The sequence below is a fragment of the Electrona antarctica genome (genome assembly GCF_951216825.1).
Source record: "Electrona antarctica genome assembly, contig: scaffold_344, whole genome shotgun sequence".
Classification (NCBI taxonomy): Eukaryota; Metazoa; Chordata; class Actinopteri; order Myctophiformes; family Myctophidae; genus Electrona; species Electrona antarctica.
In genome coordinates this window covers 52750-124838 of record NW_027636951.1, presented here as the reverse complement: position 1 = coordinate 124838, position 72089 = coordinate 52750, and the positions used below count along the sequence as shown (strand labels likewise).

Here is a 72089-nt window from a genome sequence, read left to right as displayed (position 1 = left end):
CAAAGAGGTCCAGGTGTTATCTGTAGTCGTTACGTCCCCACCAAAGAGGTCCAGGTGTTATTTGTAGTCGTTACGTCCCCACCAAAGAGGTCTAGGTGTTATTTGTAGTTGTTACGTCCCCACCAAAGAGGTCCAGGTGTTATTTGTAGTTGTTACGTCCCCACCAAAGAGGTCCAGGTGTTATCTGTAGTTATTACATGGCTTGGTTGAATTGATTCTGATTGGTCAATCGCTTAATTCAGCGGTGAGTTATCTCATGATAATGACCGCTGCCTAATCAAACCCTCTGAGCACCACCAGCTGCGCGGCTGCGCCCCGCTTGATTTACTGCCGTTTCCAACATAACAGCCATGTAAACACACACACTAGTGACACACAATGTAATTTACAGCTAAACATTGCTCTTAAAAATGTTTTTGAAAACATTTGAGCGAGAAATAGACGAAAATGGATTCTATTTGATCAACTCACTTCCTTGTTTTCTGACAGTGCTGCACCCTGCGGCTGGGCAGACGCAGCCAGCGCGAACTTATGGAATACTTTTTTTGTTGTGTTTTGGGTCAATGTATTAATTTATGTTAGTTAGCCATGTAATAAGCGGGATAATTCACCTTCAGGGAGTGTAACCACCTCGGCTTCGCCTCGGTGGTTAAACTCCCTGTCGGTGAATAATCTCCCGACAATGACCACCTAGCCAGATATTATCCCTTACTTCTTACGTCCCCACCAAAGAGGTCCAGGTGTTATTTGTAGTCGTTACGTCCCCACCAAAGAGGTCCAGGTGTTATTTGTAGTCGTTACGTCCCCACCAAAGAGGTCCAGGTGTTATTTGTAGTTGTTACGTCCCCACCAAAGAGGTCCAGGTGTTATTTGTAGTTGTTACGCCCCCACCAAAGAGGTCCAGGTGTTATTTGTAGTCGTTACGTCCCCACCAAAGAGGTCCAGGTGTTATTTTGTGCAAAAACTCATTATTGGCTATTTCCCCTACCATAAGCCCTCAATGAATTGCATTGAATTGCATTGAATTGAATGGGACTATGGGGTGTTGTGCTAATTCGCTTATTTCCATCGGTATATATCCTCTCTTCATAATGTAAATAGTATCCCAAGCGGCACACTTTACTACTTATTTCGATGGAAATAAGCGAATTAGCACAAAAACCCGCTCCACACGTCCCAAACTCTTCTCCCTTCTGGCTCCAAAACTATGGAATGAACTTCCCATTGCAGTCAGAACTACAGACTCACTCCCAATCTAAACTATGGAATGAACTTCCCATTGCAGTCAGAACTACAGACTCACTCCCAATCTAAACTATGGAATGAACTTCCCATTGCAGTCAGAACTACAGACTCACTCCCAATCTAAACTATGGAATGAACTTCCCATTGCAGTCAGAACTACAGACTCACTCCCAATCTAAACTATGTAATGAACTTCCCATTGCAGTCAGAACTACAGACTCACTCCCAATCTAAACTATGGAATGAAATTCCCATTATATAGTATAGTATAGTATACATAGTATAGTATAGTATAGTATAGTATAGTTTATATGTATAGTTTCATTATATAGATATTCCACTGTTGTGTTCTTAGCTTACGCATGTTTCATGATAACTACTTGTTATGTATGTGATGTATGTCATGCTTTTTGTTCTTGCTTAATGTAAGTCACTCTGATTACGAGAGTCTGATAAATAGTAAATTGTAGCCTTCATGGTGCCGACAGATTTCATCTGCCTGCACTGCATATAGAGGGTATGTAACTAACCCTAACCCTGCACTGCATATAGAGGGTATGTAACTAACCCTGCACTGCATATAGAGGGTATGCAACTAACCCTAACCCTGCACTGCATATAGAGGGTATGCAACTAACCCTGCACTGCATATAGAGGGTATGCAACTAACCCTAACCCTGCACTGCATATAGAGGGTATGTAACTAACCCTGCACTGCATATAGAGGGTATGTAACTAACCCTAACCCTGCACTGCATATAGAGGGTATGTAACTAACCCTAACCCTGCACTGCATATAGAGGGTATGCAACTAACCCTAACCCTGCACTGCATATAGAGGGTATGCAACTAACCCTAACCCTGCACTGCATATAGAGGGTATGCAACTAACCCTAACCCTGCACTGCATATAGAGGGTATGCAACTAACCCTGCACTGCATATAGAGGGTATTCAACTAACCCTAACCCTGCACTGCATATAGAGGGTATGTAACTAACCCTAACCCTGCACTGCATATAGAGGGTATGTAACTAACCCTAACCCTGCACTGCATATAGAGGGTATGTAACTAACCCTAACCCTGCACTGCATATAGAGGGTATGTAACTAACCCTAACCCTGCACTGCATATAGAGGGGATGCAGCTAACCCTAACCCTGCACTGCATATAGAGGGTATGTAACTAACCCTAACCCTGCACTTTATATAGAGGGTATGTAACTAACCCTGCACTGCATATAGAGGGTATGTAACTAACCCTAACCCTGCACTGCATATAGAGGGTATGTAACTAACCCTGCACTGCATATAGAGGGTATGTAACTAACCCTAACCCTGCACTGCATATAGAGGGTATGTAACTAACCCTAACCCTGCACTGCATATAGAGGGTATGCAACTAACCCTGCACTGCATATAGAGGGTATGTAACTAACCCTAACCCTGCACTGCATATAGAGGGTATGCAACTAACCCTAACCCTGCACTGCATATAGAGGGTATGCAACTAACCCTAACCCTGCACTGCATATAGAGGGTATGCAACTAACCCTAACCCTGCACTGCATATAGAGGGTATGCAACTAACCCTAACCCTGCACTGCATATAGAGGGTATGCAACTAACCCTAACCCTGCACTGCATATAGAGGGTATGCAACTAACCCTAACCCTGCACTGCATATAGAGGGTATGCAACTAACCCTAACCCTGCACTGCATATAGAGGGTATTCAACTAACCCTAACCCTGCACTGCATATAGAGGGTATGTAACTAACCCTGCACTGCATATAGAGGGTATGTAACTAACCCTAACCCTGCACTGCATATAGAGGGTATGTAACTAACCCTAACCCTGCACTGCATATAGAGGGTATGCAACTAACCCTAACCCTGCACTGCATATAGAGGGTATGCAACTAACCCTAACCCTGCACTGCATATAGAGGGTATGCAACTAACCCTAACCCTGCACTGCATATAGAGGGTATGCAACTAACCCTAACCCTGCACTGCATATAGAGGGTATTCAACTAACCCTAACCCTGCACTGCATATAGAGGGTATGTAACTAACCCTAACCCTGCACTGCATATAGAGGGTATTCAACTAACCCTGCACTGCATATAGAGGGTATGTAACTAACCCTGCACTGCATATAGAGGGTATGTAACTAACCCTAACCCTGCACTGCATATAGAGGGTATGTAACTAACCCTAACCCTGCACTGCATATAGAGGGTATGTAACTAACCCTAACCCTGCACTGCATATAGAGGGGATGCAGCTAACCCTAACCCTGCACTGCATATAGAGGGTATGCAACTAACCCTAACCCTGCACTTTATATAGAGGGTATGTAACTAACCCTGCACTGCATATAGAGGGTATGTAACTAACCCTAACCCTGCACTGCATATAGAGGGTATGTAACTAACCCTGCACTGCATATAGAGGGTATGTAACTAACCCTAACCCTGCACTGCATATAGAGGGTATGTAACTAACCCTAACCCTGCACTGCATATAAAGGGTATGTAACTAACCCTAACCCTGCACTGCATATAGAGGGTATGTAACTAACCCTAACCCTGCACTGCATATAGAGGGTATGTAACTAACCCTGCACTGTATATAGAGGGTATGTAACTAACCCTAACCCTGCACTGCATATAGAGGGTATGCAACTAACCCTAACCCTGCACTGCATATAGAGGGTATGCAGCTAACCCTAACCCTGCACTGCATATAGAGGGTATGTAACTAACCCTGCACTGCATATAGAGGGTATGTAACTAACCCTAACCCTGCACTGCATATAGAGGGTATGTAACTAACCCTAACCCTGCACTGCATATAGAGGGTATGCAACTAACCCTAACCCTGCACTGCATATAGAGGGTATGCAACTAACCCTAACCCTGCACTGCATATAGAGGGTATGTAACTAACCCTGCACTGCATATAGAGGGTATGTAACTAACCCTGCACTGCATATAGAGGGTATGTAACTAACCCTAACCCTGCACTGCATATAGAGGGTATGTAACTAACCCTAACCCTGCACTGCATATAGAGGGTATGTAACTAACCCTGCACTGCATATAGAGGGTATGTAACTAACCCTAACCCTGCACTGCATATAGAGGGTATGCAACTAACCCTAACCCTGCACTGCATATAGAGGGTATGCAACTAACCCTGCACTGCATATAGAGGGTATGCAACTAACCCTAACCCTGCGCTGCATATAGAGGGTATGTAACTAACCCTGCACTGCATATAGAGGGTATGCAACTAACCCTAACCCTGCACTGCATATAGAGGGTATGTAACTAACCCTGCACTGCATATAGAGGGTATGTAACTAACCCTAACCCTGCACTGCATATAGAGGGTATGTAACTAACCCTGCACTGCATATAGAGGGTATGCAACTAACCCTGCACTGCATATAGAGGGTATGTAACTAACCCTGCACTGCATATAGAGGGTATGTAACTAACCCTGCACTGCATATAGAGGGTATGTAACTAACCCTAACCCTGCACTGCATATAGAGGGTATGTAACTAACCCTGCACTGCATATAGAGGGTATGCAACTAACCCTAACCCTGCACTGCATATAGACGGTATGTAACTAACCCTGCACTGCATATAGAGGGTATGCAACTAACCCTAACCCTGCACTGCATATAGAGGGTATGTAACTAACCCTGCACTGCATATAGAGGGTATGCAACTAACCCTAACCCTGCACTGCATATAGAGGGTATGTAACTAACCCTAACCCTGCACTGCATATAGAGGGTATGCAACTAACCCTGCACTGCATATAGAGGGTATGTAACTAACCCTAACCCTGCACTGCATACAGAGGGTATGCAACTAACCCTAACCCTAACCCTGCACTGCATATAGAGGGTATGTAACTAACCCTAACCCTGCACTGCATATAGAGGGTATGCAACTAACCCTAACCCTGCACTGCATATAGAGGGTATGTAACTAACCCTAACCCTGCACTGCATATAGAGGGTATGTAACTAACCCTAACCCTGCACTTTATATAGAGGGTATGCAACTAACCCTAACCCTGCACTGCATATAGAGGGTATGTAACTAACCCTGCACTGCATATAGAGGGTATGTAACTAACCCTGCACTGCATATAGAGGGTATGTAACTAACCCTAACCCTGCACTGCATATAGAGGGTATGTAACTAACCCTAACCCTGCACTGCATATAGAGGGTATGTAACTAACCCTAACCCTGCACTTTATATAGAGGGTATGCAACTAACCCTAACCCTGCACTGCATATAGAGGGTATGTAACTAACCCTAACCCTGCACTGCATATAGAGGGTATGCAACTAACCCTAACCCTGCACTGCATATAGAGGGTATGTAACTAACCCTAACCCTGCACTGCATATAGAGGGTATGCAACTAACCCTAACCCTGCACTGCATATAGAGGGTATGTAACTAACCCTAACCCTGCACTGCATATAGAGGGTATGCAACTAACCCTAACCCTGCACTGCATATAGAGGGTATGCAACTAACCCTAACCCTGCACTGCATATAGAGGGTATGCAACTAACCCTAACCCTGCACTGCATATAGAGGGTATGTAACTAACCCTAACCCTGCACTGCATATAGAGGGTATGCAACTAACCCTAACCCTGCACTGCATATAGAGGGTATGTAACTAACCCTGCACTGCATATAGAGGGTATGTAACTAACCCTAACCCTGCACTGCATATAGAGGGTATGTAACCAACCCTAACCCGTATGCAACTCTGCACTGCATATAGAGGGTATGCAACTAACCCTAACCCGTATGCAACTCTGCACATGCAGAGAGTGAGTGGCAGATCAACTATGCACATGGTACCAGGTGGTACCAGGTGGTACCAGGTGGTACCAGGCCGTCTATCATTCTGTAGATCGGGTGTAGATTGGTTATTGTTTGTTAAGTATACTCTTTCTTTGTTACTGTAAACTGTAGCCATATTGTAATAATATGCTTTTGTAGTTTTTCACTCAAGCAGAACATTAGAATACTGGAATGTAACTCATTGCTTTTCTCCTACAGACCTCCATAGAGACTAATACTCCCTATACTCCTACAGACCTCCATAGAGACTAATACAGACCTACAGACTCCCTATACTCCTACAGACCTCCATAGAGACTAATACTCCCTATACTCCTACAGACCTCCATAGAGACTAATACTCCCTATACTCCTACAGACCTCCATAGAGACTAATACAGACCTACAGACCTACAGACCTACAGACCTCCATAGAGACTAATACTCCCCCTAACCCTAACCCTAACCCTACAGACCTCCATAGAGACTAACTAACCCTAACCCTAACCCTAACCCTACAGACCTCCATAGAGACTAACTAACCCTAACCCTAACCCTAACCCTACAGACCTCCATAGAGACTAACTAATACTAATACTACAGACCTCCATAGAGACTAATACAGACCTACAGACCTACAGACCTACAGACCTCCATAGAGACTAACTAATACTAACCCTAACCCTAACCCTACAGACCTCCATAGAGACTAATACTCCATACCTCCATAGACCTCCATAGGCCTCCATAGAGACTAACTAATACTCCCCGAGAGAGTTTCCTACAGACCTCCATAGAGACTAATACTCCCCTACAGACCTCCCCTACAGACCTCCCCTACAGACCTCCATAGAGACTAATACTCCCTATACTCCTACAGACCTCCATAGAGACTAATACAGACCTACAGACCTACAGACCTACAGACCTCCATAGAGACTAATACTCCCTATACTCCTACAGACCTCCATAGAGACTAATACAGACCTACAGACCTACAGACCTCCATAGAGACTAATACTCCATATACTCCTACAGACCTCCATAGAGACTAATACTAATACTAATACTAATACTAATACTAATACCTCCATAGACACTAATACTCCCCGAGAGTGTTTAACCCATTCTGGGCGGGAACCCCTTTTGGTGTTTTAAGCATTATGTTATGCTTCAGCTGTTGGAAAGATAGCAGATCTACAAGCTCATAGCGTGGCACTCGGAGCTTGTAGGTCTGCTTTTTTTGAAAAAATCGTGAAAATGTGGCACAAACCTTTGAATATATATTGTTTCAGAGCGAAAGTTTTTAACTCAAATCTTTTCTTCTGGGGGGGGGGGGGGGTTCAGATGGGGCTCGTGGCCAATTACATATATTTCTGGGGGTCCTTGACATGAAATAGTTTGAGCACCACTGATATAGAAACATAGGGTTTAACCCTGTGAGAACCACTGATATAGAAACATGAGGTTTTAACCCTGTGAGAACCACTGATATAAAAACATAGGGTTTAACCCTGTGAGAACCACTGATATAGAAACATAGGGTTTAACCCTGTGAGAACCACTGATATAGAAACATGAGGTTTTAACCCTGTGAGAACCACTGATATAGAAACATAGGGTTTTAACCCTGTGAGAACCACTGATATAGAAACATAGGGTTTAACCCTGTGAGAACCACTGATATAGAAACATAGGGTTTAACCCTGTGAGAACCACTGATATAGAAACATAGGGTTTAACCCTGTGAGAACCACTGATATAGAAACATAGGGTTTAACCCTGTGAGAACCACTGATATAGAAACATAGGGTTTAACCCTGTGAGAACCACTGATATAGAACCATAGGGTTTTTCAGAAAACTGTCATGATTTAGAAGACGTTTTTTAAATGTCGATGTCAGGTACAGTTAATGGCCAGTGAGGAGACAGACCTCCAGAGCATGATTTAGTAAAGTTTACAGATTAACCAGAACTACTCAAACAGGGAGGGGTCGTGTTATCTAAAGGATCATAAACGTTATAGGTTGTTAACATCGTTACAGAAACACAGTTACTCATTACAATCACACCAGGACCCTTTATGGTGTGTTAAAGTCACGGCTTTATTTATTTATGGCGTATCTCCTCCACGCGCTGAAAAGTACAGATCTACAAGCTGAAAAGAACAGATCTACAAGCTGAAAAGTACAGATCTACAAGCTGAAAAGAACAGATCTACAAGCTGAAAAGTACAGATCTACAAGCTGAAAAGAACAGATCTACAAGCTGAAAAGAACAGATCTACAAGCTGAAAAGAACAGATCTACAAGTTGAAAAGAACAGATCTACAAGCTGAAAAGAACAGATCTACAAGTTGAAAAGAACAGATCTACAAGTTGAAAAGAACAGATCTACAAGCTGAAAAGAACAGATCTACAAGCTGAAAAGAACAGATCTACAAGCGTGGTGTAGCTCATAGTTAGGTGGATATCTCTCTCCGGTGTCCCGACAGGCTGTTGTGTGCAGCAGTGTTGATTTCGTAATTTCCGTCGACTAAAACTAAACGAAAAGAGTCGACTACCTTTTTTCACTGACAAAAACTAAATGGAAACTAAATGAAAACTAAGCTATGGTGACTAAAACTAAGACTAAATATACTGACAATTTCGTCAACAAATAAAAACTAGAAAATGTTAGGAAGGGACTAGTGGACAAGAGATCCAGTTAGGAAGGGACTAGTGGACAAGAGATCCAGTTAGGAAGGGACTAGTGGACAAGAGATCCAGTTAGGAAGGGACTAGTGGACAAGAGATCCAGTTAGGAAGGGACTAGTGGACAAGAGATCCAGTTAGGAAGGGACTAGTGGACAAGAGATCCAGTTAGGAAGGGACTAGTGGACAAGAGATCCAGTTAGGAAGAGATCCACTATAAGTCATTTTACACTTGGTTGCAAGCGTAAAATCATTTATTACGACGGCATCAAGGCCCGCCAAAATACACTTTAGTCGACTAAATCAACCGCAGATTTAGTCGACTAAAATCTCATGACATTTAGTCGAGTAAAACTAGATTAACACTAAAACATTCCAGAACAGCCTAACAAGACAACACCTTGTCCAGTTAACTGATCCTAGAACAGCCTAACAAGACAACACCTTGTCCAGTGAACTGATCCTAGAACAGCCTAACAAGACAACACCTTGTCCAGTTAACTGATCCTAGAACAGCCTAACAAGACAACACCTTGTCCAGTTAACTGATCCTATAGAACAGCCTAACAAGACAACACCTTGTCCAGTTAACTGATCCTAGAACAGCCTAACAAGACAACACCTTGTCCAGTTAACTGATCCTAGAACAGCCTAACAAGACAACACCTTGTCCAGTTAACTGATCCTAGAACAGCCTAACAAGACAACACCTTGTCCAGTGAACTGATCCTAGAACAGCCTAACAAGACAACACCTTGTCCAGTGAACTGATCCTAGAACAGCCTAACAAGACAACACCTTGTCCAGTTAACTGATCCTAGAACAGCCTAACAAGACAACACCTTGTCCAGTGAACTGATCCTAGAACAGCCTAACAAGACAACACCTTGTCCAGTTAACTGATCCTAGAACAGCCTAACAAGACAACACCTTGTCCAGTTAACTGATCCTAGAACAGCCTAACAAGACAACACCTTGTCCAGTTAACTGATCCTATAGAACAGCCTAACAAGACAACACCTTGTCCAGTGAACTGATCCTAGAACAGCCTAACAAGACAACACCTTGTCCAGTTAACTGATCCTAGAACAGCCTAACAAGACAACACCTTGTCCAGTTAACTGATCCTAGAACAGCCTAACAAGACAACACCTTGTCCAGTTAACTGATCCTAGAACAGCCTAACAAGACAACACCTTGTCCAGTTAACTGATCCTAGAACAGCCTAACAAGACAACACCTTGTCCAGTTAACTGATCCTAGAACAGCCTAACAAGACAACACCTTGTCCAGTTCAACAACATTACTAAACAATAAACACAGATTTGTGCGAGATTTTCACGACAAGCTCGTAGCTCAACAGCTAAAGTATATATTTTTTTTCTTTTTCACTCCCCAAAAAAAAGCATTATTATTTTTTGCACACCTTGATGTGTTAGTTACACATACCATACTTTACACGCACGCACGCACGCACGCACGCACGCATCATTTTCTGGAGACTGAGCGATGTTTGTGTTTGTGCAGGACGTTGCAGATGTTCTATAAATGGTAAATGGTAAATGATTTATATAGCGCCTTTATCCAAGGCGCTTTACATAGATGTGCATCAATTCATCCATTCACACACACATTCATACACCGATGGCGGCAGAAACCATGCAAGGCACTAGCCAGCACATCGTGAGCAATTTGGGGTTCAGTGTCTTGCTCAAGGACACTTCGACACTAAATCTGGATTCTATAGATCTAATGTTTCATGGTTTTGTAATGATAACGATCTGTCAAGTAGAGATTGGTTCAATACATGCTCTTTGAAACGAGAGCTCGTTAAGCTGCAGACATCAAAGGGGGCTTCAGCCCCTGCCCTTTTACCCGTCTGTAAAACAACTGCCCCCTTTTCCCCGTCTGTAAAGCAACTGCCCTTTTCCCCGTCTGTAAAACAACTGCCCCCTTTTCCCCGTCTGTAAAGCAACTGCCCTTTTACACGTCTGTAAAACAACTGCCCTTTTACCCGTCTGTAAAACAACTGCCCTCTCCAGACCACGAATGCAGCATTTACTACATGGTGGAAGAAATGCAAAATGCCACTCTTTTCAAACAAATTTGTTCAACGCAAAATACTGTGTTTAAATTCGGGAAAAAAAGCATTTCTCCTGAATGCTGCCTTCCTTCCGGCATGGCATGGCATGGAGAGGAGAGGAGAGGAGAGGAGAGGAGAGGAGAGAGGGGAGTAATGCATTTAGAATGGAGAGGAGAGGAGAGGAGAGGAGAGGAGAGGAGAGGAGAGGAGAGGAGAGAGGGGAGTAATGCATTTAGAATGGAGAGGAGAGGAGAGGAGAGGAGAGGAGTAATGCATTTAGAGTGGAGAGGAGAGGAGAGGAGAGGAGAGGAGAGGAGAGAGGGGAGTAATGCATTTAGAATGGAGAGGAGAGGAGAGGAGAGGAGAGGAGAGGAGAGGAGAGGAGAGGAGAGAGGGGAGTAATGCATTTAGAATGGAGAGGAGAGGAGAGGAGAGGAGAGGAGTAATGCATTTAGAGTGGAGAGGAGAGGAGAGGAGAGGAGAGGAGAGGAGAGGAGAGGAGAGGAGAGGAGAGGAGAGGAGAGGAGAGGAGAGGAGAGAGGGGAGTAATGCATTTAGAATGGAGAGGAGAGGAGAGGAGAGGAGAGGAGTAATGCATTTAGAGTGGAGAGGAGAGGAGAGGAGAGGAGAGGAGAGGAGAGGAGAGGAGAGGAGAGAGGGGAGTAATGCATTTAGAATGGAGAGGAGAGGAGAGGAGAGGAGAGGAGAGGAGAGAGGGGAGTAATGCATTTAGAATGGAGAGGAGAGGAGAGGAGAGGAGAGGAGAGGAGAGGAGAGGAGAGGAGAGGAGAGGAGTAATGCATTTAGAGTGGAGAGGAGAGGAGAGGAGACATAGGGTTTAATACAGCCAGAGAGGGGAGGGGAGAGGAGAGGAGAGGAGAGGAGAGGAGAGGAGAGGAGAGGAGAGGAGAGGAGAGGAGAGGAGGGAGTAATGCATTTGGAGAGGAGAGGAGAGGAGAGGAGAGGAGAGGAGAGGAGAGGAGAGGAGAGGAGAGAGGGGAGTAATGCATTTAGAATGGAGAGGAGAGGAGAGTAGAGGAGACATAGGGTTTAATACAGCCAGAGAGAGGAGAGGAGAGGAGAGGAGAGGAGAGGAGAGGAGAGGAGACATAGGGTTTAATACAGCCAGAGAGAGGAGAGGAGAGGAGAGGAGAGGAGAGGAGGGAGTAATGCATTTGGAGAGGAGAGGAGAGGAGAGGAGAGGAGAGGAGAGGAGAGGAGAGGAGAGGAGAGGAGAGGAGGGCATTTTGCATTTGTTAGTAAATGCTGCATTCGTGGTCTGGATATGTTTGCACTGTATGTTCCATAACTCTGCACTTTAAATTACAGTTTTTTAACACTAGACATGCTAGTGTTAAAAAACTGAAATCAACGTCTAGTCCGCCTAAATCCATGTTCAGACCAGTCTTGTTTTTGGCAGCAAATTTAGATTTTAGTTTTAGTCATAGTCTCTTCAATAGCTTTCATTTAGTTTCAGTCACATTTTAGTCACCTGGAATGTTTTAGTTTTAGTCGACTAAATATCATAAGATTTTAGTCGACTAAAATGTATTTCGGCGGGCCTTGATGCCGTCGTAATGACTGATTTTACGCTTGCTGAAAATGGCCGATCTACAAGCTTGTAGATCTGCTATGTTCAGCATGCAACCAAGTGTAAAATGACTCCTACTGGATCTCTCGTCCACTAGGCCCTTCCTGACATTTTAGTCTAGTTTTTAATCTGTTGACGAAATTGTCAATACATTTAGTCTTAGTTTTAGTCATCGTAGCTTAGTTTTCATTTAGTTTCCATTTAGTTTCCGTCGGTGAAAAAAGGTAGTCGACGAACATTTTTCGTCTTGGTTTTAGTCGACGAAATCAACACTGTATATTACTATTGCTGATTGTATAATCACTATTGCTGCTCAGTGGGCTGGTGACTAATAGAAGGGCTGTTGTTTACATCATGACTAATATAATATGGTGTTATCTTTATAGACCTAATGTCTGACTGTACCTTAATGGTTAATCCCTCCCTGTGTTGCACATACAGTCTATAGGCCTCACTCACACCTGTACAACAATGTTGCATGCAAGATGTAAGCCCAGTGTTGCTTATCTACCATGCAACACTGTTGTATGCTAGATGTATAGGTGTGAGTATACTCTATATGACTCTCTACCATCTTATCAACACACACCCATTCACACACACACACACACACACTCACTCTCTCTCTCTCTCTCTCTCTCTCTCTCTGTCTCTCTCTGTCTCTCTCTCTCTCTCTCTCTCTCAGATGTTTGCGTGAACCGTGACAGAGTTTGATTGATTGATTGATTGAAGAATTTATTAACAGTTTGCAGAATTACAGTACGTTTCAAGCACAAACTCAATACAAAGGCTGTTATCTGTGAGTGGACGACCCAATTAAGCATTACACTTGTTTCCAATAGGGTCCACCATGTTCAAATCATCAAAACATTTAGAGACGTACAAATAGACACTTCTATAGACAGAACAGGAATTCATCATAAAGGAGGTAAAAAGGGAAAAGAAACATATACAGTGAGGGGGGAAAAAAAGGGGTGGGCGGTGGGGGGGATTCACGTTCAGCTCCGTTAATTTGTTTGTTTTCCTTGGAGGAGCTGCGTTGGGTCCCCAAGTCGGCTCCGTGGCCGTACCTTGAGTTGGCTGTGTGGCCGTGACCGTCTCTTGTGTTGTCCTTGCGTTGGGTCCCCAAGTTGGCTCAGTGGCCATACCTTGAGTTGGCTGTGTGGCCGCGACCGTCTCTTGTGTTGTCCTTGCGTTCGTGTTTGAGGGATTCCGATTTTACAGGGGCCAGTTTCGAATTGCAGCCGTCCGTAGGTGCCCTTTGAGAGCGGTTTTGAAAGGGTCAAGGGATTCGCATGTCTTAATGACAGTTGGTAGGGCGTTCCACATTTTGGTGGCATAGGAGCGAAAAGAGGAGATGTTTGAGATCAAAGTGGATTCGATTTCTTTATAAACCCGACCGAAACCAAGGTAGACACACACACACACACACACACACACACACACACACACACACACACACACACACACACACACACACACACACACACACACACACACACAGGTTTGTACAATAGCTGAAAATCACCAACGGAAAAAACCTATGACTTTTGCCTCCGTGTTGCAAAGTAGGATCCAACAGACCTTCAACACAAAGTAGGATCCAACAGACCTTCAACACAAAGTAGGATCCAACAGACCTTCAACACAAAGTAGGATCCAACAGACCTTCAACACAAAGTAGGATCCAACAGACCTTCAACACAAAGTAGGATCCAACAGACCTTCAACACAAAGTAGGATCCAACAGACCTTCAACACAAAGTAGGATCCAACAGACCTTCAACACAAAGTAGGATCCAACAGACCTTCAACACAAAGTAGGATCCAACAGACCTTCAACACAAAGTAGGATCCAACAGACCTTCAACAGCACTTGTTGAGTCAAATGAATGAATGAAAGTAAAAACAACTAAACTAAAATAATTTAAATGATCCTTCATGTGCTTTTCCCCCCCCTTTTCGACTTCTTCTTATTGAGTAAACCAGAGTAGGCTCTATGCCCTAGAGCAGGGGTGGGCAACTGGCGGCCAGGGGGCCACATGCGGCCCCCACCTTCACTTAATGCGGCCCGCATGTTAACACAGCCGACGCGAATCGCGTATCAATACGTTATCAATTAATCAAACGTCGGGTGCGGATCACGTATCAATACGTTTCAATCACTTTTTTATAGCATACTTTCATTCATCTTTTTACCCACCCGGACAATGAAGAACCATCGCCCTATCATTGCTGCTTAGTCCAGCTCACGTGATCAGAAAAAAAAACAAAAAAAACAAAACCCCCTCCCCTCCTGAAAACAGGAGGGCGGGCCGCTTTACGTGTAGAAGCCAGTGTAATGGCTGCGCCCATGCCGATCTAGTCTGTGTTTGAAAAGAATCAAATTTCACCTAACCTCGCCTCACCAGGCTTTCCACCTCGGACATTTGATTCCCCCCTCCCCTCCTGTTTCTCCAGGAGGAGGATCTTGCGAGGGGGTACATGCTCTCCTCTGTCTCTCGGAAAAAAACATGACGAACGCTGAACGGAACGCTGCCTGAACACATATGCACCAGATCGGCATTGCAATGCAACGTCTGCAACACACATGGACAGATGCATGTTTCCTTCTTCATACTGTAGCGACCAAACGATCCCCGAGCCTACAATACTACGAACTAACCACAGTATCGAGGGGCCGCCACGACAAGACAGTGTTCCGTTGGTGGATCACGTATCGCCATGCAGAGCCGTCATAATCGGAGATCGCTCAGACGTGTGATTGTAACGCTTTTTTATTCATTATAATTGTAGTGATAAGACCGCAATGAACGCGTCGGGGACGTAATCGACCCGGGTGTAATGTATAACGAACTTTTCCGCGACCTAAACCGTGGTGTTGTCATCTGTGGAAGTCATTTTTTCCTTCTCGTCGACATCACAGCCGGGTGACGCTTTTTTTCCCCTCCATCGCCCCCAAGCTGCATGCCCATAGCCTGGCTTGGCCAGCCTCATAGCGGGGATTCACTGAAGATTCTTCCCCGGAGGAAACATCAGTGAACCCTCGCTATGAGTCTGGCCGTGCCAGGCTAGCATGCCCAGGCATGTTCCCCTACACTAGCTTGAAAAACAAAATCAGCTGATGACAACGCGTCTCACCGTTATACTATAGTTCTGAACCGAACGGTGGAATGGGACTTTTTATAGCCGTACGGATCAAGACTTTTGCTGCCCAATGTGCCCATGACCCCCCCCCCCCCCAATGTTACTGCTTCTCTACAGTTGCGCGGTGCAATGGTAGAGAACAGTTGCACCGCTCACTTCACAGGGGTGTGATTTTTATTATTACAGTAGAAGTTTACAGACCAAACTGTAAATAAAAGCTTTACATGACATTCTGTCTCAGTCCGTATATAGCGAGCTGTAGTGAATAAGTAGAGAAGTAGAGTTGCACTGCTCACTTCACAGGGGTGTGATTTTTTTATTATTACAGTACAATTTTTTTCCTTATGAAAGCAGAGAGTCTTCTGTTTCATACGGTATATAGTATTTATATGTCGCTATAGGCCTTATTTTGTGAATATTGAGGAGTTCACGTCCATGTCTTCTCTGAAGTTATCTGGTGGGCACAAGCTGCATTCAATAACCAATTACTGTCTAACTGTAGATGGGATCAATGTTTACTGTTTTCCTCGTAAAAGTACACATTCAGGGCTTTCATTCGGTGTATAGGATGTATAGGATATTTATTGGGTTCAATTTTATATCTGCCTGTCAATGTCTCTGACTTTAAACCATCCATAACTCTGCTCGCTGTTCAAGATAACCACTTCCAGGCAAATGCAGGTGTTGCAAAAAGGTCAATATCTCCAGAATGGAACATGGTAAAATCAAAATGTATTTTTTTAATTGAAGTGGACAAGTTCAGCTTTCTTTTGATGTAGGCGTGTGATTCTCGCTATAAGAGAACATTTTACTGTGGGCCCCCGAACAAGGCCTTTGTGCAATGTTAAATGGCAGCAACATCCAAATAGGCCTGTTGAGATCTTCCAGCAATCAAAGTGTTAATATCAGAATAATGATATAGTATTGATTTCAGCTGTTATTCCAAACCCGCTTTAATTACTTCATGACTAGTATTAAATGACTAGTATTAAAATGTTATTGTCTTTTTGTGTCCAATGTAGTTATGTTAACAGATCATAAAGTTAACAACTATAACTAAATGCATTTGAAATTCAAAAAATATAGCAAAAATATTTTTTTTTGCTACCACAGTAATATGCACTGTGGCCCCTCTGGAGTGAGTGTGGAAATATATTGGCCCTCTCCATCGTCAAAGTGGCCCACCCCTGCTCTGTGTCCTAAACCAGGTGTTCTCACCCTGCTCTGTGTCCTAAACCAGGTGTTCTCACCCTGCTCTGTGTCCTAAACCAGGTGTTCTCACCCTGCTCTGTGCCCTAAACCAGGTGTTCTCACCCTGCTCTGTGTCCTAAACCAGGTGTTCTCACCCTGCTCTGTGCCCTAAACCAGGTGTTCTCACCCTGCTCTATGTCCTAAACCAGGTGTTCTCACCCTGCTCTGTGTCCTAAACCAGGTGTTCTCACCCTGCTCTGTGTCCTAAACCAGGTGTTCTCACCCTGCTCTATGTCCTAAACCAGGTGTTCTCACCCTGCTCTGTGCCCTAAACCAGGTGTTCTCACCCTGCTCTGTGCCCTAAACCAGGTGTTCTCACCCTGCTCTGTGTCCTAAACCAGGTGTTCTCACCCTGCTCTATGTCCTAAACCAGGTGTTCTCACCCTGCTCTATGTCCTAAACCAGGTGTTCTCACCCTGCTCTATGTCCTAAACCAGGTGTTCTCACCCTGCTCTGTGTCCTAAACCAGGTGTTCTCACCCTGCTCTATGTCCTAAACCAGGTGTTCTCACCCCCTGCTCTGTCCTAAACCAGGTGTTCTCACCCTGCTCTATGTCCTAAACCAGGTGTTCTCACCCTGCTCTATGTCCTAAACCAGGTGTTCTCACCCCTGCTCTATGTCCTAAACCAGGTGTTCTCACCCTGCTCTATGTCCTAAACCAGGTGTTCTCACCCTGCTCTGTGTCCTAAACCAGGTGTTCTCACCCTGCTCTATGTCCTAAACCAGGTGTTCTCACCCTGCTCTATGTCCTAAACCAGGTGTTCTCACCCTGCTCTATGTCCTAAACCAGGTGTTCTCACCCTGCTCTATGTCCTAAACCAGGTGTTCTCACCCCCTGCTCTATGTCCTAAACCAGGTGTTCTCACCCTGCTCTATGTCCTAAACCAGGTGTTCTCACCCCTGCTCTATGTCCTAAACCAGGTGTTCTCACCCTGCTCTATGTCCTAAACCAGGTGTTCTCACCCTGCTCTATGTCCTAAACCAGGTGTTCTCACCCCCTGCTCTATGTCCTAAACCAGGTGTTCTCACCCCCTGCTCTGTGTCCTAAACCAGGTGTTCTCACCCTGCTCTGTGTCCTAAACCAGGTGTTCTCACCCTGCTCTATGTCCTAAACCAGGTGTTCTCACCCCTGCTCTATGTCCTAAACCAGGTGTTCTCACCCTGCTCTATACCCTAAACCAGGTGTTCTCACCCTGCTCTATGTCCTAAACCAGGTGTTCTCACCCCCTGCTCTATGTCCTAAACCAGGTGTTCTCACCCCCTGCTCTATGTCCTAAACCAGGTGTTCTCACCCTGCTCTATGCCCTAAACCAGGTGTTCTCACCCTGCTCTATGTCCTAAACCAGGTGTTCTCACCCCTGCTCTATGCCCTAAACCAGGTGTTCTCACCCCTGCTCTATGCCCTAAACCAGGTGTTCTCACCCCCTGCTCTATGTCCTAAACCAGGTGTTCTCACCCCTGCTCTATGTCCTAAACCAGGTGTTCTCACCCTGCTCTATGTCCTAAACCAGGTGTTCTCACCCCCTGCTCTATGTCCTAAACCAGGTGTTCTCACCCTGCTCTATGTCCTAAACCAGGTGTTCTCACCCTGCTCTATGTCCTAAACCAGGTGTTCTCACCCTGCTCTATGTCCTAAACCAGGTGTTCTCACCCTGCTCTATGTCCTAAACCAGGTGTTCTCACCCTGCTCTATGTCCTAAACCAGGTGTTCTCACCCTGCTCTATGTCCTAAACCAGGTGTTCTCACCCCCTGCTCTGTGTCCTAAACCAGGTGTTCTCACCCCCTGCTCTGTGTCCTAAACCAGGTGTTCTCACCCCCTGCTCTGTCCTAAACCAGGTGTTCTCACCCTGCTCTATGTCCTAAACCAGGTGTTCTCACCCTGCTCTATGTCCTAAACCAGGTGTTCTCACCCCTGCTCTATGTCCTAAACCAGGTGTTCTCACCCTGCTCTATGTCCTAAACCAGGTGTTCTCACCCTGCTCTGTGTCCTAAACCAGGTGTTCTCACCCTGCTCTATGTCCTAAACCAGGTGTTCTCACCCTGCTCTATGTCCTAAACCAGGTGTTCTCACCCTGCTCTATGTCCTAAACCAGGTGTTCTCACCCTGCTCTATGTCCTAAACCAGGTGTTCTCACCCCCTGCTCTATGTCCTAAACCAGGTGTTCTCACCCTGCTCTATGTCCTAAACCAGGTGTTCTCACCCCTGCTCTATGTCCTAAACCAGGTGTTCTCACCCTGCTCTATGTCCTAAACCAGGTGTTCTCACCCTGCTCTATGTCCTAAACCAGGTGTTCTCACCCCCTGCTCTATGTCCTAAACCAGGTGTTCTCACCCCCTGCTCTGTGTCCTAAACCAGGTGTTCTCACCCTGCTCTGTGTCCTAAACCAGGTGTTCTCACCCTGCTCTATGTCCTAAACCAGGTGTTCTCACCCCTGCTCTATGTCCTAAACCAGGTGTTCTCACCCTGCTCTATACCCTAAACCAGGTGTTCTCACCCTGCTCTATGTCCTAAACCAGGTGTTCTCACCCCCTGCTCTATGTCCTAAACCAGGTGTTCTCACCCCCTGCTCTATGTCCTAAACCAGGTGTTCTCACCCTGCTCTATGCCCTAAACCAGGTGTTCTCACCCTGCTCTATGTCCTAAACCAGGTGTTCTCACCCCTGCTCTATGCCCTAAACCAGGTGTTCTCACCCCTGCTCTATGCCCTAAACCAGGTGTTCTCACCCCCTGCTCTATGTCCTAAACCAGGTGTTCTCACCCCTGCTCTATGTCCTAAACCAGGTGTTCTCACCCTGCTCTATGTCCTAAACCAGGTGTTCTCACCCCCTGCTCTATGTCCTAAACCAGGTGTTCTCACCCTGCTCTATGTCCTAAACCAGGTGTTCTCACCCTGCTCTATGTCCTAAACCAGGTGTTCTCACCCTGCTCTATGTCCTAAACCAGGTGTTCTCACCCTGCTCTATGTCCTAAACCAGGTGTTCTCACCCTGCTCTATGTCCTAAACCAGGTGTTCTCACCCTGCTCTATGTCCTAAACCAGGTGTTCTCACCCTGCTCTATGCCCTAAACCAGGTGTTCTCACCCTGCTCTATGTCCTAAACCAGGTGTTCTCACCCCTGCTCTATGTCCTAAACCAGGTGTTCTCACCCTGCTCTATGTCCTAAACCAGGTGTTCTCACCCCTGCTCTATGTCCTAAACCAGGTGTTCTCACCCTGCTCTATGTCCTAAACCAGGTGTTCTCAACGGGTCCCCAAATTATTTAAAAAATAAAATGGAACGCGCCTATAGTTCATCTTCAATGAGACCTGCGTCTTTGCTCGGAGCACTGGGGAGAAGTCGCAGTACGACAACGCAAGCGTATTTACGTGAGCGGCGGTCCTGTGAATTTGTCGCACGCGTGCTCGTTACGTGCACACGCCCCCCGCGACTCACCAGACCTGGATTCTGTTTAGCTTTTTTTTTATGCTTGCGTTGTTGCGCCGCTCTTCAACCGACCTGGAGGAGACCTGTGTTGATCCAGGCCCTCTTCAACAGACCTGGAGGAGACCTGTGTTGATCCAGGCCCTCTTCAACAGACCTGGAGGAGACCTGTGTTGATCCAGGCCCTCTTCAACAGACCTGGAGGAGACCTGTGTTGATCCAGGCCCTCTTCAACAGACCTGGAGGAGACCTGTGTTGATCCAGGCCCTCTTCAACAGACCTGGAGGAGACCTGTGTTGATCCAGGCCCTCTTCAACAGACCTGGAGGAGACCTGTGTTGATCCAGGCCCTCTTCAACAGACCTGGAGGAGACCTGTGTTGATCCAGGCCCTCTTCAACAGACCTGGAGGAGACCTGTGTTGATCCAGGCCCTCTTCAACAGACCTGGAGGAGACCTGTGTTGATCCAGGCCCTCTTCAACAGACCTGGAGGAGACCTGTGTTGATCCAGGCCCTCTTCAACCGACCTGGAGGAGACCTGTGTTGATCCAGGCAACAACGCCTGCGTTCCTCGCTTCAATTTACAATTTAGGCATTTAGCAGACGCTCTTAACCCATTTTGGCCTGACCTCGAAATTTAAAAAAAATCTTCTAAATCCTCCAGTTTTCTGAAATAAATATTTTCTCGATTTTTCAAAAATAGCAGGCCTACAAGCTCTATGAGCTTGTAGATCTGCTATTTTTCAATAGCTAAATTATAACATAATGTTTAAAACACCAAAAGGGGTTCCCGCCCAAAATGGGTTCATCCAGAGTGACTTACATTAAGCAAGAACAAAAAAGCCTGGGAATACATCACAGGAATATCTATATCTATATCTATATCTATCTATATCTATACATATGTACTATGACGTGCTATGACTACATACAATGCAATTATAGTGCTGTCTACATAACATGCTATAAGTCTGTATCAAAATGCTATCTAAGTCTACATAAAGTGCTATCTAAGTCTACATAAGTGCTATGGGCCATGATGGAGTCTGAAAAGGTGGGTTTTCAGACTACGGCGGAAGATCGGGAGTGATGCTGCAGTTCTGATTGCAACGGGAAGTGCATTCCACAGTTTTGGAGCCAGAAGGGAGAAGAGTTTGGGACGTGTGGAGCGTTGTCCCGGCGTTTTTAGTGAATGTACTTCCAGCTTCCCTGTGTTGGCTGATCTGAGTGCGCGGGAGGGTTTGTAGGGTTCAATCATACTTACAAGGCCCTATTGACCTCCTTCTCCTTGTCTTGTTGCAGTGTTTACACATCGTTGTACTTCGCCCAGCGTAGATAAGACGGTTAGTTCCAAACTCTCCTTGGGTGACAGGTGTGACACGCTTAGTCACCAAGGGTGACCAGGCTTGTGAAACGCCCTACCCTGGCCCTGACAAATAGACAAGGGTGACCAGGCTTGTGAAACGCCCTACCCTGGCCCTGACAAATAGAAAAGGGTGACCAGGCTTGTGAAACGCCCTACCCTGGCCCTGACAAATAGAAAGGCAAATTCTTTGTCATCTTAGGGCCTGACGTCAAAATCTAAAAAAAAATTCTTCTAAATCCTGACAGTTTTCTGAAAAACCCCATGTTTCTATATCAGTGGTGCTCCATATTTAATGTCAAGGACCCCAAAAATGATATGTATTTGGCCACCGACCCCCATCTGAAAATATGTTGTCCCAGGGACCCCCCCAGAAGCAAAGATTTGAGTTAAAAACGTTCAAAGATTTGCACCACATTTTCTAGATTTTTCAAAAATAGCAGATCTACAAGCTCGTAGCGCGCCACTCGGTGCCGCGCTACGAGCTTGTAGATCTGCTATTTTTCAATAGCTAAAGCATAACATAATGCTTTCCTGTCCAGAATGGGTTAAAACACTTTTAAAAACCCATCTGTTTCAGTCACTCGACACCTGCACTGTTTTAAAAATCTTTCTTAGTTTAATAATCGTTTATTTGTTTATTTGAAAGGATCCCCATTAGCTGATGCCATGGCAGTCAGCTAGTCTCCCTGGGGTCCACACACAACATATTACAGTCAGCTAGTCTCCCTGGGGTCCACACACAACATATTACAGTCAGCTAGTCTCCCTGGGGTCCACACACAACATATTACAGTCAGCTAGTCTCCCTGGGGTCCACACACAACATATTACAAAACACATTAAAACACACAACATATTACAGTCAGCTAGTCTTCCTGGGGTCCACACACAACATATTACAGTCAGCTAGTCTCCCTGGGGTCCACACACAACATATTACAGTCAGCTGGTCTTCCTGGGGTCCACACACAACATATTACAGTCAGCTAGTCTTCCTGGGGTCCACACACAACATATTACAGTCAGCTGGTCTTCCTGGGGTCCACACACAACATATTACAGTCAGCTAGTCTCCCTGGGGTCCACACACTACATATTACAGTCAGCTGGTCTTCCTGGGGTCCACACAATACATATTACAGTCAGCTAGTCTTCCTGGGGTCCACACACAACATATTACAGTCAGCTAGTCTCCCTGGGGTCCACACACAACATATTACAGTCAGCTAGTCTCCCTGGGGTCCACACTACATATTACAGTCAGCTAGTCTCCCTGGGGTCCACACACAACATATTACAGTCAGCTAGTCTCCCTGGGGTCCACACACTACATATTACAGTCAGCTAGTCTCCCTGGGGTCCACACACAACATATTACAGTCAGCTAGTCTCCCTGGGGTCCACACACTACATATTACAGTCAGATAGTCTTCCTGGGGTCCACACACAACATATTACAGTCAGCTAGTCTCCCTGGGGTCCACACACAACATATTACAGTCAGCTAGTCTCCCTGGGGTCCACACTACATATTACAGTCAGATAGTCTCCCTGGGGTCCACACACTACATATTACAGTCAGATAGTCTCCCTGGGGTCCACACACTACATATTACAGTCAGATAGTCTTCCTGGGGTCCACACACTACATATTACAGTCAGATAGTCTCCCTGGGGTCCACACACAACATATTACAGTCAGCTAGTCTCCCTGGGGTCCACCACACACAACATATTACAGTCAGCTAGTCTCCCTGGGGTCCACACACAACATATTACAGTCAGCTAGTCTCCCTGGGGTCCACACACAACATATTACAGTCAGCTAGTCTTCCTGGGGTCCACACACAACATATTACAGTCAGCTAGTCTCCCTGGGGTCCACACACAACATATTACAGTCAGCTAGTCTTCCTGGGGTCCACACACAACATATTACAGTCAGCTAGTCTCCCTGGGGTCCACACACAACATATTACAGTCAGCTAGTCTCCCTGGGGTCCACACACTACATATTTCAGTCAGATAGTCTCCCTGGGGTCCACACACAACATATTACAGTCAGCTAGTCTCCCTGGGGTCCACACACTACATATTACAGTCAGATAGTCTTCCTGGGGTCCACACACAACATATTACAGTCAGCTAGTCTCCCTGGGGTCCACACACAACATATTACAGTCAGCTAGTCTCCCTGGGGTCCACACTACATATTACAGTCAGATAGTCTCCCTGGGGTCCACACACTACATATTACAGTCAGATAGTCTCCCTGGGGTCCACACACTACATATTACAGTCAGATAGTCTTCCTGGGGTCCACACACTACATATTACAGTCAGATAGTCTCCCTGGGGTCCACACACAACATATTACAGTCAGCTAGTCTCCCTGGGGTCCACACACAACATATTACAGTCAGCTAGTCTCCCTGGGGTCCACACACAACATATTACAGTCAGCTAGTCTCCCTGGGGTCCACACACAACATATTACAGTCAGCTAGTCTTCCTGGGGTCCACACACAACATATTACAGTCAGCTAGTCTCCCTGGGGTCCACACACAACATATTACAGTCAGCTAGTCTTCCTGGGGTCCACACACAACATATTACAGTCAACTAGTCTCCCTGGGGTCCACACACAACATATTACAGTCAGCTAGTCTCCCTGGGGTCCACACACTACATATTTCAGTCAGATAGTCTCCCTGGGGTCCACACACAACATATTACAGTCAGCTAGTCTTCATGGGGTCCACACAACATATTACAGTCAGCTAGTCTTCCTGGGGTCCACACACAACATATTACAGTCAGCTAGTCTCCCTGGGGTCCACACACTACATATTACAGTCAGCTAGTCTCCCTGGGGTCCACACACTACATATTACAGTCAGCTAGTCTTCCTGGGGTCCACACACTACATATTACAGTCAGCTAGTCTCCCTGGGGTCCACACACAACATATTACAGTCAGCTAGTCTCCCTGGGGTCCACACACAACATATTACAGTCAGCTAGTCTTCCTGGGGTCCACACACAACATATTACAGTCAGCTAGTCTCCCTGGGGTCCACACAACATATTACAGTCAGCTAGTCTTCCTGGGGTCCACACAACATATTACAGTCAGCTAGTCTCCCTGGGGTCCACACACAACATATTACAGTCAGCTAGTCTCCCTGGGGTCCACACACAACATATTACAGTCAGCTAGTCTTCATGGGGTCCACACAACATATTACAGTCAGCTAGTCTCCCTGGGGTCCACACACAACATATTACAGTCAGCTAGTCTCCCTGGGGTCCACACACAACATATTACAGTCAGCTAGTCTCCCTGGGGTCCACACACAACATATTACAGTCAGCTAGTCTTCCTGGGGTCCACACACAACATATTACAGTCAGATAGTCTCCCTGGGGTCCACACAACATATTACAGTCAGCTAGTCTTCCTGGGGTCCACACACAACATATTACAGTCAGCTAGTCTTCCTGGGGTCCACACACAACATATTACAGTCAGCTAGTCTCCCTGGGGTCCACACAACATATTACAGTCAGCTAGTCTTCCTGGGGTCCACACAACATATTACAGTCAGCTAGTCTCCCTGGGGTCCACACACAACATATTACAGTCAGCTAGTCTCCCTGGGGTCCACACACAACATATTACAGTCAGCTAGTCTTCATGGGGTCCACACAACATATTACAGTCAGCTAGTCTCCCTGGGGTCCACACACAACATATTACAGTCAGCTAGTCTCCCTGGGGTCCACACACAACATATTACAGTCAGCTAGTCTCCCTGGGGTCCACACACAACATATTACAGTCAGCTAGTCTTCCTGGGGTCCACACACAACATATTACAGTCAGATAGTCTCCCTGGGGTCCACACAACATATTACAGTCAGCTAGTCTTCCTGGGGTCCACACACAACATATTACAGTCAGCTAGTCTTCCTGGGGTCCACACACAACATATTACAGTCAGCTAGTCTCCCTGGGGTCCACACAAGGGTCAAGGTTCAAGGTTGTCTTTATTTGTCTCCCTTTGGAGAAATTTGTCTTGGAGACGGAGTCACAGCTGCATACAAACACCCAACATACACAAAACAGAGATATTGCACACATTCCCTTGGTAAAGTGCAACTAGTCAATAAAGTGCTTTTGGCAATCCCTGAATCTCTGAGTCAGTAAAGTGCATTCGGCGATCTCTGATTGAGCATTTTGATTGACAGGGGAACAAAAGAGTGTTTAAATCTGTTATACACATACCATGGAGTTCTATACCTCCTACCGGATGGCATTAGCTCGTACTCTCTGTACAACACATGCAAGGGGTCAGATATAATATTCTGAGCTTGTCTCACTGCTTGTTCAAAGATGGCCTGGGGAGTGATGGGGGGGGGGGGGGGGGGGTGGACATGCCCATGATCTTCCCAGCCATGTTTGCTAGCCTACTTATTTGAGATTTGTACTTCACAGTCAGATTGCCAAAGCAGCTGGACATACCGTATTTTAGGATTGACTCTATACTAGCTCTGTAAAAGGTCAACATGATATTTACACTGACTCCAAAAAGCCTAAGTCTTCTGAGAAAGTGTAGACGCTGGTGTATCTTAGAACACAGTGTTGTAACATGCGTGTGTATCTTAGAACACAGTGTTGTAACATGCGAGTGTATCTTAGAACACAGTGTTGTAACATGCGAGTGCCAGCTCAGGTTCTCATCGATCTGTACTCCCAGGTATTTATACGAGGGGACCTGTTTGATGTTATGGTCATGGACACTAATCACACTGTGGTCTCCTATGGACCTGGGGTCCACTATGACCTCCTCTGTTTTGTTTACATTTATTTTCAGATGGTGTAGAATCACACCACTCTATAAACTTGTCTACTCCCTCTGTATGGCTGAGGATGTTATTATCGCTTTTTAGCAGACTAAGTATCACGGTGTCATCGGAAAACTTGATAACAAACTGATTTGGATGTGAGCTGACACAGTCGTCCGTATACAGGGTAAACAGAAAAGAGGAACTGACTGTTCCTTGGGGCACCCCTGTACTACACAGTGTCTCCTCTGAGAACACCGAGTTAAATCTCACCCTCTGTGGTCTCCTAGAGAGAAAAGAAAAATACCATTTTATTATAAAGGGGTTCACATTTAACTGAGCTAATTTACGCAACAGAATGTCTGGATGTATAGTATTAAAAGCCGAGCTGAAGTCGATAAAAAGTAATCTGGCGTATGCTACCTTACTCTCCAGGTGTTTCAAAGTGAGGTGTGCTACTGTAGATATTGCATCGCATGTACTGCGTTTCTTAGAATAAGCAAATTGATACTGGTCAAGTTCGAGGTCCTACCCATAGAGTATATATATAATAGAGACTGAACTGGCGCGAAGCTCCGCCCCCCCAGCTATTCATGTCAGTGGAAGTTGCTCAGTGGCGTTTTGAAGCACCCGGAAGACTGCCGGAAGTCCCTCCCAGGACCTCAACTTTGAGGTCCTGAGTGACGTAGGGCAACCGAGCGCTCAACGTTAAAGCCCAGCTGCACGGGGTTTCCCGGTCATGAATCCACGGGTCCGCCTGTAGTCCCTCCTCCTACCACTAGGACCCAGAGCTTCAACGTTGGAAAGTCTGCCTGCCCCCTTGGTCCTACCTCCTTTCGGAGTTCCTCTGTCAGGATCCTCTCCAGTGACTTTACTACATTAGATGTTATAGCCACAGGCCTATAATCGTTATTCTCTAGTGGACATGCTTTCTTCGGGATTGGGACTATCACTGATTTTCTCCAAATCTCCGGCACTGTATGTGAGTCTAGTGACAGCTGGAAAAGCCTGTGCCAGGCTGGGGCTAATTCCTCAGCACACGTTTTCAACAGGAAAGCATGCATTCCGTCTGGCCCTGTTGCTTTATCGGTCTGTATGGTGTTAAACACTTTACAGACGGTGTCCTGATCTATTACCATCCTGTCATTAACAGCATCACAGTTCAATTCACTAATCACCTCGTAGCATCCCTGAGAAGTATCACATTCAAAGCGCATAAAGAAATTATTAAGCTCATTCGCTCTGGCGCTCTCATCTAGAGCAAAGATGGGCTTCCTCTCCGACTTCATATTAGTCTCCTGATGGAGTCCCAGAGTCTTTATGGAGTCCCAGAGTCTTCATATTAGTCATCTCCCTGATGGAGTCCCAGAGTCTTTTTGGAGTCCCAGAGTCTTCATATTAGTCATCTCCCTGATGGAGTCCCAGAGTCTTTATGGAGTCCCAGAGTCTTCATATTAGTCTCCCTGATGGAGTCCCAGAGTCTTTATGGAGTCCCAGAGTCTTCATATTAGTCATCTCCCTGATGGAGTCCCAGAGTCTTCATATTAGTCTCCCTGATGGAGTCCCAGAGTCTTTTTGTGTTCGAGTTGGCCAAGTCTTGTTCCGCTCGTTCCTTAAACTTCTTTCTGGCTTCTCTCATTTGTATACTCAGTTCCTTCTGTGCAGCCTTTAAGGCGCGATTCATACTCCTATTTTAGAGCCGAATAAAAGTCGGTTCGGCGCTGTAGAGCATACAATGTGACGTCATTTGAGGTTCGGGGGGGCGGGTACCGTCCTAAAGTCGGCTCTTCGGTGCTACTGAAAATTTCTGACGAGCCGAAATCATTTCGGCACTACAGCGCCGAAACAGCGGTAAAATAGGAGTATGAATCGGCCCTAAGGCTGCCGTGTCTCCTGATCTGAAGGCCACCTTTTTCCTATGTATACACTCCTTGATTTCATTCGTGAGGTATGGTCTATTATCATTAAACTTAGTTATTACTTTCTGTGGCACTATCATTTCAACACAAAAAGAAATATAAGCAGTAATAGCCTCGGTGGCTGTGTCAATGCTAGCATCCTCAAAGAAAATGTCCCAGTCCGTACATAGGAATCATCCTTTTAGCTCCTCAGTTGCGTCCCTAGACCACACATTTACTGTCTTTTTTTTACCGGTTTACTGGATTTAAATATGGACCTGTACGTTGGCATAAGATAGACAGTGTTATGGTCGGACATGCCTACAGTTCTATGGTCGGCTGTGCCGAGTGGGGGCCTGGCCCTGGCTGTGTATGCTCCCCTAATGTTACCATAGCACTTATCCAGGATTTTATCCTTCCTTGTGTTACACTTCACGTACTGCTGGAATCCTGGCAGAAAGGTCTCCAGTTTTACAGTGGTTCATGTCGCCCAGAATCAGCATGGTCGCGTCTGGCTTGTTCTGTAGATGCTGATGCACACAGTCAGCGATCCGACTCGCTGCTCTGGTGGCGTTAGCATCTGGTGGAACGTATACGACACACACAAATATGTTGGAAAGCTCTCTTGGCAGGTAGTATGGTCGTAATGTGATGCAGGCAGGAACTGGGGGTGGCGATGAAGGGCCGGTGCTTCAGTAGGCAGGAACTGGGGGTGGCAATGAAGGACCGGTGCTTCAGTAGGCAGGAACTGGGGGGGGGGGGGCAATGAAGGGCCGGTGCTTCAGTAGGCAGGAACTGGGGGTGGCAATGAAGGACCGGTGCTTCAGTAGGCAGGAACTGGGGGGGGCAATGAAGGACCGGTGCTTCAGTAGGCAGGAACTGGGGGTGGCAATGAAGGACCGGTGCTTCAGTAGGCAGGAACTGGGGGGGGCAATGAAGGACCGGTGCTTCAGTAGGCAGGAACTGGGGGGGGCAATGAAGGACCGGTGCTTCAGTAGGCAGGAACTGGGGGGGGGGGGGCAATGAAGGACCGGTGCTTCAGTAGGCAGGAACTGGGGGGGGCAATGAAGGACCGGTGCTTCAGTAGGCAGGAACTGGGGGTGGCAATGAAGGACCGGTGCTTCAGTAGGCAGGAACTGGGGGGGGGGGCAATGAAGGACCGGTGCTTCAGTAGGCAGGAACTGGGGGGGGCAATGAAGGACCGGTGCTTCAGTAGGCAGGAACTGGGGGGGGGGGCAATGAAGGACCGGTGCTTCAGTAGGCAGGAACTGGGGGGGGCAATGAAGGACCGGTGCTTCAGTAGGCAGGAACTGGGGGGGGGGGGGCAATGAAGGACCGGTGCTTCAGTAGGCAGGAACTGGGGGGGGCAATGAAGGACCGGTGCTTCAGTAGGCAGGAACTGGGGGTGGCGATGAAGGACCGGTGCTTCAGTAGGCAGGAACTGGGGGTGGCAATGAAGGACCGGTGCTTCAGTAGGCAGGAACTGGGGGGGGGGGGCAATGAAGGACCGGTGCTTCAGTAGGCAGGAACTGGGGGTGGGGGCAATGAAGGACCGGTGCTTCAGTAGGCAGGAACTGGGGGCGGCAATGAAGGACCGGTGCTTCAGTAGGCAGGAACTGGGGGTGGCAATGAAGGACCGGTGCTTCAGTAGGCAGGAACTGGGGGGGGGGGGCAATGAAGGACCGATGCTTCAGTAGGCAGGAACTGGGGGGGGGGGCAATGAAGGACCGATGCTTCAGTAGGCAGGAACTGGGGGGGGGGCAATGAAGGACCGATGCTTCAGTAGGCAGGAACTGGGGGGGGGGGGGCAATGAAGGACCGGTGCTTCAGTAGGCAGGAACTGGGGGGGGGGGCAATGAAGGACCGATGCTTCAGTAGGCAGGAACTGGGGGGGGGGGGGCAATGAAGGACCGGTGCTTCAGTAGGCAGGAACTGGGGGGGGGGGCAATGAAGGACCGGTGCTTCAGTAGGCAGGAACTGGGGGGGGGGGGGGCAATGAAGGACCGGTGCTTCAGTAGGCAGGAACTGGGGGGGGGGGGGTCAATGAAGGACCGGTGCTTCAGTAGGCAGGAACTGGGGGGGGCAATGAAGGACCGGTGCTTCAGTAGGCAGGAACTGGGGGGGGGGGGCAATGAAGGACCGGTGCTTCAGTAGGCAGGAACTGGGGGTGGCAATGAAGGACCGGTGCTTCAGTAGGCAGGAACTGGGGGGGGCAATGAAGGACCGGTGCTTCAGTAGGCAGGAACTGGGGGTGGCGATGAAGGACCGGTGCTTCAGTAGGCAGGAACTGGGGGGGGGGGGGCAATGAAGGACCGGTGCTTCAGTAGGCAGGAACTGGGGGGGGGGGGCAATGAAGGACCGGGAAGTCTGTTTTATGGGTCTGCAGAATGGATTTACAGAATTCTGTGTAGCGTCTCAGTCTGGTGTTTATCACATGTGTTTCAGACCCAGACCAGTCCAGTCCAGTCCAGTCCAGTCCAGTCCAGACCAATCCAGACCAGTCCAGTCCAGTCCAGTTCAGACCAGTCCAGTTCAGACCAGTCCAGTCCAGGACCAAATATGAACATGTACAACAAACCAGGGATCATAATACTGAGCATTGTGTTAATACTGGGGTGAGTACATGAATATTACTACTAATATTACTACCACCATTACTTCTGTTACCAGCTAATCTCCGGCACCATTAACCCGGTCAATGCCAAATTTTGCACACACTCCCTGGATGCCAACGATGAACCTCTGCCCCACATTTTCCAGAACGGCCTGTTATAGCGCCACCAGGAGGCCGACTTTTGAAAAACACATTTGTTGATATTACTCCTCCAGATTCTGTCCAAAAATCCCGCAAATCGTTACACAGTATCTCTATAGTCATGTGTTAAAGACTGATCCGTCCGATATTTCATATTCCATCCTAATTGGCTAACACTGGCTTTCAAAGTTTGCAGGATTGGCCCGTTTTGAACAAAAAGCCTCAAATCATGAACGCAGCGTGCAATTTACGTGAAATCTTTCACAGACTTTCCTACTAGGCTGAGGAATATATCCCACCCTTTTCACATTGGCCTGTTATAGTGCCACTAACAGGTGGATTTTTGCAAAACACATTTTTGGAACAAAATGCCTCAAATCATCCAATTGCCATCCAAGGCATGAGAAGAAATGGCACCCTTTTCACATTGGCCTATTATAGCGCCACCAGGAGGCCACAACCTGACCTGCCCTGGTGGAGACCTGTCCTGTTATAGCGCCACCAGGAGGCCACAGCCTGACCTGCCCTGGTGGAGACCTGTCCTATTATAGTGCCACCAGGAGGCCACAACCTGACCTGCCCTGGTGGAGACCTGTCCTATTATAGCGCCACCAGGAGGCCACAACCTGACCTGCCCTGGTGGAGACCTGTCCTATTATAGCGCCACCAGGAGGCCACGACCTGACCTGCCCTGGTGGAGACCTGTCCTATTATAGCGCCACCAGGAGGCCACAACCTGACCTGCCCTGGTGGAGACCTGTCCTATTATAGCGCCACCAGGAGGCCACAACCTGACCTGCCCTGGTGGAGACCTGTCCTATTATAGTGCCACCAGGAGGCCACAACCTGACCTGGCCTGGTGGAGACCTGTCCTATTATAGCGCCACCAGGAGGCCACAGCCTGACCTGCCCTGGTGGAGACCTGTTAGTCCGGGAGCTAGGCCCAGCTACCTTTTTTTCACTATTATTTCCTGTTAGCATATACCTTGGGCCATCTCAAAATGAAGGGACCACCCCCAACTCGGCTCCGTTTGGTTTCAGGGGCCCCAAAACCCCTTTTTTGGTATATGTCTCTGGCGAAATTGTGTAAAGGCAAATAATAATTCACTAAAAATACATAAATACACATGAAAGTGTGAAATTTGGCATGGAGCATCCTGACACATAGGGGTAAGTAACCCTAACCCTGACACATAGGGGTAAGTAGCATCCTGACACATAGGGGTATGTAGCATCCTGACACATAGGGGTATGTAGCAGAATACATGGAGTATCCTGACACATAGGGGTAAGTAGCATGGAGCATCCTGACACATAGGGGTAAGTAGCATGGAGCATCCTGACACATAGGGGTAAGTAGCATGGAGCATCCTGACACATAGGGGTAAGTAGCATGGAGCATCCTGACACATAGGGGTAAGTAGCATGGAGCATCCTGACACAGAGGGGTGTATCCTGACACATAGGGGTAAGTAGCAGAATAGCATCCTGACACATAGGGGTAAGTAGCATCCTGACACAGAGGGGTGTATCCTGACACATAGGGGTAAGTAGCAGAATAGGATTTTGGGGCTATCTACCATTGTATTCTTAAATATGACCTACATCATCTCCAGAAACACAAATATATATATACTGTCCGCTTAACAAATAACAGCAAAGGTGGTTATTTTCCAGCACATTATGGTGAATATCACTGCCTCACTTGTATATAGAAAACGTCCCATATCCTTAAGCTTCAATTTAAGCCCAAGATGACCTTTCTATCTTGAAAATTGCTCTTTCTGTAGCCAGAATTCTGCACTATACCTCAAATCGGTCAGTCAGTATACATTTGGAATAAATGAATGAATGACACATCATGGAATATTTCCTACTTGAATGAGCTATGTTAAAAAGCTGGCAAAGTGTCCCATCTGTCATTTTTATGCAAATGAGTGCCGCAATGATATAAAAATCAGACCCATAGATAGATAGATAGATAGATAGATAGATAGATAGATAGATACCTTTATTGTCTTGAGACAACTTGTTGTGATTTGACACTTTAATAACATTGAATTGAATTGAATCTCATCTGAAGTGAGTGGTTGTCTGACTATTTGTACTGTACTTTGTAGTACTGTATGTTGCAGTACTGTATTGTACTTCGTAGTACTGTACTGTACTTCGTAGTACTTTACTGTACTTCATAAAACTGTACTGTACTATGAAGTACAGTACAGTACTATGAATTATAGTACTGTACTGTACTGTACTGTACTGTACTGTACTGTACTATAATTTGTAGTACTGTACAGTACTATAATTCATAGTACTGTACTGTACTTCATATAACTGTACTGTACTGTACTGTAGTTGTTGAGTACCACTGTCATGTGGTGTGCACGGCAACACTTGAGCTTGCAGATCTGAGTAGAAATGCTGTATTGTGTGTGTGTGTGTGTGTGTGTGTGTGTGTGTGTGTGTGTGTGTGTGTGTGTGTGTGTGTGTGTGTGTGTGTGTGTGTGTGTGTGTGTGTGTGTGTGTGTGTGTGTGTGTGTGTGTGTGTGTGTGTGTGTGTGTGTGTGTGTGTGCACACCACTCAAAAATCTATTTTCACTATACAGTAACTCAGCCAATATTGCATTTAAAAGATCAAAAAAGGTTTTACTCTAGACCTATGTTTTGATGGTCAGGGTTCTCTTCTATTCTTAAACATTAATGTTAACTCACTAGAATTTCGCGGGCCTTCGGCCCGCTCATCCTAGCGCCATGCGATACGCAAATGGGAAGAAGGCAATGGCAACCCATGATGTTTTCATTTATGCATTTGCTTGGAAAGCAAGGCTGAGTGGCCTTGTTTGGTGTTGTGTATTTGCGTATGAAAGCGAGCATGGCAAGGCGCAGGAACAGTATACTGTACTGTACTGTAAGTCTTTGTACTGTACTGTACTGTTCTCTGTACTGTTATTAGTGTTGTGTTCTTATTTTTTATTATTATTATTACATGGAGTAATATTCTGATGTACTGTACTGTACTCTGTACTGTTGATATTATAGTTGTTATTAGTGTAGTGTTCTTATTTTGTAGTATGATTGGATCGACGCGGAGGGTAAGTCTGTGACGTCACTGTCGTGTGAGTGTAGCGTGTTGCAGTGTGTCAGTGACGTGTCGCAGTGTGTGACTTTGGGTCCCTTTTCCTGGGTTGGGTACACCTTTTCGTTACACCTTTTCAATTGTATAATAGATACAAGTGAGCTGATGAAGCTATTGTGTAAAAACCAAACCCCTATGATGAAGGGCAGGGATGGTTGAAAACCAAAGGGGGGTTGAATCCAGTGTGGTCCCATGGCTGAGGGAAGTAGGGGTGCTGGAGGGGCTGGAGCACCTCCGCCCCCCAGGCACAGCCTCCCCCCCATCGGACAGGAGGGGAAGATAATAATAATTAAAAAAAACATTTTATGTATATGTTCAAAACAGATTTGTTACTATGCCTAATAAGTATGCTGTATGTATCACAGTATCGGCGCCTAATTCTGGTTAATTGCATGTGTCTGTTTGTTCCAGGGGTCATCAACATGTCCGTACAACACTGGCAAGACCTGTCCATGTCTGTGACATTTTTTTATGTTGGTTATAATGTCTACAATATATCAAAATATTTAAATAATTAGTTAGAATTATTTTGGTGACTGGTGAAGTGTCAAGATGACATGCTCATTAATGTCAGGTGAGGATGCAAGACAAGACAGACAGCTAGAAGTAAAGTAGTTTGCTAATAGCTGCCTTTCATTGTTGCTCTTTCATTGTTCCAACTTCCACTGGCATAATTCCTTACATCACACCACCGGTGCGCATGTTCTAAGACTTTCTCATCAACATTGAATACTAGGGATAGAGTGAATTAACTATATGCAGTGATAGTGAATAAAGGGAACTTGGTGGCAAACCACAAATCATTTGACTAGAACTTTCCATTAAACTGAGAACAAGAAATAAAGAACTGAAATCTCAGCCCTATGTATTTGTGTACCATACATGGAACTGGATAGAGCTCTCTCATCATTATTCTACTGTAATTATTTGTCTCATCAGCAAGAACTGAACAGTGATGGTGAAGAAAGAGAACTTGGAAAGACGTTTGTGGACAAACCACAAATCATTTGACTAGAACTTTCCAGCAAACAGAGAACTGAGAACAAGAAATAAAGAACTGAAACCTCAGCCACACACAGGCATAGTCACTATGGCACATTATGAGTCCATTCGTATACATTTAGGGCATAGTCACTATGGCACATTATGAGTCCATTCGTATACATTTAGGGCATAGTCACTATGGCACATTATGAGTCCATTCGTATACATTTAGGGCATAGTCACTATGGCACATTATGAGTCCATTCCTATACATTTAGGGCATAGTCACTATGGCACATTATGAGTCCATTCCTATACATTTAGGGCATAGTCACTATGGCACATTATGAGTCCATTCCTATACATTTAGGGCATAGTCACTATGGCACATTATGAGTCCATTCGTATACATTTAGGGCATAGTCACTATGGCACATTATGAGTCCATTCGTATACATTTAGGGCATAGTCACTATGGCACATTATGAGTCCATTCGTATACATTTAGGGCATAGTCACTATGGCACATTATGAGTCCATTCGTATACATTTAGGGCTAGCTATTTGGGTTTATTGACCATTTATTTTGTGTCCGTGACGTCCGGGAAGAAGAAGAAGCGAGTTCTATGAACACGGTGACTGATGTGTGTGCATGTTGTGCTGCATGGTGCAGGCTAGTGTATATAGGGTATGTATATAGGGTATGTATATAGGGTATGTATATAGGGTAGTGTATATAGGGTAGTGTATATAGGGTAGTGTATATAGGTTAGTGTATATAGGGTCAGGGTGGTCACTGTTTGTACACTGTGTATATAGGGTAGTGTATATAGTATATAGGGTATGTATATAGGGTAGTGTATATAGTATATAGGGTAGTGTATATAGTATATAGGGTATGTATATAGGGTAGTGTATATAGGGTCAGGGTGGTCACTGTTTGTACACTGTTGCTTGCCTGTGAGGGTGTACAGGGTGGAATACTGTAATGGATAGTGTGACTGTATGTATTTTGTAGTGCATAGTGCAGGCCATTCTATAATGTGTACACTGCCGTATAGCTATTATTCATACTGAGGAAGCTTTTTGTACGATGTTACGCTTAGCGCTATATGCTATAAAGCAGTGGTTTTCAACCAGTGGTCCGGGAACCACCAGTGGTCCTTGAGGGGGTTCCAGGTGGTCCCCAGCTAAAGGACCACCAGTGGTCCTTGAGGGGGTTCCAGGTGGTCCCCAGCTAAATGGAGAGTTGGTAACCAAATGGACCCTTATTAGATCTTTAACTCTTGAGAGTGTAAAATGAAACCAAATGGACCAAGAGTTAAATTATTGTTAAACATCTGCATTACTTAATTTACAAGAAATCTACACAATTAGAGTAATGAACAATAGTATACGGCAGTATACACATTATAGAATGGCCTGCACTATGGAGAACTAAATACAAACAGTCACACAATCCATTACAGTATTCTGCCCTGTACACATTATAGAATGGCCTGCACTATGGAGAACTAAATACAAACAGTCACACAATCCATTACAGTATTCTGCCCTGTACACATTATAGAATGGCCTGCACTATGGAGAACTAAATACAAACAGTCACACAATCCATTACAGTATTCTGCCCTGTACACATTATAGAATGGCCTGCACTATGGAGAACTAAATACAAACAGTCACACAACCATTACAGTATGCTGCCCTGTACACATTCACTATGGAGAACTAAATACAAACAGTCACACAATCCATTACAGTATTCTGCCCTGTACACATTATAGAATGGCCTGCACTATGGAGAACTAAATACAAACAGTCACACAATCCATTACAGTATTCTGCCCTGTACACATTATAGAATGGCCTGCACTATGGAGAACTAAATACAAACAGTCACACAACCATTACAGTATGCTGCCCTGTACACATTATAGAATGGCCTGCACTATGGAGAACTAAATACAAACAGTCACACAACCATTACAGTATGCTGCCCTGTACACATTCACTATGGAGAACTAAATACAAACAGTCACACAACCATTACAGTATGCTGCCCTGTACACATTATAGAATGGCCTGCACTATGGAGAACTAAATACAAACAGTCACACAACCATTACAGTATGCTGCCCTGTACACATTCGCAGGCAAATATGTCACTAACAGTACACAGTAGAATAATTGTTATTTTGAACAACTGTTATCTCTCCTATAGCACCACTACCAACATCAATACATTATGGAATTGTGGACAAAATCCAATCAGACGACGACAACACATTGTAAGTTTTGGGTGTGAGACTAAATTTCATCAAATGGTCCGTGGCTCAAATGGTGGTCCGTGGCTCAAATGGTGGTCCGTGGCTCAAATGGTGGTCCGTGGCTCAAATGGTGGTCCGTGGCTCAAATGGTGGTCCGTGGCTCAAATGGTGGTCCGTGGCTCAAATGGTGGTCCGTGGCTCAAATGGTGGTCCGTGGCTCAAATGGTGGTCCGTGGCTCAAATGGTGGTCCGTGGCTCAAATGGTGGTCCGTGGCTCAAATGGTGGTCCGTGGCTCAAATGGTGGTCCGTGGCTCAAATGGTGGTCCGTGGCTCAAATGCCAAACAAATATTGGACCCTGATATGGAAAGGGTTGAAAACCACTGCTATAAAGCTCGCTTTAAAATGCAGCATCATCTAGATTCCATATTTGTAAAGATATGTGGTCACTTTAAAAATAGTTTCACTGAGATCCTTGACCCTCAAAACATACCGGTAGGTCTAGACACCTTATTTGTTCATTTAAGTGCAATATTGGCTGAGATATATAGTGAAAATAGATTTTTCGATAATGGCGGCACTAATTTGCATACAAATGGTAGCAGGGACAAAACTTTTTAACATATACCCAGGGGGCAAAGGGGGTTGACCTGCATTTGTCATAACATACAAAGTTGTCCACCAGAAATAATATCTATGACCCCATAGGATCACAACCTATATGGACAACTCGGTCAATTTTGTTGCGAAAGTCCAATATGGCCGCCCCCAATATTAGCCCCTATTAGTTATAATGGGGGGTGAATAGGGCAAATTTTTTAACTGAGAGATATTTCCACGAAACTTCTCAGGTTGATCAATGATATGAATACGAAAAAAAATTGTATTGCAAGTTTCCATGAAATCCAATATGGCCGCCACAATATGGCCGCCACAATATTAGCACCAAGAAAATAGGTTTTGGCTCTAACTTCTGAACCAGATGAGCTAGAAATGCAAACTTGGTGTCTATTTCATGGTTTCTGACCATGAGAGACTAAATGGAATACCTATTTTTATTATTGGGTGTTTCTGGAGCCTTATTGTGCATATTTACAAGATGGTGGCTACCCGAAATAGTGCTTTACCATGATTTCTACCATGATTGTTGACTGTTTTGGCAAACACAAGCAATATTAACCCATTGGCTAAGATTCATGGCACAGAAGGAACATATTTTCTTGAGCTTGCATATTGTCAAAATGGCTGCAAACATGAAAAAGAAAAGAGACATTACATTTCCTGTCAGATCCTATTACCCAGGGTGGCAAACCACCCCTTTTTGGATACCTGCATTTGCCATAACATCAAAGGTTGTCCACCAGAAATATCTATGACCCAATAGAATCACAACCTATATGGACACACCGGTCAATATCTTTGCTGGAAATCCAATATGGCCACCACAATATTAGCCCCCATTAGCCTATAATGCGGGTGAATAGGACAACATTTTAACTGAGGGATATTTCCACGAAACTTCACAGGTTGATGATATGAATACCATAATGGTTTGTATTGGAAGTTTCCATGATATCCAATATGGCCACCACAATACTAGCACCCAGAAAATAGGTTTGTCTCTAAATTCAGAACCAGATGAGCTATAAATACAAACTCATGGTTTCTAACCACGAGAGATAAATACATATTTTAGCCATACTTTCCCTCTATTAAGTATTATTGTTCTGGGGTGTTTCTTTGCAGAAAGACATCCCTCTGGCTGTATTTTGGTTTTGTTCTACTGTTTGTTGGCATTTCCTCTGTTTATGTTGACAATCATCCCTGGTAGGGACATGCATCGTCAAGCCGGACATCCCTTCCTTCACTGAGTATGGATGGTCTCTCAGTGATGGTCCCCTGTCCATCTAGAGCAGGGGTGCCCAAAAGGTAGATCGTGATCTACCAGTAGATCACAAAGGCTGTGCAGGTAGACCACATGACATGCCCCTGGCCTAAAATATAAATAATTTAAATGGCTTTTTTTTTTTTTTAAACCTATTTTTGGCATATGCCACTTGAATTAAGGTGACTTGATTGATTTACATCAAAATGGGCCTGCCTCAAACCCACAATGCAATACTTTGCCACGTGCTGAAATTGAAAGTGTACACCTGACCACCACCACAACATCTGGATTGTTAGTTTAACTGCAGCAGCCTTGCATCTTTATTGTCAGCATGTTTTAAAAATAGGGGAACATTCGGCAAAAACAACATTCTACCTATTTTCACTATTATGCATGGTTTAAGTGGTTAATGGAAGCCAGTCATCCAAAATGGAAGAACAAGAAACCGGCATTGAAGGAAATGAAGGACACATGAAGTCCAACTATGCAAATATTAATATTTCAATACATGGGTGTTAACACAATAACACAGCATTCCAGTCTTGCAAACGTATACGTTATTCAAATCTTTATTCAAAGTGAGTGGCATATTCAAAGAGGGTGCATAATGCATGCATGCACACACTCACGCACACACACTATAACTGATCTAACCTAAGCCCTAATGGATAGATGTCTAATGTTAAACCTAACCCTAAGCATAAAAACTTGGGGACACCAATTTTTGTGTTCATATTTGACATGCACTCGGGCCTGTCTAAGGTGCACGCACGCACGCACGCACGCACCGCACGCACGCACGCACGCACGCACGCACGCACGCACGCACGCACGCACACACACACACACACACACTTGTTGGTGGGTAGATCTTGTTCTGCTGGTCATTTAGCAAGTAGCTCTCAAGTAAAATAAAAAATCACACCCGTGTGAACTGAGTGGTGTAAGGTTTTATATAGCCTGATCAGCTCTGATCTGACGTAATGAAATCACACCTGGATGTGATTTCACAACTGGCTTTTTTTGTGCAGAGAAAATGACCACGGTTGCTACGGTCATCCAGTTCACCCGGGTGTGATTTAATTACGTCAGAAATTATTTTGAACATAGCAACCATGGTCATTTTTTTCTGCACACAAAAGCCAGTTGTAGGAGTGGTTTACACCACTCAAAAAGTGTGGGCACCCCTGATCTAGAGCCAGCCTGGCCTATGCCAGAAAATCTGTTCTTGTGCCAGGGACTGGAGACAAGATGCAGCAGGAGCTTCACTCCATTCCTGACTGGGGATGCATCACCATTATCTTGGACTCTGGCTGGCATCCTGTCATGAAAGGACGCAATGAGAGAGATCAATGTCCCTGGACAGCCAAACTTGCCAGGGATCTGCCACAGGCCCTCACGATTGACTGTGTGAAAGGCCTTGGTGAGGTCGACAAACACCATATAGAGACCCTTCTGCTCTCTGCACTTTTCTTGCAGCTGGCAAATGGAAAAGATCATGTTACAGGTACCTCTGCCTCCGTGGAAACCACATTGGGATCCAGGGACAACATTCTCAGCATGGCTGATAAGCCGGTTGAGGATGATTCTTGCTAAGATCTTTCCTGTGATGTTCAGGACTCAGGAGGGCTATACCATGATGGTTATCGCAGTATGCCCCATCCCCTTTCCTCTTGTAAACATGCACTATGGATGCGTCCTTGAAGTCTTGAGGGACTTCCCCCTATCCAGATTACCTGGTACAGGTGCCATGCCTACATTCTTGTAGATGTCTGCGGGCAACCCATCACCTCCTGGTGCCTTTCCAGAAGTGGTTTGTTGGAGTGCTTTCACTGTCTCTGCACTGGTGGGGGGGGGGGGGGGGGGGGGGGGTCAGCCAGATCAGCTTTGATTGGCAGCTGGGGTATCGTGGCAATATCCTCTTGAGGACTCTCTGTTTAAGACCTCACTCTTGTCAGTGAGCAGGACACTTGTCAGAGGAGCGGACTGGAGTTTAGCCAGTGGTTTTGGGCCCATAAAGAGCACACAGAATGATGCATGCATCTGAGACATTCCCAGTCAGGAATGGAGTGAAGCTCCTGCTGCATCTTGTCTCCAGTCCCTGGCACATGAACAGATTTTCTGGCAGCCTTTGATACAGCTACATGATATTGTCTTGTTCATTGACATAGGCCAGGCTGGCTCTGTAGATGGACAGGGGACTGCATTCCCGTCACTGAGAGACCATCCAGACTCAGTGAAGGAAGGGATGTCCGGCTTGGCGATGCACGTCCCTGCCAGGGATGATTGTCAACATAAACAGAGGAAATGCCAACAAACAGTAGAACAAAACCAAAATACAGCCAGAGGGACGTCTTTCTGCAAAGAAACACCCCAGAACAATAATATCTTTCGTGGTTAGAAACCATGAGTTTGTATTTCTAGCTCATCTTGTTCAGAATTTAGAGCCAAACCTATTTTCTGGGTGCTAGTATTGTGGTGGCCATAATGGATATCATGGAAACTTCCAATACAAAAAAATATGGTATTCATATCATTGATCAACCTGTGAAGTTTTGTGGAAATATCCCTCAGTTAAAAATGTTGTCCTATTCACCCGCATTATAGGCTAATGGGGGCTAATATTGTGGTGGCCATATTGGATTTCCAGCAAAGAAATTGACCGGTGTGTCCACATAGGTTGTGATTCTATTGGGTCATATATATTTCTGGTGGACAACCTTTGATGTTATGGCAAATGCAGGTATCCAAAAAAGGGGTGGTTTGCCCCCCTGGGTAATAGGATCTGACAGGAAATGTAATGTATTTTCTTTTTTTATGTTTGCAGCCATTTTGACAATATGCAAGCTCAAGAAAATATGTTCCTTCTGTGCCATGAATCTTAGCCAATGGATTAATATTGCTTGTGTTTGCCAAAACAGTCAACAATCATGGTAGAAATCATGGTAAAACACTATTTCGGGTAGCCACCATCTTGTAAATATGCACAATAAGGGTCCAGACACACCCAATAATGAAAAGAGGTATTCCATTGAGTCTCTCATGGTCAGAAACCATGAAATAGACACCAAGTTTGCATTTCTAGCTTATCTGGTTCAGAAGTTAGAGCCAAAACCTATTTTTTTGGTGCTAATAATGTGGCGGCCATATTGTGGCGGCCATATTGGATTTCATGGAAACTTGCAATACAAAAAATGTTCGTATTCATATCATTGATCAACCTGAGAAGTTTCGTGGAAATATCTCTCAGTTTAACAAATTGCCCTATTCACCCCCCATTATAAAGTTAATAGGGGCTAATATTGGGGGCGGCCATATTAGACTTTCGCAACAAAATTGACCGAGTTGTCCATATAGGTTGTGATCCTATGGGGTCATAGATATTATTTCTGGTGGACAACTTTGTATGTTATGACAAATGCAGGTTTCCTAAAAAAAGGGTGGTTTGCCCCCTGGGTAATAGTTTATTCAAGTACGAAACAGCAAGAAATATTCCATAATGTGGAGTCAGTTCATTAAGGTCATTCATTAATATTCCATAATGTGGAGTCAGTTCAAACCCAGTCATTCATTAATATTCCATAATGTGGAGTCAGTTCAAACCCAGTCATTCATGAATTTCATTCTAAAAGTAGGCCTATAGCTGATACTGACTGAATATACAATTTTCACCGATCTGAGGTATAGACTTTTGGCTACAGAAAGAGCAATTTTCAAGATAGAAAGGTCATCTTGGTCTTAAATTGAAGCTTAAGGATATGGTAAGTTGTCTATGTACAAGTGAGGCAGTGATATTCACCATCATGTGCTGGAAAATAACCATCTTTGTTAAGCGGACAGTATATATGTTTGTGTTTCTGGAGATGATGTAGGTCATATTTAAGAATATAATTGGATAGCCCCAAAATCCTATTCTGCTACATACCCCTATGTGTCAGGATGCTCCATGCCAAATTTCACACTTCCTTGTGTATTTATGTCATTTTAGTGAATTCTTATTTGCCTTTACACAATTTCGCCAGAGACATATACCAAACTAGAAAAAGTGCCCTTCTGGGCACAGGTCTCCACCAGGAGGATAGGAGTGTGTGTGTGATGTTTGGCAAAATGTTTAGAAGCAATATAAACGTGTGTGTGTGTATGATGCGGCTTGGCCTGTTGTAGCGCCACCATGAGGCTGATTTGAAAACTGTCAAGTGGCATTTCTTCCAAAGCCTAGTGGGAATATGCATGCACAGTTTCACCACAATCGGACGCTGCGTTGAGTAGTTTGTACAAAACGGGTACAAAGCGGGCTACTCCTGAAAAGTTTAGAAGCCAATCGTAGCCAATGAGGGTGGATTATGAGAAATCAAACAAACCCGTCTTGATCACATGACTATGAAGAACATGTGTACCGATTTGCGTGAAATTTGGATAAAATCTGAAGGAGTAATATTAGAAAATGTGTTTTACATTATGTTGGCCTCCTGGTGGCGCTATAAAGAGCAGATGTGAAAAATTCCAGCCAAAGGTTTTTCCTTGGCCTCTAGGGAGTTGGCATACAAAGTTATCCACAGATCCGTGCAGTTAGAGGTAAAAACACATTTCGGCCAGTTATAGCGCCACCATGAGGCTGAGTTGAAAATGTTCATGTGGCATTTCTTCCTCGGCCTAGTGGGAATGTGCGTGCACAATTTCACGGAAATCACACGATGTGTTCATGATTTGCAGCATTTTGTTTGAAACTGAGCACTCCTGCGAACTTTGGAAGCCAATCTTAGCCAATCAGGATGGAGTCTGAGAAATCTGAAAGACCTGTTTCGTTGAATGGCTCTAGAGAGACTGTGTACCAATTTGTGTGATGTTTGGACCAAATCTGTAGGTGTACTGTGCAAAAACTTGTTTTGCACAAAGCGGCCTCCTGGTGGCGCTATAACAGGCCGTTCTGGATATTTTGGGGCAGAGGTTCATCGTTGGCATCCAGGGAGTGTGTGTGCAAAATTTGGCATCGACCGGGTTAACGGTGCCGGAGATTAGCTGTTCACAGACGGAAGGACGGACGGACGGACACCACACACACACGGACGGAGTGCAAAACATACTCTCTCCCCATGCCTTCGGCCTGGTGGAGACAAAAAGGGGTTTTGGGGCCCCTGAAACCAAACGGAGCCGAGTTGGGGGTGGTCCCTTCATTTTGAGATGGCCCAAGGTATATGCTAACAGGAAATAATAGTGAAAAAAAGGTAGCAAAAAACAGTATGAGGGCTGGGCCTAGCTCCCGGACTATGTGCCCTGAGGGGCACTTTATCTAGTTTCAACTCCTTTCAACCAAACGGTTTTAAGTCTGAAACCTTTTACTATTTTAAAGGTCCTTTCAAATGGGAAGCGATTTTTAACGAGACCTGCGTTTTTTTCCTGTACGTGCTGAACAGTCGAGGGTCGACATCGCACGTGTATTTACCTGGACGCGGTCCCGTGAATTTGTCTCGCGCCTGCTCGTTTCGTGCAGAGACTGACACGGGAGTGGATTTTCACTCCTGTCCCATCCCACTCCTGCAGAAAAAATCCTGTCCTGTCCCAATCCTGGGCCAGAGTAAAAAACAAAATCCCATCCTGTCCCACTCCTGTAGAATGACTCCTGGTCCCATCCCGCTCCCACTCGAAATTACTCCCGCTCCCATCCCGCTCCTGTTTTTTTTTTTTTTTTTTCATTAGGAAAAGTTATTCTATATCTATCCATCTATCCATCTCTTCCTGCTTCTCAAGACAGATAGCCTACCAATAAAACAAATACAAATAAAGTGGGCAATGGTGGATTTAACTTTGACTACCAAATACAGTATATCCTATATTCATATCAATATTAAAACAAAACCAAGAACTGTTCTGACTGTTGACAAGTGCTTTGTCAATTGTTGAGATATATAATAGCCAATAAAAACATAATGTAAATAATTTTTACACACAGTAATAAACGTAATACAGATCTTCTCTTATGGGGGTCCCTGGCATCTTTTCAAATGGGGGTCCACGGGCTAATAAATGTTGATTTAGGGGTCCTTGACATGAAAATGTTTGGGAACCACTGGTGTATGGGACTCGTTTGGGAGAAAGAAGGGAGACGATGTATTGTAGAACATTCGCTCAGCCTCAGACAGCTGTTCAGGGAGCCAAGCAAGTGCCAACAGTAACAGCGTTAGCATGTAGCTAACGTAGCATCACAATTGCAAGTTGCAACGTTGCCACTGCCAGGGGAAACAAATGCATCAGGATGATCAGGATGATCTGGCTATAAATAATCGATTATATCACATCACCGGCGCGATGCAGAATCATCCACGGCCGCACTGCGATGTCTTCATATTAAACTTTATGAAACGTCCACTGGATTGCATGAAGGAAGTTTTCATCCTCTCCCGGTTGGAGCGGAGCCTGGAAGCATTAGCACTGCTGGGGTATGTAGTTGGCTCACTGAAAGATGACTACAACAAAGATGGGCGCTTCTGTTCTTTTGGTTGGCAGCGCGACCAGTTGAAAATATAATTCACGGTCCTGCACGCTCCTGTTGACTTTCATTCCCGTCCCGTCCCGATCACGGGATTAATAAAAATATGAATCCCATCCCGCGGGAATCCTGCGGGAATCCCGTGACCCGCGGGAGTCCCGACAAAATGTCAGTCTCTAGTGCACACGCTCCCTGCGACTCACCAGACTTGAACTTGTTTAACGTTTTTTTACGCTTGCGTTGTGGCGCCTCTCTGGAGAAGACCTGTAGCAGAGCTGTCGTTGATCCAGGCGACAGCGCCTGCGTTCATCGCTCCCTGTTTGAAAGGCCTGTAGCAGAGCTGTCGTTGATCAGGGCGACAACGCCTTCGTTCATCGCTCCCTGTTTGAAAGGCCTGTAGCAGAGCTGTCGTTGATCAGGGCGACAACGCCTGCGTTCATCGCTCCCTGTTTGAAAGGCCTGTAGCAGAGCTGTCGTTGATCAGGGCGACAACGCCTGCGTTCATCGCTCCCTGTTTGAAAGGCCTGTAGCAGAGCTGTCGTTGATCAGGGCGACAACGCCTGCGTTCATCGCTCCCTGTTTGAAAGGCCTGTAGCAGAGTTGTCGTTGATCAGGGCGACAACGCCTGCGTTCATCGCTCCCTGTTTGAAAGGCCTGTAGCAGAGCTGTCGTTGATCAGGGCGACAGCGCCTGCGTTCATCGCTCCCTGTTTGAAAGGCCCTTTACTCTGTTGACTCAAACAATAAACCTGGTCGTGTTTAATTTGTATTGTGTTGTGTTGTCTTGCAGGATGGGCTTCGTTTACTATGAATCTGAACCACACCGCAGGTAACAAACACACACACACACACACACACACGCTATGGGAGATCGGAGCACCTGATGTCTATAGCCGGGGAGCCACAGGCCCAAAATTGGCCAGAACCTGTGATGTCATGCCGTACTTTTTATTTGAATTTGTTTTATTAATTTGGTCATTAAGGTCCACATAATGAGAGGTCTGCTCTGGTCATTAAGGTCCACAGAATGAGAGGTCTGCTCTGGTCATTAAGGTCCACAGAATGAGAGGTCTGCTCTGGTCATTAAGGTCCACAGAATGAGAGGTCTGCTCTGGGCATTAAGGTCCACAGAATGAGAGGTCTGCTCTGGGCATTAAGGTCCACAGAATGAGAGGCCTGCTCTGGTCATTAATGTCCACAGAATGAGAGGTCTGCTCTGGTCATTAAGGTCCACAGAATGAGAGGTCTGCTCTGGTCATTAAGGTCCACAGAATGAGAGGCCTGCTCTGGTCATTAGGTCCACAGAATGAGAGGCCTGCTCTGGTCATCAAGGTCCACAGAATGAGAGGTCTGCTCTGGGCATTAAGGTCCACAGAATGAGAGGTCTGCTCTGGTCATTAAGGTCCACAGAATGAGAGGTCTGCTCTGGTCATTAAGGTCCACAGAATGAGAGGTCTGCTCTGGTCATTAAGGCCCACAGAATGAGAGGTCTGCTCTGGTCATTAAGGTCCACAGAATGAGAGGTCTGCTCTGGTCATTAAGGCCCACAGAATGAGAGGTCTGCTCTGGTCATTAAGGTCCACAGAATGAGAGGTCTGCTCTGGTCATTAAGGCCCACAGAATGAGAGGTCTGCTCTGGTCATTAAGGTCCACAGAATGAGAGGCCAGAGCAGGCCGGTTAAGACCCATAAGTGGCCGGTTAAGACTCATGCGTGGCCGGTTAAGACACATGCGTGGCCGGTTAAGACACATGCGTGGCCGGTTAAGACACATGCGTGGCCGGTTAAGACGCATGCGTGGCCGGTTAAGACACATGCGTGGCCGGTTAAGACACATGCGTGGCCGGTTAAGACACATGCGTGGCCGGTTAAGACACATACGTGGCCAGTTAAGACACATGCGTGGCCAGTTAAGACACATGCGTGGCCGGTTAAGACACCTGTCTGGCCGGTTAAGACTCATGTGTGGCCGGTTAAGACTCATGTGTGGTCGGTTAAGACTCATGCGTGGCCGGTTAAGACACATGCATGGCCGGTTAAGACACATGCGTGGCCAGTTAAGACACATGCGTGGTAGGTTAAGACTCATGTGTGGCCAGTTAAGACTCATGCGTGGCCAGTTAAGACTCATGTGTGGCCAGTTAAGATGTGTCTGAATTGGAAAATCTTATATATTTTTAAAACATTTATTTTTCATAAAGTAAAGTAAAGTAACTAGTAACTAGTTACTTCCATAATTTAGTAACTAGTAAAGTAATTTGTTACTTTTTCAGACTAGTAACTATAACTATAACTAATTACTTTTTAAAAGTAACTTGAACAACACTGAATGCTAATGCTAATAGGATCTACACTGTGTTTCTCCCTAGCGTAATGCTAATAGCATCTACACTGTTTCTCCCTAGCGTAATGCTAATAGCATCTACACTGTTTCTCCCTAGCGTAATGCTAATAGCATCTACACTGTTTCTCCCTAGCGTAATGCTAATAGCATCTACACTGTGTTTCTCCCTAGCGTAATGCTAATAGCATCTACACTGTTTCTCCCTAGCGTAATGCTAATAGCATCTACACTGTTTCTCCCTAGCGTAATGCTAATAGCATCTACACTGTTTCTCCCTAGCGTAATGCTAATAGCATCTACACTGTTTCTCCCTAGCGTAATGCTAATAGCATCTACACTGTTTCTCCCTAGCGTAATGCTAATAGCATCTACACTGTGTTTCTCCCTAGCGTAATGCTAATAGCATCTACACTGTTTCTCCCTAGCATAATGCTAATAGCATCTACACTGTTTCTCCCTAGCGTAATGCTAATAGCATCTACACTGTTTCTCCCTAGCATAATGCTAATAGCATCTACACTGTTTCTCCCTAGCGTAATGCTAATAGCATCTACACTGTTTCTCCCTAGCGTAATGCTAATAGCATCTACACTGTTTCTCCCTAGCGTAATGCTAATAGCATCTACACTGTTTCTCCCTAGCGTAATGCTAATAGCATCTACACTGTTTCTCCCTAGCATAATGCTAATAGCATCTACACTGTTTCTCCCTAGCGTAATGCTAATAGCATCTACACTGTTTCTCCCTAGCGTAATGCTAATAGCATCTACACTGTGTTTCTCCCTAGCGTAATGCTAATAGCATCTACACTGTTTCTCCCTAGCGTAATGCTAATAGCATCTACACTGTTTCTCCCTAGCGTAATGCTAATAGCATCTACACTGTTTCTCCCTAGCGTAATGCTAATAGCATCTACACTGTTTCTCCCTAGCGTAATGCTAATAGCATCTACACTGTTTCTCCCTAGCGTAATGCTAATAGCATCTACACTGTTTCTCCCTAGCGTAATGCTAATAGCATCTACACTGTTTCTCCCTAGCGTAATGCTAATAGCATCTACACTGTTTCTCCCTAGCGTAATGCTAATAGCATCTACACTGTTTCTCCCTAGCGTAATGCTAATAGCATCTACACTGTTTCTCCCTAGCGTAATGCTAATAGCATCTACACTGTTTCTCCCTAGCGTAATGCTAATAGCATCTACACTGTTTCTCCCTAGCGTAATGCTAATAGCATCTACACTGTTTCTCCCTAGCGTAATGCTAATAGCATCTACACTGTTTCTCCCTAGCGTAATGCTAATAGCATCTACACTGTTTCTCCCTAGCGTAATGCTAATAGCATCTACACTGTTTCTCCCTAGCGTAATGCTAATAGCATCTACACTGTTTCTCCCTAGCGTAATGCTAATAGCATCTACACTGTTTCTCCCTAGCGTAATGCTAATAGCATCTACACTGTTTCTCCCTAGCGTAATGCTAATAGCATCTACACTGTTTCTCCCTAGCGTAATGCTAATAGTATCTACACTGTTTCTCCCTAGCGTAATGCTAATAGCATCTACACTGTTTCTCCCTAGCGTAATGCTAATAGCATCTACACTGTGTTTCTCCCTAGCGTAATGCTAATAGCATCTACACTGTGTTTTCCCTAGCGTAATGCTATTAGCATCTACACTGTGTTTCTCCCTAGCGTAATGCTAATAGCATCTACACTGTGTTTCTGCCTAGCGTAATGCTAATAGTATCTACACTGTGTTTCTGCCTAGCGTAATGCTAATAGCATCTACACTGTTTCTCCCTAGCGTAATGCTAATAGCATCTACACTGTTTCTCCCTAGCGTAATGCTAATAGCATCTACACTGTTTCTCCCTAGCGTAATGCTAATAGCATCTACACTGTTTCTCCCTAGCATAATGCTAATAGCATCTACACTGTTTCTCCCTAGCATAATGCTAATAGCATCTACACTGTTTCTCCCTAGCATAATGCTAATAGCATCTACACTGTTTCTCCCTAGCGTAATGCTAATAGCATCTACACTGTTTCTCCCTAGCGTAATGCTAATAGCATCTACACTGTTTCTCCCTAGCATAATGCTAATAGCATCTACACTGTGTTTCTCCCTAGCGTAATGCTAATAGCATCTACACTGTGTTTCTCCCTAGCGTAATGCTAATAGCATCTACACTGTGTTTCTCCCTAGCGTAATGCTAATAGCATCTACACTGTGTTTCTGCCTAGCGTAATGCTAATAGCATCTACACTGTGTTTCTCCCTAGCGTAATGCTAATAGCATCTACACTGTTTCTCCCTAGCGTAATGCTAATAGCATCTACACTGTTTCTCCCTAGCGTAATGCTAATAGCATCTACACTGTTTCTCCCTAGCGTAATGCTAATAGCATCTACACTGTTTCTCCCTAGCATAATGCTAATAGCATCTACACTGTTTCTCCCTAGCGTAATGCTAATAGCATCTACACTGTGTTTCTCCCTAGCGTAATGCTAATAGCATCTACACTGTTTCTCCCTAGCGTAATGCTAATAGCATCTACACTGTTTCTCCCTAGCGTAATGCTAATAGCATCTACACTGTTTCTCCCTAGCGTAATGCTAATAGCATCTACACTGTTTCTCCCTAGCGTAATGCTAATAGCATCTACACTGTTTCTCCCTAGCGTAATGCTAATAGCATCTACACTGTTTCTCCCTAGCATAATGCTAATAGCATCTACACTGTTTCTCCCTAGCGTAATGCTAATAGCATCTACACTGTGTTTCTCCCTAGCGTACAACAACAACTAGTTGTACAACCAGAGTCCATAGAGCACGACCAGTTACGACCCAGTGTACTCTCTGCTGCCCCATCTGGCGGAGTCAGGTTAGAAAGTTGGGGTATACCATTAACAACCAATATAAGGCAAAATTCCCAAAATGTCATTATGCTGAGCTAGCCTGGCTAATAAGCCAGACTAATATCACACAACACTGTCGCGCACGGCTGATTCGGTCTGGTTTATTAACCAGGCTAATGCTGAGCATGTGACATGTCAAACTAGGGGGTTATCATGATGCTGAATCCATTGCAAGCATTAGTTTTGCATTGACGTATCCTGCATCTCTACTGTTAAATATTATCAGAGACATGTTTTATTGATCATTGCTGTGATTGTTAACGATGTGTTGTTAATTATCTTCCTCTAGTCTGAGGTCCAAACAACCCAGCATCCTGCGCGGGTGAGAAACCTGTCTGTCTGTCTGTCTGTCTGTCTGTCTGTCTGTCTGTCTGTCTGTCTGTCTGTCTGTCTGTCTGTCTGTCTGTCTGTAATCCACGTAGCCCCTCCCCTAGCCTCGACCACCTTACAGGCTATGGCTACCTATGCAAAGACTCAACTTATGTAACTTAGATAGCACTTTATGTAGACATAACACTCTATAGCAGGGGTGCCCAAAAGGTAGATCGCGATCTACCAGTAGATCACAAGGGCTGTGCAGGTAGATCACATTACATGCCCCTAAAAATATATATTTAATTAAAATTTTGCCACTTGAATTAAGGTGACTTGATTGACATTTAGAAGGGCCTGTCAGCTCAAACCCACAATGTATTACTTTGTTTTCAAGATTGTTGTGCACAAACGTCTGTAGCATTACAAAGTTATATACTGTGGAGTAAGGAAACAGCAAGACAGGAGACCTTGGGTGCGTCGAGGTAGTTTACTCACTTTCCACATTGTCACACTGAGGGGGGTTTACCCCAGGTAAACAAATTTCAGCAATGCGATCTGATAACGTTTTTTGGTGGGTAGATCTTGTTGCATCATAGTCATTTTGAAAGTGGCTCTCAAGTCAAAAAAGTGTGGGCACCCCTGCCATTGAGAATGCATTGGGCGTTTAAGTTAAATACGGCATATTTTGACAGAAACTGCCTGTCATAATTTCTCCCCCCTCCCTATTCCAAAGCCCCCCCATGCAGGTACATTATATATTTAAACTATTTTCAGCAATGGTACACTTATTTTTTCAGTGGGTAGATCTTGTTGAGCTGGTCATTTTGAAAGTAGATCTCACGTCATAAATGTGTGGGCACCCCTGCTCTATAGTGTATATTATGCATAGTTTCATTATATAGATATTCTACTGTTAGACAGATGTTAGGTTCTTATGATCCTAGATAACTATTTCTATGTATGTGATGTTTCACCATGTGTTGTTCGTGCGTGTGTGTGTGCGTGTGTGTGTGCGTGTGCCTGCGTGCGCGTGTGCGTGCTTGCGCGTGTGCGCGTGCTGCAGACGTAAAGACGTGGTCACGGTGACCCCATGGTTGGCTCCCATCGTCTGGGAGGACACCTTTGACCCTGAGCTGTTGGACAGCATGTACGCACCTCTGAACGTCACCATAGCAACAACCGTGTTCGCCGTCGGCAAGTATGTCATTATGACCAAATATGGACACGGCAGTGATGTCATAATTATTATTATCAGTTAAAATGTGTTCACTTGTTTTTTGTGTGTGTGAGGAGCCAATAGGGGCGCTCTATTCATCATTACATCATCACATTCTATTCATCATTACATCATCACATTCTATTCATCATTACATCATCACATTCTATTCATCATTACATCATCACATTCTATTCATCATTACATCATCACATTCTATTCATCATTACATCATCACATTCTATTCATCATTACATCATCACATTCTATTCATCTATTACATCATCACATTCTATTCATCTATTACATCATCACATTCTATTCATCTATTACATCATCACATTCTATTCATCCATTACATCATCACATTCTATTCATATATTACATCATCACATTCTATTCATCATTACATCATCACATTCTATTCATCATTACATCATCACATTCTATTCATCTATTACATCATCACATTCTATTCATCATTACATCATCACATTCTATTCATCATTACATCATCACATTCTATTCATCTATTACATCATCACATTCTATTCATCATTACATCATCACATTCTATTCATATATTACATCATCACATTCTATTCATCTATTACATCATCACATTCTATTCATCATTACATCATCACATTCTATTCATATATTACATCATCACATTCTATTCATCTATTACATCATCACATTCTATTCATCTATTACATCATCACATTCTATTCATCCATTACATCATCACATTCTATTCATATATTACATCATCACATTCTATTCATCATTACATCATCACATTCTATTCATCATTACATCATCACATTCTATTCATCATTACATCATCACATTCTATTCATCTATTACATCATCACATTCTATTCATCATTACATCATCACATTCTATTCATATATTACATCATCACATTCTATTCATCATTACATCATCACATTCTATTCATCATTACATCATCACATTCTATTCATCATTACATCATCACATTCTATTCATCATTACATCATCACATTCTATTCATCATTACATCATCACATTCTATTCATATATTACATCATCACATTCTATTCATATATTACATCATCACATTCTATTCATCTATTACATCATCACATTCTATTCATCATTACATCATCACATTCTATTCATCATTACATCATCACATTCTATTCATCATTACATCATCACATTCTATTCATCATTACATCATCACATTCTATTCATATATTACATCATCACATTCTATTCATCTATTACATCATCACATTCCAGCCAATCACTTTTCTGACCTTGTTACTTTTATCCTCAATACGTACACTGCTCAGCCAATCAACTCATCGCTGTGGGGTGCTCAGCCAATCAAATCATCGCTGTGGGGTGCTCAGCCAATCAAATCATCGCTGTGGGGTGCTCAGCCAATCAACTCATCGCTGTGCGGTGCTCAGCCAATCAAATCATCGCTGTGGGGTGCTCAGCCAATCAACTCATCGCTGTGCGGTGCTCAGCCAATCAAATCATCGCTGTGGGGTGCTCAGCCAATCAAATCATCGCTGTGGGGTGCTCAGCCAATCAACTCATCGCTGTGCGGTGCTCAGCCAATCAAATCATCGCTGTGGGGTGCTCAGCCAATCAGGAGACGATCTTCCTAAATATGAACCGTCTTTGACCCCTGACCTCTGACAGGTACATCCGTTTCCTGCCTGACTTCCTGTCCACGGCGGATCAGTTCTTCTTCGTTGGTTTCAGAGTTCATTTCTACGTCTTCACCGACCAGCCTGACGCCGTACCGGAGGTCAAGATGGCTGCCGGGAGAGAGGTAGAAGAATACTACTACTAATAACTAATACTAATACTAATACTAATACTAATACTAACTAACTAATACTACTACTAATAACTAATACTAATACTAATACTAATACTAATACTAATACTAATACTAATACTAACTAACTAATACTACTACTAATAACTAATACTAATACTAATACTAATACTAATACTAATACTAATACTAACTAACTAATACTACTACTAATAACACTTTAGAGAGGTAGAAGAATACTACTACTAATAACTAATACTAATACTAATAACTAATACTAATAACTAATACTAATACTAATACTAATACTAATAACTAATACTAATACTAATACTAATACTAATACTAATACTAATACTAACTAACTAATACTACTACTAATAACACTTTAGCACCTTTCATGACATCCAATGCAGCCCAAAGGGTTTTACATGAAACAAGAGAAATATCACAATATTAAACAAGATTAGAAACAGTAGCAAGAAAGAAAAACACCCACATCATTCCCTCTAGGGAGTCACACAGATGTTTAACCACTACCTCACCTGTTTATATTAGTGATGGGAGATTATTCACTACCTCACACTACCTCACCTGTTTATATTAGTGATGGGAGATTATTCACTACCTCACACTACCTCACCTGTTTATATTAGTGATGGGAGATTATTCGGCATAACACATCAGTATTGGACGATTCTAGTTGTTTTTAGATTAATCGCATCGGTTTGATTAATCAATCAAACCAATTAATGAATCGGTCTTTACAGATAAACAAGCCCAAAGTAACAGCTTGAACAGATCTACAAGCTCACAATATTAAATATAAAGGTATTTAAGTTACATCTGACTTGCCTAAGCCTGCAGTGCAGACACCCTGTTATGTTACATGGATTTTTCAGAATGGACAAAATTATTATAATTTTTCAATACAGAATGAGATCATATCGACGTCGGTGATATCGGTTATCGGCCATAAGTTATAACAGCAATTCATTATATCGGATATCGATATCGGCCAAAATGTCTCATCGGCACATCCCTAGTTTATACGCTTCACTGAGGAACCACAGACTGTACAGACTGTACTTCACTGAGGAACCACAGACTGTACAGACTGTACTTCACTGAGGAACCACAGACTGTACAGACTGTACTTCACTGAGGAACCACACAGACTGTAGCTCGTTAGTTCAGGCTAAACTCTGAACTATATATATAGTCTATAGTCTATACTCGAGCGGCTTCATGCCGTGCTCAAGGGTGCATACTTATACTCAAGGGGTTAATATGCTGCATTACTATGTGGGTAGCCTCGATACCCAGGCTTTCATTTCGTCTGCGCGAAAAATGAAAGCCTGGATTTACGCATGGGCTGCACTGGCCTAAACGTGGGAGTCAACCCTTCCGCGTATAGGCGTCGCTTCAAATGATGTGACGTCAGGGCTCTGAGCGGTGTGCACCCGTCAGGGCTCTGAGCGGTGTGCACCCGTCAGGGCTCTGAGCGGTGTGCACCCGTCAGGGCTCTGAGCGGTGTGCACCCGTCAGGGCTCTGAGCGGTGTGCACCCGTCAAGGCTCTGAGCGGTGTGCACCCGTCAGGGCTCTGAGCGGTGTGCACCCGTCCAAATGACACCGTCAGGAAATCATTACCAGTGGAACTTCAAACGAGGCTATGCGAGGAAAATGAGGAGAATGGCTGAAGAACCCACCACACCGTCTAAGAAAAAAACCAACGTGTGCCGACTCTGTGGAAATAACTTTGACAGTCCGTTAGAATGGTATACTCCAGCAACCAGTGGTTTCTGCTTCTGGGCGACACAATAACAGTGCTGCACTGGGGGGGGGGGGGGGGGGGGGGGAGAGACCGGGGCTGACGGACAGATCGGGGTGTGCGTAAATCTGAGCCCTCCCATCGGCCAGAAAGGTCTAGCGTTAGCTCAGGCTACTACTGTGGGTGTATTCAGTGTGTTCTCATTCTCATTCTATAAGTTATCTGACTGAACTACATTTACAGAGAGCCACTAGAACTACATTTACAGAGAGCCACTAAAAGCAACAGTAGAGAGGTAGCAAGGCAAGGCAATGTTTGTTCATATTACAAAAACAATAGAACAAACAATTTGTAGAGTGTGAGTGTGCGTGAGTGCGAGTGCGAGAGCACGTGCTTCTCCGATCCCCCCATTGGCTCGCGGTCGTACAAAACTCTGATGTTGGCCTTCAAACTTTCACCATGTGTTGTTCTTGCTTACTGTAAATCGCTCTGGATTAAGAGAGTCATAAATGAATACATTGTAAATTGCGTGTGTGCGCGCGTGCGTGTGCGTGTGCATGTGCATGTGCATGTGTGCGTGTGTGCATATGCATACGTGCGCATGTGTGTGTGTACGTGCGTGTGTGTTCCCCCAGGTGTTTGTTCGGCCCATCCCATCCTCCAGGAGGTGGCAGCAGATTTCGGCCCATAGGATGACACTGATCCAGACGCTGATCGAGTCTCAGCTCCGTAACCGTGGAGACCGTCAGCACGCCCACTACATCTTCTGTCTGGACGTCGACTCCAAGTTCCACGCCCGCTGGGGCACCGAGTCCCTGGGGTCACTGGTGGCCGTGATACACCCTGGTAATGTTATCTGTTACCTTATGTGTTACACCCATGTTAGTGTCTGTGTTTATCTGTTACCTTATGTGCTACACCCATGTTAGTGTCTGTGTTTATCTGTTACACGTGTTACACCATGTTAGTGTCTATGTTTATCTGTTACCTTATGTGTTACACCCATGTTAGTGTCTGTGTTTATCTGTTACCTTATGTGTTACACCCACGTTAGTGTCTATGTTTATATGTTACACGTGTTACACCCATGTTTTATCCGAGTCCATGGGGTCACTGGTGGCCGTGATACACACTGGTGATGTTATCTGTTACCTGGTGTGTTACACCCATGTTAGTGTCTATGTTTATCTGTTACCTTATGTGTTACACCCATGTTAGTGTCTATGTTCATATGTTACCTGACGTGTTACACCCATGTTAGTGTCTGTGTTTATCTGTTACCTAATGTGTTACACCCATGTTAGTGTCTGTGTTTATCTATTACACGTGTTACACCCATGTTAGTGTCTGTGTTTATCTGAGTCCCTGGGGTCACTGGTAGCCGTGATACACCCTGGTAATGGTATCTGTTACCGTATGTGTTACACCCACATTAGTGTCTATGTTTATCTGTTACCTGATGTGTTACACCCATGTTAGTGTCTATGTTTATCTGTTACCTAATGTGTTACACCCATGTTAGTGTCTGTGTTTATCTGTTACCTGGTGTGTTACACCCATGTTAGTGTCTGTGTTTATCTGTTACCTAATGTGTTACACCCATGTTAGTGTCGGTGTTTATCTGTTACCTAATGTGTTACACCCATGTTAGTGTCTGTGTTTATCTGTTACATGTGTTACACCCATGTTTATCCGAGTCCCTGGGGTCACTGGTGGCCGTAATACACCCTGGTGATGTTATCTGTTACTGTGGGTGTTGTACAGAGTCTGGTGTCTGTGTTTATCTGTTACTGTAGTCCCTGTCTGTCTGTAACCTGTCTGTCTGTGGCTCAGGAGGTAGAGCAGGTCGTCCAATGATCCATGGGTCGGCGGTTCGAATCCCAGCTCCTCCTGTCTACATGTCGAAGTGTCCTTGGGCAAGACACTGAACCCCAAATTGCTCCCGATGTGCTGGTTGGTACCTTGCATGGCTTCCGCCGCAATCAGTGTATGAATGTGTGAATGTAATCTATGTAAAGCGCCTTGGACAAAAGGACAAAATTTACCTTTTGTCTGTCTGTAACCTGTCTGTCTGTCTCTAAACTGTCTGTCTGTCTGTCTGTCTGTCTGCCGGTCTGTCGGTCGGTCGGTCTGTAACCTGTCTGTCTGTCTCTAAACTGTCTGTCTGTATGTCTGTAACCTGTCTGTCTGTAACCTGTCTGTAACCTGTCTGTCTGTCTCTAAACTGTCTGTCTGTATGTCTGTAACCTGTCTGTCTGTATGTCTGTAACCTGTCTGTCTGTAACCTGTCTGTAACCTGTCTGTCTGTCTCTAAACTTTCTGTCTGTATGTCTGTAACCTGTCTGTCTGTAACCTGTCTGTAACCTGTCTGTCTGTATGTCTGTAACCTGTCTGTCTGTAACCTGTCTGTAACCTGTCTGTAACCTGTCTGTCTGTAACCTGTATGTCTGTAACCTGTCTGTCTGTAACCTGTATGTCTGTAACCTGTCTGTCTGTAACCTGTCTGTCTGTAACCTGTCTGTCTGTCTCTAAACTGTATGTCTGTAACCTGTATGTCTGTAACCTGTCTGTCTGTAACCTGTCTGTCTGTAACCTGTCTGTCTGTAACCTGTATGTCTGTAACCTGTCTGTAACCTGTCTGTCTGTAACCTGTATGTCTGTAACCTGTCTGTCTGTAACCTGTATGTCTGTAACCTGTATGTCTGTAACCTGTCTGTCTGTAACCTGTCTGTCTGTAACCTGTCTGTCTGTCTCTAAACTGTATGTCTGTAACCTGTATGTCTGTAACCTGTCTGTCTGTAACCTGTCTGTCTGTAACCTGTCTGTCTGTAACCTGTATGTCTGTAACCTGTCTGTCTGTAACCTGTCTGTCTGTAACCTGTCTGTCTGTCTCTAAACTGTATGTCTGTAACCTGTCTGTCTGTAACCTGTCTGTCTGTAACCTGTCTGTCTGTAACCTGTCTGTCTGTCTCTAAACTGTATGTCTGTAACCTGTCTGTCTGTAACCTGTCTGTCTGTAACATGTCTGTCTGTAACCTGTCTGTCTGTAACCTGTCTGTCTGTCTCTAAACTGTATGTCTGTAACCTGTCTGTCTGTAACCTGTCTGTCTGTAACCTGTCTGTCTGTAACATGTCTGTCTGTAACCTGTCTGTCTGTAACCTGTCTGTCTGTAACCTGTCTGTCTGTCTGTAACCTGTCTGTCTGTAACCTGTCTGTCTGTAACCTGTCTGTCTGTAACCTGTCTGTCTGTAACATGTCTGTCTGTAACCTGTCTGTCTGTAACCTGTCTGTCTGTAACCTGTCTGTAACCTGTCTGTCTGTAACCTGTATGTCTGTAACCTGTCTGTCTGTAACCTGTCTGTCTGTAACCTGTCTGTCTGTAACCTGTCTGTCTGTCTCTAAACTGTATGTCTGTAACCTGTCTGTCTGTAACCTGTCTGTCTGTAACCTGTCTGTCTGTAACATGTCTGTCTGTAACCTGTCTGTCTGTAACCTGTCTGTCTGTAACCTGTCTGTCTCTCTAGGCTACTACACCAAGAGCCGGTCTGACTTCCCGTACGAGCGCAGACAGACCTCCCTGGCCTGTCTGTCTGAAGAGCAGGGAGACTTCTACTACTGCGGGGGGGCGTTCGGGGGGGAGCTGACAGCTGTCAATCATCTGGTGACGACCTGCAGTACCAACTTTGACCTGGACGCAACGACGGGGGTGGAGGCAGCCTGGCAGGAGGAGAGTCATCTAAACAGGTTGGGTGGAGGGGGGTGGAGGGGGAGGGGGGGGGAGGCAGCCTGGCAGGAGGAGAGTCATCTAAACAGGTGTAGGTTTATAGGTGCGTGCGTGCGTGCGTGCGTGCGTGCGTGCGTGCGTGCGTGCGTGCGTGCGTGCGTGCGTGCGTGCGTGCGCACACGCCGTATTCCACTTCCTCGTGTGTGAAAACAGGGGAGGTGAGACTGGACGTATGAGCTGATTCCTGGGCTCATCTAAGGTGTGTGTGTGTGTGTGTGTGTGTGTGTGTGTGTGTGTGTGTGTGTGTGTGTGTGTGTGTGTGTGTGTGTGTGTGTGTGTGTGTGTGTGTGTGTGTGTGTGTGTGTGTGTGTGTGTGTGTGTGTGTGTGTGTGTGTGTGTGTGTGTGTGTGTGTGTGTGTGTGTGTGTGTGTGCGTGCGTGCGTGCGTGCGTGCGTGCGTGCGTGCGCGAGACCAGTTAGCATTCACAAGTTACAACATGTCATTTATCAGATGCTCTTAATCCAGAGTGATTTACAGTAAGCAGAACAACACTGTGTAAAACGTCACATACAGAGATTAGTGAGGACTGAGGAAGAACGTTCTACCTGATAAACTAGTTCAGTCAACAATCTGTAGAACAATGAGATCAGAGTCCAACCAGAGGACGAGTGATTAGTGACATGACAGGAAGGAATGTTTACAATAGTTTGATATATGAGTGGATTCTTATTCTTATTACAAAGCACACATACTTCAGCCCTATATATTCAATTCAATTCAAGTGCTTTATTGGTGCGAGGAAACATAACGTTTACATTGCCAAAGCAAAAGTGGAACAAGACAATCAAGATAAAAAAATGTGTGTACAAATACATATTGGATATAAATATGAATTAAATAAAGGTGCAAACAGAGCTGTGTTATAATATTAGCACTCTGGGTAAAACTATCTGGTGAAACTATGAAAGGATTGTGCATTTTCAGCCAGAGATATTTATACATCCATATAGGAGACGTTAGCTTGTATAGACTTTAATTTGACAGCAGTATTTCTAACCCTATATATTATTATTATTATTATTATTATTATTATTATTATTATTATTATTATTATTATTATTATTATTATTATTATTATTATTATTATTATTCTTTGGCTATATGAAAATAGCAGATCTTTACTTCATTCATTTTTGTCCTTTTGACATGTGAGTGATTTGCTGGCCAACAGCTCCCTCCTGTGGCCTGAAAACGCCACTACGTTGCAGTCTTTGGACCAGGGAGGGCTGTGGAGGTGAAATCTGACTAGTAGAGACAGACTGGCTTCTTTTGTTTAAAGTGGGAAATTTGGTATATATTGGCCTAAAATATTGTCATCGTGCAAACTCCAGCTTTTCACCCAAAATGAAATATGAAATAAATGCTTAAACATGTAGCTAGGTGTAATGTTAGAGTCCACAGAAGACTTGTAAATATGAAATATATGCTTAAACATGTAGCTAGGTGTAATGTTAGAGACCACAGAAGACATGTAAATATGAAATAAATGCTTAAACATGTAGCTAGGTGTAATGTTAGAGTCCACAGAAGACTTGTAAATATGAAATAAATGCTTAAACATGTAGCTAGGTGTAATGTTAGAGACCACAGAAGTGAACCTTTCAAGCCCGTTTTCTCAACTCGCTGTTTCTCTGCAAGACATTACTCTATAAGCCATATCTCCAAGGGTCAAACTGAACAACCAATATGTCAATTTGAAGCTATATGATTCCCTGCTTTCACATGGCATTTAAAAAATGCCATGTAAAATAAAAAAATATACATATATTCATGAATCCACTTGCTGACCGGCTGTCGGTGTTGGGCATTTTCTTTATAGGGGTTTCTTGTGACATCCTATGGGTTAGGGTTAGGGACATCCTATGGGTTAGGGTTAGGGACATCCTATGGGTTAGGGTTAGGGACATCCTATGGGTTAGGGTTAGGGACATCCTATGGGTTAGGGTTAGGGACATCCTATGGGTTAGGGTTAGGGACATCCTATGGGTTAGGGTTAGGGACATCCTATGGGTTAGGGTTAGGGACATCCTATGGGTTAGGGTTAGGGACATCCTAGGGGTTAGGGTTAGGGACATCCTATGGGTTAGGGTTAGGGACATCCTATGGGTTAGGGTTAGGGACATCCTATGGGTTAGGGTTAGGGACATCCTATGGGTTAGGGTTAGGGACATCCTATGGGTTAGGGTTAGGGACATCCTATGGGTTAGGGTTAGGGACATCCTATGGGTTAGGGTTAGGGACATCCTATGGGTTAGGGTTAGGGACATCCTATGGGTTAGGGTTAGGGACATCCTATGGGTTAGGGTTAGGGACATCCTATGGGTTAGGGTTAGGGACATCCTATGGGTTAGGGTTAGGGACATCCTATGGGTTAGGGTTAGGGACATCCTATGGGTTAGGGTTAGGGACATCCTATGGGTTAGGGTTAGGGACATCCTATGGTTAGGGTTAGGGACATCCTATGGGTTAGGGTTAGGGACATCCTATGGGTTAGGGTTAGGGACATCCTATGGGTTAGGGTTAGGGACATCCTATGGGTTAGGGACATCCTATGGGTTAGGGTTAGGGACATCCTAGGGGTTAGGGTTAGGGACATCCTAGGGGTTAGGGTTAGGGACATCCTATGGGTTAGGGTTAGGGACATCCTATGGGTTAGGGTTAGGGACATCCTATGGGTTAGGGTTAGGGACATCCTATGGGTTAGGGTTAGGGACATCCTATGGGTTAGGGTTAGGGCCATCCTATGGGTTAGGGTTAGGGACATCCTATGGGTTAGGGTTAGGGACATCCTATGGGTTAGGGTTAGGGACATCCTATGGGTTAGGGTTAGGGACATCCTATGGGTTAGGGTTAGGGACATCCTATGGGTTAGGGTTAGGGACATCCTATGGGTTAGGGTTAGGGACATCCTAGGGGTTAGGGTTAGGGACATCCTATGGGTTAGGGTTAGGGTTAGGGTTAGGGTTAGGGTTAGGGTTAGGGACATCCTATGGGTTAGGGTTAGGGACATCCTAGGGGTTAGGGTTAGGGACATCCTATGGGTTAGGGTTAGGGACATCCTATGGGTTAGGGTTAGGGACATCCTATGGGTTAGGGTTAGGGACATCCTATGGGTTAGGGTTAGGGACATCCTATGGGTTAGGGTTAGGGACATCCTAGGGGTTAGGGTTAGGGACATCCTATGGGTTAGGGTTAGGGACATCCTATGGGTTAGGGTTAGGGACATCCTATGGGTTAGGGTTAGGGACATCCTATGGGTTAGGGTTAGGGACATCCTATGGGTTAGGGTTAGGGACATCCTATGGGTTAGGGTTAGGGACATCCTATGGGTTAGGGTTAGGGACATCCTATGGGTTAGGGTTAGGGACATCCTATGGGTTAGGGTTAGGGACATCCTATGGGTTAGGGTTAGGGACATCCTATGGGTTAGGGTTAGGGACATCCTATGGGTTAGGGTTAGGGACATCCTATGGGTTAGGGTTAGGGACATCCTAGGGGTTAGGGTTAGGGACATCCTAGGGGTTAGGGTTAGGGACATCCTAGGGGTTAGGGTTAGGGACATCCTATGGGTTAGGGTTAGGGACATCCTATGGGTTAGGGTTAGGGACATCCTATGGGTTAGGGTTAGGGACATCCTATGGGTTAGGGTTAGGGACATCCTATGGGTTAGGGTTAGGGACATCCTATGGGTTAGGGTTAGGGACATCCTATGGGTTAGGGTTAGGGACATCCTATGGGTTAGGGTTAGGGACATCCTATGGGTTAGGGTTAGGGACATCCTATGGGTTAGGGTTAGGGACATCCTATGGGTTAGGGTTAGGGACATCCTATGGGTTAGGGTTAGGGACATCCTATGGGTTAGGGTTAGGGACATCCTATGGGTTAGGGTTAGGGACATCCTATGGGTTAGGGTTAGGGACATCCTATGGGTTAGGGTTAGGGACATCCTATGGGTTAGGGTTAGGGACATCCTATGGGTTAGGGTTAGGGACATCCTATGGGTTAGGGTTAGGGACATCCTATGGGTTAGGGTTAGGGACATCCTATGGGTTAGGGTTAGGGACATCCTATGGGTTAGGGTTAGGGACATCCTAGGGGTTAGGGTTAGGGACATCCTAGGGGTTAGGGTTAGGGACATCCTAGGGGTTAGGGTTAGGGACATCCTAGGGGTTAGGGTTAGGGACATCCTATGGGTTAGGGTTAGGGACATCCTATGGGTTAGGGTTAGGGACATCCTATGGGTTAGGGTTAGGGACATCCTATGGGTTAGGGTTAGGGACATCCTATGGGTTAGGGTTAGGGACATCCTATGGGTTAGGGTTAGGGACATCCTATGGGTTAGGGTTAGGGACATCCTATGGGTTAGGGTTAGGGACATCCTATGGGTTAGGGTTAGGGACATCCTATGGGTTAGGGTTAGGGACATCCTATGGGTTAGGGACATCCTATGGGTTAGGGACATCCTATGGGTTAGGGTTAGGGACATCCTATGGGTTAGGGACATCCTATGGGTTAGGGTTAGGGACATCCTATGGGTTAGGGTTAGGGACATCCTATGGGTTAGGGTTAGGGACATCCTATGGGTTAGGGTTAGGGACATCCTATGGGTTAGGGTTAGGGACATCCTATGGGTTAGGGTTAGGGACATCCTATGGGTTAGGGACATCCTATGGGTTAGGGACATCCTATGGGTTAGGGTTAGGGACATCCTATGGGTTAGGGACATCCTATGGGTTAGGGTTAGGGACATCCTATGGGTTAGGGTTAGGGACATCCTATGGGTTAGGGACATCCTATGGGTTAGGGACATCCTATGGGTTAGGGTTAGGGACATCCTATGGGTTAGGGACATCCTATGGGTTAGGGTTAGGGACATCCTATGGGTTAGGGTTAGGGACATCCTATGGGTTAGGGTTAGGGACATCCTATGGGTTAGGGTTAGGGACATCCTATGGGTTAGGGTTAGGGACATCCTATGGTGGCAAAACTATCAAACCTTCCTTTTGCTTTAAGTAGCAACATGTGACGTGTCAAACTAGGGGGTTTTCATGATTCTGAATCCATTCCAAGCATTCGTTTTGCACAAAATACACTCCTTGGGCTAAAAGCAGCCATAGCCACTAGCCCAAATGTGCCCAAATGTGCCCAAATGTGCCCAAATGTGCCGATCTCATCACATTTGTCATGACGTCAACGGCCAGAGTGCCAATACGTCATTATTATTATATATTATTATTATATTATTATTAGGACGCAGCAGGTTGAGACAATATGAATCCAACGTTTCTGCTGTTAAACCTTCATCAGGGAAATCTGTATACACCAGAAAGATAGCCTAATATTAATAAATAATATCTGTCTCTCTCTCTCTCTCTCTCTCTCTCTCTCTCTCTCTCTGTTTGTGTCTGTCTCTCTCTCTCTCTCTCTCTCTCTCTCTCTGTGTGTGTGTCTATGTCTCTCTCTCTCTCTCTCTCTCTCTCTCTCTCTCTCTCTCGCTCCTCTCTCTATGTGCCTATCTCTCTCTCTCTCTCTCTCTCTCTCTCTCTCTCTCTCTCTCTCTGTGTCTATGTCTCTCTCTCTCTCTCTGTGTGTGTCTATGTCTCTCTCTCTCTCTCTCTCTGTGTGTCTATGTCTCTCTCTCTCTCTCTCTGTGTGTCTATGTCTCTCTCTCTCTCTCTGTGTCTATGTCTCTCTCTCTCTCTCTCTCTCTCTCTCTCTCTCTCTCTCTCTCTGTGTGTCTATGTCTCTCTCCCAGGTACATGTGGACCAATAAGCCCAGTAAGGTACTCTCTCCAGAGTATTTATGGCAGGACTTCAAAGGCAGAACGTCTGAACTGAAGATCGTCCGTTTCTCTGGAGTCGTCAAGAACTACAGAGAGATACGGCCCAACGCATAAGACCTGGAGCGGATCACAGCCTAACCCTAACCCCTGGACCAGACCCGTACTGGACTGGACTGACCCAACGTAACACCTGGAGCGGATCTAGCCCTCGGACCAGGACCGTACTGGACTGGACTGACCCAACGTAACACCTGGAGTGGATCTAGCCCCCGGACCAGGACCGTACTGGACTGGACTGTTAAACCATGAACTATACGGAGATATGATCACGTATTTTTTGCTCGCGATCCGATTCCGATCATTTGAAAACGACGTGATCAAACGACGTGATAAAACATCTGTAAATCATCTGTATGTGATAAAACATCTGTAAATCATCTGTATGTGATAAAACAGATCTATAAATCATCTGTATGTGATAAAACAGATCTATAAATCATCTGTATGTGATAAAACAGATCTGTAAATCATCTGTATGTGATAAAACAGATCTATAAATCATCTGTATGTGATAAAACAGAAATGTAAATCATCTGTACGTGATAAAACATCTGTAAATCATCTGTACTTAAGACTTATATACTGCTAATAATTTAATTCATAATTTTTGGATTGGCTGATCACCATTAAAGCAATGATTTGAGAGTACCCGTTCCGCCCATCTGTCTGTGTCTCTTTTATGCCCATATATGGAGTTCTGTGTCAGGCATGCCCTAATATGGAGTGTTGTGATGTCAGAACAGGCCAGCTCCATATATGGACCCCGGGCCAGGGGCCTTTTGTGGCGGTTCTGGACAACCGTGGGTCCGACCGATGATTTATAGATCTGTTTTTATCACATACAGATGATTTACAGCTCTGTTTTATCACATACAGATGATTTATAGATCTGTTTTTTTATCACATACAGATGATTTACAGATCTGTTTTATCACATACAGATGATTTATAGATCTGTTTTATCACATACAGATGATTTACAGATCTGTTTTATCACATACAGATGATTTATAGATCTGTTTTTTTATCACATACAGATGATTTACAGATCTGTTTTATCACATACAGATGATTTATAGATCTGTTTTATCACATACAGATGATTTATAGATCTGTTTTATCACATACAGATGATTTATCACATACAGATGATTTACAGATGTTTTATCACATACAGATGATTATGGTGGTTACGTCCCCACCAAAGGGGTCCAGCTGTTATTTTGTGCAAAACCTCCTTATTGGCTATTTCCCCTACCATAAGCCCTAAATGAATGGCATTGAACTGAATGGGAATTGAATGGGGCTATGGGGTGTTGTGATAATTCGCTTATTTCCATCGCTCAAAATTATAATTTTTTTGTATATATCCTCTCTTCATAATGTAAATAATATCCCAAGCGGCACACTTTACTACTTATTTCGATGGAAATAAGCAAATTAGCACAACACCCCATAGCCCCATTCAATTCCCATTCAATTCATTTAGGACTTATGGTAAGGGAAATAGCCAATAAGGAGTTTTTTGTGGGTCCATTTGGTTTGTGTGTTTCTACAGAAAAGACATTCCCAAAAATAGCATTAAAACAAATGTAATTATTTTTCAGTATTAATTAATTAAATGCCATGAATAAATAAGCAAGAAATGGCATAAATTAGAGAACAAAAATGTTGAAGTAGAAGTAAAACAAAAAAAATTATCTACAAGCTCACAACGCAGCGCGAAGCATTGTAGATCTAATTCAAGCCATTTAACTGAGTTTGAAGTCAGTGTGAGGTGATGATGCAACTCCAGATGACTCACTAACAACATGGGGTAAAAACACAGCAGATAATAGTCCACTGAACTAATACAGTGTGATAAAACACAGCAGATCTATAAGTCCACTGAACTAATACAGTGTGATAAAACACAGCAGATCTATAAGTCCACTGAACTAATACAGTGTGATAAAACACAGCAGATCTATAAGTCCACTGAACTAATACAGTGTGATAAAACACAGCAGATCTATAAGTCCACTGAACTAATACAGTGTGATAAAACACAGCAGATCTATAAGTCCACTGAACTAATACAGTGTGATAAAACACAGCAGATCTATAAGTCCACTGAACTAATACAGTGTGATAAAACACAGCAGATCTATAAGTCCACTGAACTAATACAGTGTGATAAAACACAGCAGATCTATAAGTCCACTGAACTAATACAGTGTGATAAATGTAATAGTGTTTGCATCAAGTATGACCTGACCTGCTTTTGTTCAACGGCCTTTGTCGCCCTCATGTGGACAAAAGTGGAAGTCGTCAATAAATCCAGTGTCCACTGAGAGTTAAATGAAACCATTTCATTGTATTAAACAACACGTTGCAGCTGTACGGAAGAATACTGGATAACTCGCCCCGGTGAGTTGTCTGGTTACCGTACGGAAAGCTTGAGTTATCCTCTTTCAATCTGCAAAGTGTTCGTTTCACTTGGAGATCCGGTGTGAACCGGATACGGAAACGGCCTTCCTCCGTGCCTATAATATGGTGTAGTAGTGCAACATTACAACCGGATATGGCCCACAGTAGGGGGCGGGGCTCTAAGAACGAATTATATTGAACGCAAACGTTTCTGGTTGGCTGACACGGACTGTCAGTCATCATGGTTAGTTCTGATTGGTTCAAATCACTCGTGGAAGGAAAACAGAAACCTGAGTCCTGACTACCTGTTCCTTCTCTTTCTAGTCCTCCTGTAGTAGAACCTCCTGTAGTAGAACCTCCTCCTGTAGTAGAACCTCCTGTAGTAGAACCTCCTGTAGTAGAACCTCCTCCTGTAGTAGAACCTCCTCCTGTAGTAGAACCTCCTGTAGTAGAACCTCCTGTAGTAGAACCTCCTCCTGTAGTAGAACCTCCTCCTGTAGTAGAACCTCCTGTAGTAGAACCTCCTGTAGTAGAACCTCCTGTAGTAGAACCTCCTGTAGTAGAACCTTAAATATATACTCTATGAGTAGAACCTCCACTTGTTGTGGAGAATAAATACATGGAAACAATAAAGAAATGAAGCACAAAGTGTGAGATGTTTCAGAGAACAGAGACAGCTGTCTGTCTGTCTGTCTGTCTGTCTGCCTGCCTGTCTGCCTGTCTGCCTGTCTGTCTGTCTGTCTGTCTTTCTGTACATGATACTAACCTTAGAGGAGTTGAGGGGAGAGAGACCACAGTGACCACCAGCAAACCACAGGTAAATTCATCATCATTTAATAACTGCCAAAATGCACTTCTATAATAATATCTCTACTATGCATTTCGTTGTTGTTTTGGTGCCAAATGGTCCTTCTGTTGTCTGTGTGTTGTTGTTGTTGTTGTTGTTGTTGTGTTGTTGTTGGACAACACGTGTGTGAAATTAAATTAAATGAAATGATTACTATATTTACCCAGGGTATCTGGGCTAAGCTCAGGAACTTGTTTCCAGCCAGGCCCTGCTCATAGAACATTTCATCGTAGTGGTACAATGCCTTGTTCAAGGGCACTTCAGCGGTGGTAATTCGAACTGGCGACCTTCCGGTATCAAGACCGCTCTGCAATCCGTTCGGCCACCGCTGCTGTTGTGTTGTGTTGTGTTGTGTTGTTGTTGTTGTTGTTGGACAACACGTGTGGCGTGTTAGGTGTAAACAAAACACCCTGTGCCGCACAGGCTGTGTGTGTGTGTGTGTGTGTGTGTGTGTGTGTGTGTGTGTGTGTGTGTGTGTGTGTGTGTGCGTCCCGTGCGTGTGCCGTGTGTGTGTGTACGGACGGCTGCAATTGGAATCTGGCCCCCGTAAAATCTGAATCCCCCCCACCGCCCACCTTTTTTCCCCTCACTGTATATGTTTCTTTTCCCTTTTTACCTCCTTTATGATGAATTCCTGTTCTGTTCTTTGACTATATAGAAGTGTCTATTTGTACGTCTCTAAATGTTTTGATGAATTGAACAAGGTGGACCCTCTTGTAAACAAGTGTAATGCTTAATTGGGTCGTCCACTCACAGTTAACAGCCTTTGTATTGAGTTGTGCTTGAAATGTACTGTAATTCTGCAAACTGTTAATACATATTTCAATCAATCAATCGTCTCTCCATATCCCTCTATTTCACTGTGGTCTCTTCTCCACCAATTGATTGATTGATTGATTGATTTATTGACAGTTTGCAGAATTACAGTAGTAATTTTGACAGCAGTTTCCGCTGTCAAAATATACTCATGCTTTCTAAGGTGTGATTTGGGGCCCTAAAGATGAATACAAAATTAATATCAACATCTTAAAACTAAAATGTATGCCAAAAAATATTTTAAAAAAAATCATCTTTTTTTTAATGAAATATTCTTTAGGGGCATGTCATGTGATCTATACCTGCACAGCCTTTGTGATCTACTGGTAGATCATGATCTACCTTTTGGGCAGCACTGCCATAAAGTATTACACTTGTTTACAAGAGGGTCCACCTTGTTCAATTCATCAAAACATTTAGAGACGTACAAATATACACAACTATATAGTCAAAACAGGAAATCATCATAGATGAGGTAAAAAGGGAAAATAAACATATACAGTGAGGGGGAACAGGGGTGGGTGGGGGGGATTCAGATTTTATGGGGGCCAGTTTCTAATTGCAGCCGTCCGTATAGGTGCCCTTTAAGAGCGGTTTTGAAGGAGTCAAGGGATTCACATGTCTTAATGACTGTTGGTAGGGCGTTCCACATTTTGATGGCATAGGAGTGAAAAGAGTTTAGTCCCTTGTTTGTACCAACAGAACTTTGGTTCAACTTGATTTGGTTTGTAACTCTGAGAGTGGACAGAGAGACCCTATAGGCTATAACAGGTCCATTTGGTTCCATCTGTACACAGAGTGGACAGAGACCCTATAACAGGTCCATTTGGTTCCATCTGTACACAGAGTGGACAGATAGACTCTGTAGACTCCGTAGACTAATGCATGTCAAACTGGGGGTCCTTGAAATTAAACGGGTTGAGAATCACTGCTAGAGCTGTAAAAATCTTCTCTTATGGGGGTCCCTGGCATATCTTTTCTAATGCTATAGTGTACACACATATAGTTTCATTATATAGATATTCCACTGTTCTCTCTCTCTCTCTATGTACAGTATGTGATGTATCACCATGTGTTGTTCTGTCTATATGTATGAGATGTATCACCATGTGTTGTTCTGTCTGTATGTATGAGATGTATCACCATGTGTTGTTCTGTCTCTATGTATGAGATGTATCACCATGTGTTGTTCTGTCTCTATGTATGAGATGTATCACCATGTGTTGTTCTGTCTCTATGTATGTGATGTATCACCATGTGTTGTTCTGTCTCTATGTATGAGATGTATCACCATGTGTTGTTCTGTCTCTATGTATGAGATGTATCACCATGTGTTGTTCTGTCTCTATGTACAGTATGAGATGTATCACCATGTGTTGTTCTGTCTCTATGTACAGTATGTGATGTTGTTCTGTCTCTATGTACAGTATGTGATGTATCACCATGTGTTGTTCTGTCTGTATGTATGAGATGTATCACCATGTGTTGTTCTGTCTGTATGTATGAGATGTATCACCATGTGTTGTTCTATCTCTATGTATGAGATGTATCACCATGTGTTGTTCTGTCTGTATGTATGAGATGTATCACCATGTGTTGTTCTGTCTGTATGTATGAGATGTATCACCATGTGTTGTTCTGTCTTTATGTATGAGATGTATCACCATGTGTTGTTCTGTCTGTATGTATGAGATGTATCACCATGTGTTGTTCTGTCTGTATGTATGAGATGTATCACCATGTGTTGTTCTGTCTGTATGTATGAGATGTATCACCATGTGTTGTTCTGTCTTTATGTATGAGATGTATCACCATGTGTTGTTGTTGCTTACTGTAAATCTCTGGATTAAGATAAATTAATACATTGTAAATTGTAAATTGTAGGTGTATTTACAGAGTGTGTCCAGCAGGTGTCTCTGTTCACCACATCTTCAGCCTCCTCTCCTCTAATAAGTTTAAAATGAAATGGTGGTACAACCATCATAACTCTATACATGGAGAGAATCACAGGCTGAAATCCTTCTTC

At 44.5% G+C, this 72089-nt stretch overlaps 1 protein-coding gene across 1 annotated transcript; it reads left to right on the top strand.

The window, feature by feature from the left end:
- Positions 1-14329: 14329 nt before the first annotated feature.
- Positions 14330-66644, top strand: LOC306919608 (globoside alpha-1,3-N-acetylgalactosaminyltransferase 1-like). The gene is made up of 10 exons (XM_079532366.1): positions 14330-14351; positions 30881-31050; positions 46747-46785; positions 51090-51182; positions 51506-51538; positions 52595-52729; positions 54450-54582; positions 56999-57209; positions 59889-60108; positions 65904-66644. The coding sequence occupies exons 2-10, from the start codon at positions 30995-30997 to the stop codon at positions 66043-66045; spliced, it is 1062 nt and encodes a 353-aa protein (XP_079388492.1). The 5' UTR covers positions 14330-14351; positions 30881-30994; the 3' UTR covers positions 66046-66644.
- The last annotated feature ends 5445 nt before the right edge of the window (positions 66645-72089 follow it).

Excerpts from the sequence above, each read along its gene's own strand:
- LOC306919608 (XM_079532366.1), top strand. The coding sequence starts at position 30,995 with ATGAACATGTACAACAAACCAGGGATCATAATACTGAGCATTGTGTTA. Across the intron at positions 52,730-54,449 it reads ACCGTGTTCGCCGTCGGCAA|GTACATCCGTTTCCTGCCTG; the intron begins GTATGTCATTAT and ends GACCTCTGACAG. Across the intron at positions 60,109-65,903 it reads GAGGAGAGTCATCTAAACAG|GTACATGTGGACCAATAAGC; the intron begins GTTGGGTGGAGG and ends TCTCTCTCCCAG.